The sequence below is a fragment of the Trichogramma pretiosum genome, unplaced genomic scaffold, assembly GCF_000599845.2.
Source record: "Trichogramma pretiosum strain Unisexual culture from Peru unplaced genomic scaffold, Tpre_2.0 scaffold21, whole genome shotgun sequence".
NCBI classification, from domain to species: domain Eukaryota; kingdom Metazoa; phylum Arthropoda; class Insecta; order Hymenoptera; family Trichogrammatidae; genus Trichogramma; species Trichogramma pretiosum.
The window spans coordinates 2177774-2236858 of NW_019640940.1; the positions used below are offsets into that span (position 1 = coordinate 2177774).

The 59085-nt window shown below is 37.8% G+C and overlaps 8 protein-coding genes across 8 annotated transcripts; 3 read left to right on the forward strand and 5 right to left on the reverse strand.

The window, feature by feature from the left end:
* Positions 1-5656: 5656 nt before the first annotated feature.
* LOC111693365 (protein maternal effect lethal 26-like) lies at positions 5657-6580 on the reverse strand. The gene has a single exon (XM_023457854.1). The coding sequence runs from the start codon at positions 6578-6580 to the stop codon at positions 5657-5659; it is 924 nt and encodes a 307-aa protein (XP_023313622.1).
* A 1850-nt stretch (positions 6581-8430) lies between these two features.
* On the reverse strand, positions 8431-9408 carry LOC111693366 (protein maternal effect lethal 26-like). Its single transcript, XM_023457855.1, has one exon. It carries the CDS (start codon positions 9406-9408, stop codon positions 8431-8433), a length of 978 nt encoding a protein of 325 aa, XP_023313623.1.
* Positions 9409-10538: 1130 nt separating this feature from the next.
* On the reverse strand, positions 10539-11549 carry LOC111693367 (speckle-type POZ protein A-like). The gene has a single exon (XM_023457856.1). It carries the CDS (start codon positions 11547-11549, stop codon positions 10539-10541), a length of 1011 nt encoding a protein of 336 aa, XP_023313624.1.
* A 4855-nt stretch (positions 11550-16404) lies between these two features.
* LOC111693368 (speckle-type POZ protein B-like) lies at positions 16405-17394 on the reverse strand. Its single transcript, XM_023457857.1, has one exon. The coding sequence runs from the start codon at positions 17392-17394 to the stop codon at positions 16405-16407; it is 990 nt and encodes a 329-aa protein (XP_023313625.1).
* An 11687-nt stretch (positions 17395-29081) lies between these two features.
* On the reverse strand, positions 29082-30265 carry LOC111693378. The gene is made up of 2 exons (XM_023457909.1): positions 30081-30265; positions 29082-30006 (listed from the first exon to the last, which is right to left on the reverse strand). Exon 2 carries the CDS (start codon positions 29766-29768, stop codon positions 29166-29168), a length of 603 nt encoding a protein of 200 aa, XP_023313677.1. The 5' UTR covers positions 29769-30006; positions 30081-30265; the 3' UTR covers positions 29082-29165.
* Positions 30266-41578: 11313 nt separating this feature from the next.
* On the forward strand, positions 41579-42601 carry LOC111693369 (protein roadkill-like). Its single transcript, XM_023457859.1, has one exon. It carries the CDS (start codon positions 41579-41581, stop codon positions 42599-42601), a length of 1023 nt encoding a protein of 340 aa, XP_023313627.1.
* A 3614-nt stretch (positions 42602-46215) lies between these two features.
* LOC106659916 (speckle-type POZ protein A-like) lies at positions 46216-47493 on the forward strand. The gene has a single exon (XM_014382684.2). The coding sequence runs from the start codon at positions 46376-46378 to the stop codon at positions 47366-47368; it is 993 nt and encodes a 330-aa protein (XP_014238170.1). The 5' UTR covers positions 46216-46375; the 3' UTR covers positions 47369-47493.
* A 774-nt stretch (positions 47494-48267) lies between these two features.
* On the forward strand, positions 48268-58803 carry LOC106659917 (protein SET-like). Its single transcript, XM_023457908.1, has 5 exons — positions 48268-48653; positions 55524-55672; positions 55776-56039; positions 56119-56380; positions 57126-58803. The coding sequence occupies exons 1-5, from the start codon at positions 48356-48358 to the stop codon at positions 57332-57334; spliced, it is 1182 nt and encodes a 393-aa protein (XP_023313676.1). The 5' UTR covers positions 48268-48355; the 3' UTR covers positions 57335-58803.
* Positions 58804-59085: the final 282 nt, after the last annotated feature.

The following is a 59085-nucleotide window of genomic DNA, read 5'->3' on the forward strand; positions in this document are numbered from 1 at the left end:
AATGCGCGCGAGAAATGACCGTGTAGGTATATATCTGAGGATAGAAAAAAAAAGATTCCCTAATAAAATACCCTCGGCGCGGCACAAAGGAAAGGAAAGCTCGCGAAGCGAAGATTAAAACCCTACGTATATTATATCCCAATTGAAAGAAATCCTCCCGAAAATTTCGTCCTTATAATTCCATCTCGTCGCGCGTAAGTACGGCATTCAAAAAATTCAAAAATTTCAACGCCGAAAAAAAATTCGTAATATATATTATAATCTAATGCGAGAAACTGAGATTAACGCTTTTTTTTTGTGTGTTATTGTTGTTTAAGCTCCACCTAGCGTGCTATCTCTCGTTTCATGCATACTCACGTACATATATATAAGAGAATAATTCTTTGTTCTGCTTTCCCAGTGTCCCGAAAGGCTTTGCTCGCGAGCGAGAGAGAGAGGGATCCGTTTAAAATTGGATTTATTATTTGCCGACGATTCGCAAACCCATTGTATACGGCGCGGCGCGCGCGGGCGTATATCGATTTTACAATAACTTGGATACTTCGCAAGGAATTACGTGTATGAAATTGAAGTCGTTAATTTTACTATCGCATGCAGGCGCCTCGGCGTATATATAAGGATTACATAGTTTCGATTTCGTTCTATTTTTTCTAATTAAAACTTGGCGAGTTTCGATGTTGAATCAATACGCCAAGGTAAATAATAAGTTTGTACGCGTCGATATATATAAGCGTAACAGAAGATTCATTTCGTTCAATAGTTTATTACATGCATAAATACGTCTCTCAAATATGAATTCGCCGCTTTATTATTCAACGTAATGTATGCGCGAGCAGAGCTCGTTCCGTCGTCATTTTCCGGCGCAGCACGCGAGCTTATTTTCTTTTCGCTTGTCTTTCTCGTGTACATGTGGCTCTGTATGTGTGTGAGTTTTTGAATCTATTAAAATGACAGACGTTTATGTTATACGGTACAATGTACATCTCTCGCTCTGATTAGCCATGACACAAAGACCTGATTCGAGTATATACTATATACACACGTGTATTGTGCCGGATTTTTCCGACAGATTTTTGTGAAAGCTCGCGCGCTGCGGTAACTCACAGTCGAAGTAAAATGAAAAAAAAAAAAACTTTTATACAGATTTCTGTCTTTCTGCCTCTGTGTGTGTGTGCAGAGCTCCGTTTCTTTATTTAGAGAGAGAGAGAGAGCTTGCATGCATGCATCGACTTTGGAAAGAGAGTATTTTTCTATACTCTCTCTCTCTCTCTCTAACTCGAGCTGCAAAGCTACTACTGCTGCACACACATATACTCCGAACCGAGCGAGAGAAAAGTCAGATTAAAAAGAAAAATAGGACGCGATAGAGGCGAAAGATTCCGGGCTTGAGAGGGCGCGAGGGGCGAAAGAAAAAAAGCAGCAGCAGCAGCTTGCGCACAAGTGGAAAAAATATGAGATCAGAGAGTGATTAGAAAGCTCGAAGAGCTCGCGCACACACACATGCGCGCGTAACATACATATATACCGAGAGAGAGAAGCAGAGGCGAGGACAAAGGCACTTGAAAAGTCTGCTCGTATATAGTACGGTTAAATTTTAATGAAAGTAGCTGCTGCTCATGCGCCTCTATATATGCTACGCTATGTGCCGTACGCTCTATACATACATCCTCCATTGTTTTCTTGACGCCCCCGAGACTGAGTCTCCGTCGCTCCCTGTGTATGTATGTGTGTGCGAACACGTATATATAAGGCACGTATGTCTGTACGTACACAGGGTTAGCCGCTCGAGTCTAGTCCTGCAAGTATACTCCGGAGTAAGAAGCGTCTGAGGAATTCCGATCAGGAATCTCTTCCCTACTCTATATATACTCCTATACCCTCCGGCCTTGATTTTTGTTTCCATCGTCTAGTCTAGCGCGTACATATATATAAATATCCAAGTCGCATAAATACTCGGCCGTTAAAAGGGGGGTGTATATAGCGGGAGAAAAGTTGCGTCGACGTGCTGCTGGTGGTACTTGCCAACTGTCAGGTAGTAGTGGAAGGCTCTGTATATATATATATACGACATAACGACGAACCTCGAGTCAGGAGGCTATATACGTACAAGTTTTTCGGCGAGTTCGCCCGCGCGTCGCCTTTTGTTTTTGGCCAAGAAAAGGCTTGTTTTGTTTTGGCTTTTATATAAACGCGTATATACATATACCCTTTGCTAAATCACGCAGGATGTGTACTGTACATATACGTACGTATGCTCTTTCGGTGTTGCTGCCCCCCCTTCTCGAGCGCGCTCGCGTTAAATTATGTTATTCCCGCGGTGGTGGTCCTTTCTCTCTCCTTTTAAAAACCTCCGCGCGTGTATCCAGCACGAAAAGAATCGCGCGCTACATGTTTATATCCTTCGCTCGTAGCGGCTTTATTTCTTTCGTTTTTCCTTTTTTTTCTTTCGTTGTTGTTGCAAAAATAGGAAGCAATGAATCACCTATACTGCGTCTGTACGGTAGCGAATTTTTTTTCTTTTTTTTCATTTCGAACGCCAGGCAGTGTGTATACGCGCATATAACAGGACAAAGCCGACACAAAGCTCGCGCGTCAGAAACGGAATTACTCGGATGTAAATTTTGACCTTCGCTCGCGAATTCAAATACTGTACCACTATACTACTGCTGCTAAGAGTGACGTCACAAACGGCTTAATACACGTAACGCGCACGCATGTATCATAGCTGCTGCTTCTGCTGGTGCTTGGTGCATCTGTTGCAGTCCGCGTGCGGCTATATCGATTTTCGTCACTCATATCTCCGAGCAATTCAATACCGTAAAAGCATCGCGTACGCGATATAAGCGCATTAAAGCTCTCTCATCTTGCTACTCTTGCTATATTGTTTCGTTCCAATTCTCGCGAATACGGCGTGACGTACGGTACGGCAAATAAAACGCTATTATATATATACGACAGGAGCTTTTCGAGTGGCAGAAGAGAACGGAGATACACACGGCCAATTCCGCTCGTCCGCGTATACGTAATATGTATTAAGCGCGAGATAGCCGCCGACACGCGGATAATAGACATCGGCGAATTACAATATGCAGACACTTTTCAGACGGGAAACGAGAAGTTAAGAAACTTGTTTCGTATATACGGGCTTGTACGCGCGTCGTGTGCACGCGTAGCTAGTTAGCTATATACACCCGTACGATCCTAAAGTGCAGCGCATTAAATTGTATGAAAATTTATTCATGTAAAACGACGACTTGGCATGCGGCAGAAGCGAGATATAGGGATATGCATGTATAGAGAAGGAAAGACGGCTCGACGTTGTTTTATAAACTATATCGGATTCGCCGGTGTATGTATAATATGTACTATATATAGTCGACGTTAGATAGTTTTGAAAATCTTCGCAACAACTTTTTCCCAACAATTATGTGCATTTATATAGCACACTGTGCGCTACTATACACACGCCGGGAAGTTTTCCACAAAAGTAGTATATACAGGATTTTTTTTTCTCTTTTTTCTCGCGACAACAACAACGGCAACAATGCGGCAGCGGTGGCGGTGCAGCAGCAGCAGCAGCACGTCGTCGTCGTCTCGAAATATTGAAAATGTCAGGTACTTAGAGCGTTTTAAAAATGCGAAATGCGTCGAATTTTCTCTCAGTCTACTCTTCTCCTCTCGTTCTCCCTACGTCTGCGTTTCTTCTCTCTCTCAGCAGTTAAATTGCGCCTACTACAGTGGAAAATATGCGCGTACACGCGCTGCACACGTAAGAGACCAACAGAGAGAGAGAGAGAGAGAGAGAGAGAGAGAGAGAGATTCAGCTGAGGGCTGAGAGAGGGGGATAAAGAGGCTCAAATGGAATGAGAGACGCGGTTATAAACCCGCGTTTTATATATTATATACAGTGTCCTTATGTACCACGGCACGGGATCGATGCCGCGGCTAGAGTAGAACATGCCCAAGGTATATATCTGTATATAGCACGTGTGCAAGCTCGCGCGCGCGCCACGGCTTTGACGAGCCCAGGCCGAATGCAACTATGTTGAAAGCCACGCACACACACACACATACACGTACACTCCTCGAGGTTCTTTTCATCCTCCCTTCTGCCTTCTGCTTCTTCCACTACCTACCTACCTACTTCTACTTTTTTTTTTTATTCCATTCCTGTGTACGGAACTCCGACGCCGTGCTGTGTATTACGCTCGAAGACGCAGCGGCTGCGGCGTAACTCTTGACACTGATGGCTCTATATAGCTCTTTAACTGCCGCGAGACATTTTCAATATATATATACTATACCTTATATACTATACCTCCATTTCTTTATACGAATGACGAATTTTTAGCTGACACTTGGCACTTCATAACTGCTGCGGGAATTTTATTTTCATTTTTTTTTTTTGGTGCAGAGACGTTCGTACAACGCGTGCCTCAGTTTTCATCGATTTCTTTATTGTTTTAATTGCTTCAATGGGAAACTACGGATGAATCGTGGAAAGCTTATAAATCCTCTAAATTTTTTGTCAGATCAAAGCTTATATTTCTGTTCTCGCGAAAAATGTTCACCGGAGATCGCTCGTACGCTCTCTACTTCCATTAAAGTGTAATAACACGTGTCAAGTGCGCGAACGCGCGTACAAAGTATACATACACACACACATACGCGTATATAAAATAAAAGAAAAATCCCGAATCGAAATGGGATATCTTTTCATGCGAGCGTCGAACAAAACTTTTATTTGCTTTGTATCGATTTGGCGCGCGCGCTTGCATCATCTCGCCTTTATAAATATTCACGCGGCAAAAAAGCGCGCTTTTAGTTAGGCAAACGAATATCAGAAATCAATATATATGCGCTCGCGATCTATATTGCACGCGACGCGACCTTTGGCTGATGAAAAAATAAAAAAGAAAAAAATGCAGAATACGATACGAGGAGATATAGCTCGAGCGAGAGAAATAGAAAAAGAGACAGGCTTATAATATATACCCTGGCTCGGTTCTTATCAAGTTTTGCACGGTCGTTAAATACCAGACGCGCCGCGGCCCAGGATGATCTCGTGAATTCCAATCTTGTATCACGTAAGGTTGCGATGGGATATATCAGTTATTCGTTATGTATACGCATACTTCCGACTTCGAATATATGCATATTCGCAGTACTTTAGCCGAGGGAGGGCCCGTCGGAACTCCTTCGCTCCTTTGTCCTCGCTTGCGGAAATCTTGTGTGTGTAGACAGCAAGGGTGAGAGAGAGATACTAATATAGCAAAATATTTAAAGCTCCCCAGTGCTTCGAAAAAAAGGGTACGTTACTCGATGGAGAAGCATATTTCGTCAAATGATGTAAGTTTTTTTTAATCAAGTCTTTATACTGCGTATGAATGGACATTTTTTCGCGAGATATTGTCATATTTTTTTTTATCAACTTGTTGTATACTGCATATGAAAGGGTTAGATAAATTTCGAGATAAATTGACATTTTCAATATGAATTGACATTTTTATTTTAATCAGAAATGAAAAAGTAACATTATGATTTTTAGTCGAACAGTGAATTTACATGTATGATTAAAATGAAAAAATATTAAAAAAATTAATTTCAAAGTAATGAAATTTCATACTGAGCAGTGCGTTACAATTTCATCGGAGTCTTAAAGTTTTTTAATTTTTAATTTGATATAATCAGCTGCTTTTTGTTTCAAACAATCCATATTGCATCTCACGGCTATCTCGTGAATCAGAACGGCATTTCCTGTCGATAAATTGGAGCCTAATGTTCGTTCACACTTATTTTTCAAATGTTCTAGTTGATACTTGTCAGCGGCTGACAAAAGCTCAATAGTCAAAGAAATTTCACCACTTTCAACGTCACCTGTGTAGATGTATCGTAGCATTTCCACTGCAACTTCATAACTGATATCCATCATGTTAATCGATTGGTTTTGTTCGACGTTGCTCATCATGTCTTTGAATACTGGACTGGCTGTAGCGAGCACTAGCCTGTGAGCATGAATTACTTTTCCACCTGCAGTTTGTAGCACAATATCGCTAAATTTTTCATCGAGAAATATCCAGCCGAAGTTTGGTTTAGGTATCTTTTTGCTGATCGTAGATTCAGAGTCTAAAAAAGACATTAGATTTCCTTTGGACAATGTCAATGCACATTCGATAATTATTTTTCGTCCTCGTGAAAAAACGTCGTTGTATTTATTAATGGCGGACGGTAAAATTATTGGATACTTATTCTCGTCGATGATGATGTAATCCTCGCTTGAATGAACATTTTGTTCATCGACAAAAATATTTAACTTATACTTGCACAATAATGTTTTAGCTATGTTTTTGCTGCATAAATATAAACTTTTGGTCTTGATGTTCAAACAAGTGCCCGTTTCATCAACCGGTATCGCAGGGATCAATGTCAAATAAAATTGTTTATCACTGATCTCGGTACCGAATATTGGCGATTCTAAATATCCACGTTTATTAAAATCATTATTTTTAATCGTCCACGCGAAAGCACAGCTCTCTTTAACATTTTGCTCGTAGCCTGTATAATTATTAGCACGTGCCATTTTTATTGATAAAAAAATATTACGTAGGACAATCTCGAAGAAGTTAACAGTTTACTTTCAAATCACTTTCACTGTACGCACAAACTTTTAGACTTGAGATATTTTAACGTGTAGCCACGCCGAAGTGATGACTACGACTGAGCTTTGCACATGCCAAGACTCGTATAGCCACACCAGCAGGTCGTTCTAAAACACAAAAAAAATAAAAACTCTTTGTTTGAACCAGCGGTCTGTAAGGCTCAAGTGTCGCCGTGAGAGCTTAGCTCAGCTAAGCGGCAATAGATTCCAAGTAATCGTTCGTTCGCTATAAAAAATTATTATTTTTCATAGTACACATTGTACAAAGTTCTGAAATTTTTTTTAGAAATTAGCTTATAAGAAAGTTTATCTTTTTTTTTTTAAATGGAGCAAAAATCGTTAGGGGAATTCATATGGCTCATGTATATTATATTATATAGCACAAGGTGGGATATTAATTCTTATTGATGCGAAAATTGAGTAAAAAGTTTGTAGACGATATCGTAATAAATAATAATACCAAGTGGTGTAGCTGCATTTCAGTACGTACCGATCTTTTGTAAATTCATTGTCAAACGATTAAGTGAGATAAACTTTGCACTGACTAGCGTTTGAAATAAACTATAAATGTAATGAAAACATCATATGGTTTAATCGCAATTTCACTTGATATATTGATTGACTCCATGTACAAGTTAAGGAAATTACAACAGTCGACAAATGAACTGTTGTTAAAGCAGACTTGTCAGAAGTTCATTTCTTTTGCATCAAATACTCGAAAAATTAATCCTAAATTTTTTACTTAAACATGTACGAAACATAATACGTAGATAATCGTGCAAATTTCTATCGTATATACGGCGTTACACGACAACGAAATTCTTGTACGATAGGATATCAGTTATTCGTTGCGTATACGTATATAATATTTCGACTCCTCGCGCATACAGACAGGCCTTACCGAGGGAGGAGCTCCGAGTACTCGAGCAGTGATGTTATATATCATCCTCTTCTTTGTCCTCGCGGTGAGCACGAAAGTCTCGCTTATACGCATATAAGTCGAATGTACAGAGGGGACGATTTTTCCGACGACCGAGCCCGACGACGAGCATGAGAGCAGCAGATGGGGGGAGCCCAAAATTGCATTAAGCCGTGCCGCGGACGAAGTATTACAGGCCCCGATGATACAGAAATACGACGAAGCGAAAAAGATATTAAAAAATGTTTAAAGTTCTTCGCGGTACTTCGATATCTAAACACGAACTTTATTACGCAGTCGGCGGTACGTCTGGTGGTATAGAGAAATTACGTTTTTAATGAAAAATAAAACGGTTATGACGATTGAATAATGAACAAAAATAGAATGATACAGAAAATCATAAAGGTATGCGATCCACGACTCAAAAAACTTTTATTTGTAGCATTAGGTAAGAAATATCCTAATTTTTTCTACCGCAATAGAATTGCGAGTCAAGTTCGTTTGATAGTGAAGATAAAAGTCAGATTATTAGCTACAACAAATATTTGTTCACTTTCACGAGCTAACGTCTAGCTACTTATCACGTTGCATATTGTTCTTTGTATAAAATGCATACTTACACGTTCATAGGCATAATTACAACGGAATTTGAGGCATTCCTGAGTTTATCAAGTCATTAATCAAGTAAATAATAAGGAATGGAATGTTAAAATGAATGGGTTAAGTAAGTTTAGATGAGAAGTTTTTATTGTGATACAATACAATAATTTTATTGTTTCAAGTTGAAGTACACAAAATTAAAGGAATACATATGAAATTAAAACATCAAAATTTATTTATGTAGGATTTTAAATTATTTCGAATGAAGCCGTCCCATACTGAGAATCATATTACCCAAACAATTAGAGTTTGAAGTTACGCTGATATTGTATTTTAGAAAATCAGCTGCATTCTTTTTCAAACTTATCATGTTACATTTATCGGCAACATTTATAATATCCACAGCATTTTCAGGGGACAACAGTGAGCTCAATATTCTCTCGCACTCGTTTTTCAACTCTTCGAGTTGATACTTGACAGCGGTCACCAAAAGATCAATAATCAAGGTTATTTCGTGACTTTCAATAGTACCTGTATAGATAAATCGCAACATTTCTTCCGCTGTTTCGTAGCTAACATCCTTCATATTGACTATTTCAATTTTGTTTAGAAACGTATCATCTTGACTAAATAAGGCCCTGAATACAGGACTGGCAGTGGCGAGCATGAGTCTATGAGCTGGAATATTCGAGCCTGATGTATTTAGCACGGCATCACAGAATTTTCTATTATTGAACACCCAATCGAATTTTAGTTTTGGTGTAAAATCTGTCTTGATGGATTCCTTATTTATTGAGTATATTACATCTCCGGTGGAAACTGTCAATTCGATGTGAAAAATTAAGGTATCTGTAGATGAAACGAACTTCTTCATTTCATCTGTCGGAATTTCTAATATAGGTATCAATGAGGGAGAACAATTCGCATAATCAATGCGGGTATCAACAATTTTTCCATCTTTTATCACTGATAAGTTGAACTTTACTGATGATTTTTCTTCAGGCTTTCTTAGGACGAAAAGAATTAATCTTCTACAGGTTCCATAGTTCTTATAGGTACAACTCAACCTCAATTCAAACTGATGTGTATTATCACGACCGACACTTATTACAGGTGATTCTAATCTATCTTGTCTTGCAAAAACCAACATGTAATCACTTATTACCCACTTAAAATCGCAGTAATCTTTTTTCGTATGTGAGAAGCAAGTGGCTTTATTGAAGTTTGCCATTTTTTAATTTAGAAAATACGTGCTGAAGCTTTGTGGTATATTCGATCGTTTGGGACTTTTATCACGCGCACGAGATTTTGAACGATCTGTTGCCACGACAATGTACCGCGTACAACTGAGGAATGACCGTTGCACGAGCCAGGACTCGGACGCGCTACGTGCGTGTGCGTTCTAAAAGCGATCTTACTCGACCCTTTGTATTACTTAACTGTCGGCGTGTATCGACTGTTTCGAGCGTGTGGCGTCGCGATTGCTGTTCGGCGAATTACTCTTGAAACCACACGATCAATTCAAAGTGATCCTTCGCTTTTCTTCGATATTATTTAGAAAAATTAAATTTTACACGACGTAACTTGAACGAAGACGTGAAATATTCTTGTAATATATTTTTTCCTCTAAAAAGTAAATTAGCTCGTTGTTGGCCACGAATATTCACGGACGCCTATAATATCGAACGACTTCGGCTGTTGACCGCTCAGTCGACCTTATAACCACGGCAAAAAGATGTTGAAAAAATTTTTTAATTTCTTCACGGTACTTCGATGTGAGTGAATCTTGAAAAAACATCCATACCTAGACGATCGTCGTAAATATTAACTTAATTACGCGGTTGGTTGTGTACGTCTAATGCAAAGAAATTGAGTTTTTAATGAAAAATTAATAAAATTATGGAGGAATGAATTGATGCCTACGATCAATATCGTGAACAAAAATTTATTTTTATCATTAAGTGTGAATAATCTTTTTTTTATAAGTCAAGTTCGTTTTATGTAGAAATAAAGAGAGAAGTTTTTATCATCTGAAACAAATACTTTTAGCGTTCGACTGGCACAGTTAATTTTTGCGAGCCTTTACGTCTGTTGTTATTATTATGATCAATTGTATGAAAGCGTATGAAGAATATGTATGAAAGCGTGTACTGCTAAAACAATCATAAGCACATGTTTTTCAAGGAATTGAGGCATTCTATATATTGTAATGAAATGAATATTGAAACAGATGAGTGAAGTAAACTGTTATTGTTTATTGAGTTTTTATTGTGATCAGAAGGAAAATAATAACATTTTTATATTATTAAGTTGAAGTAAAAAAAATTAATTCATTAAAATTTATTCACGTAAGTTTGCAAGTTATGTCGAATTAAGTAATTCCATACTGAGGATCATATTACCTACATCATCAGAGTCTGAAGAAGCGCCGATATGATGTTTTATAAAATCAACTGCGTTTTTTTTCAAGCTTTTCATGCTACATTTATCGGCAACTTTTAAAATATCTAAAACATTTTTAGATGACAACTTGGAGCTTAATATTTTCTCACACTCAGTTTTCAACTCATCTATTTGATACTTGTCAGCTAATACTAAAAGATCAATAGTTAAGGAAATTCCGTGTTCTTCTACTATCCCAGTGTAGATGTATCGCAGCATCTTATCCAAAGCTTCGTAATTAACATCCTTCAAATCAATTAATAGGCATTTCTTTTCCTGCATATCATGGCTGAACATGGCCTTGAACACTGGACTGGCAGCAGCGAGCATGAGTCTATTAGCTGCCATTGCTTTACCAGATGCATTTAACACGACATCACAGAATTTTTTATCACGAAATGCCCAATCAAATTTTAGTTTTGATGTTAACACTTGGTCCATCTTAATCGGTTCATTATTTAATGAGTCTATTACATTTCCCGAGGAAACTGTTAATTCTAAATGAAAAATTATGCTATCTGTAGATGAAACATAATTCTTCATTTCGTTTACCTTGATTTCAAGTAACGTCTTTCTTCCGCCAGCTGAGAAATTCCAATAGTCCATTCGGGTGTGAACAATTTCTCCATCCTTAATCACTGATAGATGATATTTTACTGCTAGATTGTATTTCTCATTTGATTCTTCTTCCGTTTTGATGGGTTGAAGATATAAAATTCTTGAAGTAGCATTGCTATATCTATCAACATACATAGTACCAGTATTCAATTGCAATTGAAATTTCTTTAGATCACTACCGACATTAAATATGGGCGATTTTATTTGTGTTTCTTTAGTGAAAATTAATGTGTAATCACTTATTACCCACTTGAAATCGCAGTAATCTTTACTCGTGTGTGAATAGCAAGTGGCTTTATTGAAACTTGACATTTTTTTATGTGCGGAAAATCTTGTTAGAGTTTAGTGGTCTTTTAAGCTCGCACTTTTAGCACACGCACAAGTAGACTGTATGTTGCCACGACAATGTACACTACTGCGTACGACTGAAGAGAGTCTGCTGCACGAGTGAACATTCGTATGTGTTCTTAAACTGATCATCCTTTGTTTTAGCCAAGTTGTCGGTGTAGCGACCATCTCGAGCGTGGCGCCGTGATCGCCGTTTAGCAAATAACATGGGAAAATATGATCGATTCAAAGTGACCCTTCGCCTTTCTTCGATATTATTTAGAAAAATTAAATTTTACATAACGTAACTTGAATAAAGACGCGAAAAACTCTTATAACATCTTTTTTCTCCAAAAGTAAATGAGCCGATTGTTTGACAAGAATAGTTGCAGACGCTATCGAACGACTTTAGCTGTTTTAAGCTCTTCGGTACTTAATCGTGTATTGTCTTTTGCAAAATCATCAGTATCTAGGCGATAATCGTAAAAATGACGTATACTTCTTATCACGTCGAATTTAAGTCAATATCGTCTTTAAATAATATTAATTTATTCTTGTAACATTTAATGCATTGTTCTTTTAAGTCTTTGCACCATTAAACTTTTTTTTTATTTCGTATATGATTTTGAAAGGTGATTATATGCAGGTACATAATCACGACTTAGTTCATTTTATGCAGAGATAAAATAGTTACTTGCAGCAGCAACAATTTTTGTTATTCGATTTACAGAATCAAGTTGTCGATCTCTCGTCTATTGTTTCTTATGGCTTACTTTTTTTTTCTCTCGATCGTTGAACTTTTACGAACATAGAATACGTATAAAATTTGATTTAATCACAAAGTAGAATGGTTCTAAGCCATGGATGTCCACGTTATATTGAAAACGTCGAAGTTCTCAAATGGCGTGGTAATTGGCACTCTACACGCATTGGGTAGGAACAGCGAAGAAAATATAATTTTTTTTTAAAGCTTCTCAGTATAAGCCGAAATCTTGAATTCTGTATGAGTCGAGATCTTTAAAAAGCATGAATACGTTATAACACGACTTTTATTACGTTATTCGTCAAATGCAAAGCAATTCTTGTTTTATAAGAAAAATGAAATAAATAATTCAAAAATTAGTTAATGGATTTTGATTGGTGTCTCAATGAACATTTATTTTTTTGGCTCAGTTTTTTGAACTATACTATTTTTGGGTACCATTTAATTTCGAGTTCAGTCATTTCACAATAAAAATAGTAATTACAATTTGTCAAAGCATTCAGGCATTTAATTAGTAAAGTCAAATTTCAATAATTTTCAAAGAAATGAGGTAATCCTGGCTTTCTTGTGTCAATAATAAGTGATAAAGAATAGAATAGTGAGAATGATGGGGTAAATATCGATGAATAATTTTTATTTTATAAGTTATACAATAGTGACCTTAAATTAAGTTGAAGTACATAAAACGCAAATTACAAAAAAATACAAAAAGGAATAAATGCAAGTTTCCAGATTATTTTGAAAAAAGTTGTTCCATACTAAGAATCATATCACCCACATTATCTGAGTCTGAAGATAGGCTGATATGCTGTTTTATAAAATCAACTGCATTTTTTTTCAAATTTTTCATGCCATATTTATTAGCAACTTTTAAAATATCTACAGCATATTCAGACGATAACTTTGAATTGAATATTTTTTCACATTTATTTTTCAATTCTTCAAGTTCATACTTGTCAGCAGCGGCCAAAAGTTCAATAGCCAAGGAAAATTCTTGGGTCTCAATGCTACCTGTGTAGATGTATCGCAGCATTGCAATTGTTGTTTCATAAGTAATATCAATTATATCAACTGATCAGGTTTGGTTCTCTAACATATTATGACTGAATATGGCTTTAAATACTGGACTAGCATTAGCGAGTACAATTTTATGCACTGGAATTTCTTTTCCACCTGTAGTTCTTAGTTGAACATCACTCAAAATTTCATTCAAAAATATCCAGGCGAATTTCAAGTTTTGTGTTAATGCTAGATTCATTAGGATGGGTTTATTATTCAATGAATGTATTATATTTTCTGAAGAACTGTAAACTGATAATTCACATACAATTATTAAGGTATCTGTAGATGAAACTTTTGAGTCCAAATTGTTTGTTATTTCTATCATTTTTCCTTTTTGACACATTCTATAATTAGTTCGAGTAAGATTGATCATTTTTCCATCCATTATAACTGATACTTGGGGTTTTACTAATAATTGTTCACTCATTTCTACAACGTGTAGGCATAAGCATCTAGAGACACGACACAAGTCCACAGGGTAATTGTGTAATTTAAATTGAAACTTGTTAATATCATCACTGCCAATGGAAAAAATGTGGGATTCTATTTCAGTTACTTTTTTAAAAACTAATGAGTAATCACTTATTACCCATTTGAAATTGCAAGATTCTTTTTCAATGGATGTATGGTATGTTAATTTTTTAATACTCGACATTTTATTTTGAGTAAATAACTTGAAAAGATTCGGTTCTTTCTTTATACGCTGAAGATTTCTTTCACAACTGTTCTGTATGAATCTTGCCACCGAGAACTTGACTATATGATAGGAGATGGCTGACGAAATTTAGGTACTATTTTCCCAAGTCTAAAGCGGAAATCTCGGAAAAATAAAGAAAATCAAAATATCATTCGTTTGTTGTGATGAATTTAATAATGTGACGGTTGGGTTCAATAAATTCCGTAGAAAAATTTTCATTTTCAGGACAAACACAACAATGTTTTTAACATAATATGATCAACAAACAATTTCAAGTAAAATGGAAACATATTTTTTATGTAAATTTTTCGATTATTTTGAAAAAAGGCGTTCCATACTGAGAATCATGTCACCCACATCATCAGAGTCTGAAGAGACGCTGATATGCTGCTTTATAAAATCAACCGCGTTTTTCTTCAAACATTTCATTTGACATTTGTCGGCAACTTGTAAAATATCTATAGCGCTTTCAGATGATATCTTGGATTTCAAAATTTTCTCGCATTCAATTTTCAACTCGTCTACTTGATATTTGTCAGCCGTCAGCAAAAGATCAATGATCAAGGAAATTTCGCGACTTTCAATAGTACCTGTGTAGAAGTATCTCAGCATCTCGACTGCAGGCCTCGTAATTGACATCTATCCCAATCGACTGACTTTTCTTTTCCAACATATCGTGAGTGAACATTGCTTTAAACACTGGACTCGCAGCAGCTAGCACGACTCTATGGGCTGGGATTTCCTTTCCACATGCAGTTTCCAGCTTGATATCGCTCAAATCTTCGTCAAGAAATATCCAGTCAAAGTTCAGTTTCAACACTTGATTCATCTTGGCATTTTCATCGTTCAAGGAATTTATTATACTTCCCTTAGAGACTGTTAATTCACAGTGAAAAATTATCGAATCTGTAGATGAAACGAACTTATTCATTTCGTCAATTTGAATGTTTAACATATTTATCACTGTGCTTTTTTGACATGTCGAATGACCAATTCGAGTATCAACTATTTTTTCATCCTTCATCACTGATAGCTTGTATTTCACTAGTAATTGTCCCGCCATTTCCGCAACGTGTAGAGACAAACATCTGGAGGGTTTATTGTAACCAGAAACAACAACATTGCTAGTACACAATTTCAATTGAAACTTTTTTTCTTCATCACTACCTACAGTAAAAATGTGTGAATCTATTCCAGTTACTTATGTAAAAATCAACGAATAATCACTTATAATCCACTTAAATTCATAATATTCTTTGTCAGTGCACGTGTAGTACGTTGCTTGATTGTCGCCCGACATTTTGTTCCGAGAGATAGCTTTGAAAATAATAATGTGTGGCCGTGCCAAACTGCTAACTTCGACTGACCGTTGCAAAAGTCAAGACTCGTATGCCGTCTGTCGCTCTACTCGCATACGCGTTCCAAATATGATCGAAAGAACCCTTTATTTTCACTACTCGTCTACGATACGTATACACGCCGCTCGCGAGCCTCGGTGGTGTAGTCGCAACTCTCGAGTGTCGCTGAGCGTAGAATTCGGGAAATTACGTGGTCGATTCAGAGAAATCGTGCTTGGGTTTTGTTTGACTTAAATAAAGGCATGGAATGCCTTCTTCTTGAATGTGTGTGCTAATGTGTGTTGATTCTTTGCGGCGGTTATTTACAGTTTTCTATAATATCGAATGATCTATATTAACACGCATGCAATTGAGTCAACGACAGAAATATTAATGAAAATTCTTTAAAACCTCTCAGTGCCTCATGTGAGTCGCTCTGAAGAAAGCATAACTCTTGATTAATCATTGCAAAAAAACTCTTTATTATGTAATTCGGATAGTATGAAGAAACTGTTATCTTTAATCGTAGGTAAAATAAATGCTACAGGGATAAATGGTTTTTTGGTCATTCTCTCAATGAACATTCATTTTTTAAGTAAAAAGAATCAATTAATATATATTTTGGGTATATATAATTTCAAGTTTAGTTCATTTCACGCGAAAGAAAAAAAGAATATGTTTATCGTTCGTTAAACAACACGAATTCAAGTCTGAATTTTTTTATCGCATTCCAATTATTCTCAGTAAAAACACATACTTACTCATTTGCACTCGTGTAACCTTCAAGAGACTCATCCGACGTTTTCAAATCAATGAAATGCATAAAATTAAATGGTTTAAAATTGTAATGAAATTAAATGATGCGAGGGACTGATGAAGTAAATTTTGATTGTATTAAATTTTATTTTTATCACATATTCAATGGTGACATAATATTTTTGAGCAAATTAAACAATGAAAAATTATACACATCATTAATATTTAGGTCATTTTGATAGAAACCGATCCATTGAGAATCATATCACCTATATCATCCGAGTCCAAGTGTACGTTGATACGCAGTTTTATAAAATCAATTACTTTCTTTTTCAAACTGCTCGCGCTATATTTATCAGCGATTATGAGAATTTCCACACAATTTCCAGCCGTCAATTTGGAGACTAATATTTTCTCGCACTTATGTTTCAACCCTTCAAGTTGATACTTGTCGGCGGCTGCCAACAGGTCAGCAATCGCGGATAATTCTTCAGTCTCAACACTACCTGTGTAGATGTATCTCAACATCTCAACTGCAGCTTCGTAACTGATATCGATCATATCAACTGATTGGCTTTGGTTCTCTAGCATATCATGGCTAAACATAGCTTGAAATACCGAACTTGCAGCGGCGAGTACGATCCTATGGGCTGGGATCTCTTTGCCACATGCAGTTCGTAGCTTCACATCGCTCAAATTTTCGTTGAAAAGCGCCGAATCGAACTTCAGTTTTGGTACTTCATTCGCATCGTCGAATTCGTAGCTAAGCAAATCCTTTTGTGCTCCTTTTGAAAATGATAATTCGCAGCGAAAAATTACAGTACTGGCGGATGAAATGAGTTTGTTCATATCTTCAATGGGAATTGCAAATAGTTCACTCCCAAATCCATCACTTATTACAGAAATACTGTTCTTGTTGTAAGCAATTATGTTATCCTTACTAACTGATAGCTTGCACTCAAATGACAATCGGTGAGGGCTCTTTTCGCAAATTATAATTAAAATTGCATGGTTTACACCTTTAACCATCTTTGTATTTGCATATAATTTTAATTTAAACTGTTTTTCATCATCTGATCCGACATTGAACACAGGTGATAATATTGTACGAGCTCCATTGTTCCAAATCAATGCAACATTATCAATTACCCACGTAAAATCGCATTTATCTGTATCAATGTCCGTATAGCACGTTACTTTATTGCTACTCGACATTTTATACTTTCGAATGATTAATTATCTTCTTGAGACTTTTTTTACGTGCAAAATGTTGGTTATGTATCAAAGACGATATCACTACAGAATATATAGTCTTTGACTATACAACTGTGAAGTGTGAACTGATCGTTATTGTTTGCAGTTGCACAAGTCAGCACTTTTCACTCGTAATGGTTAGGCGTGCGTTCTGCCACTGATCAAAACGAGGTGGTGATGCGATTGATCGCGATTAATTTAAAATATTCATTCATTATGGCTTAATTTTCAAAAAAATGACGTTATCGACTGTATAACTTAAACAAAGACATGAAATAGCGAGAAGTTCTTGTAAAGACATCAAAGCCTGTAACCAGACGATCGTCGCGGTCAAGCATTTACAGTATACAGTTCCTCGGCCAGTAAATCTCGTAAAAGCGTCAGTTTTATACGAAGCGCGAGGAGAGCTGAAAAGTTTTTATTTCCCGCAAACACATGATGCGCGTCTGTCAGACGTCTTCGTAAACGCAGCTCCCGCCCGCACGTATAGGTATATATAATAATATAAAGAAGCTGTAAGCTCGTTTACTCGTGCCGGCGGTGAGCGGCAGTAAAAGTCAATATAAAAATGATAAAATAAAATCAGTCGTATAAACGCAGTTTGAACCCTGTTGGCTTTTTCCTTCTTTCTCTTTTTTTTTCTGCATCTCGGTTTTATAGAGTCCAGATGGGCAATCTTTCGAGCCTATATTATATTATACTAGTATATAAGCTACATAAGCACAGTCTATGTATCTCTCTCGTGCCAGCCAGAAACATAATAATTTAAAATGTCTGCACCAACTTAAAATGCATTCGCTTCTTTTTTTTCCTCCCCCCTTTAATTCCCTTCTGCTCGCGACAAGGAATTATTTGTCGTACCCTCGTGGGCACTTGGTATAAAAATATTTATCGCGTATACCTAAAACTACATCCGCAGCAGCATCAGCAACAGCAGCTCCAGCTCACTATATGTACGCGCTGCGACGAGCGAGGAAATATATTTGTTTCCCGCTAAATATTTGACAGCGTTAAATCAGTCTTGCAACAGCTTGCGCGGCAGCATTACCCCCGCGTCGGGGCCATTATATACAATTTTGCGGCCAAATCCGTGGAAATAACTGACTTGGCACCGAGCTGCGTTTGTATGTATAATCGTCGAATGAGCGCACACCGGAGCGGCTCATGCCTATATGCTACTCCTCTCGATCGTCGGCTTGTTGTCGTACAGAGTCGACGGGGAATAAAATGGTTAAAAAATTTTTGCAACTCGAGGTACATATATATTTCCGTGTGTTATACGTGACTATGAGTAGAAAACCAGCCGGCTAACGGTAAAAGTAGATTTTTTTCTCGAATCGAAATTAAAAGGATTTCGAGGTACACAGAGATGCGTATTATATATAAATTCACATCAAAGCAACGACAACGTGTATCGCGAACCACGAATATACAAGGGGCTTAAAAGGACCGTATATAACGTATATATCGGGAGCTTTTATACCAGCACGGCGCGGCTAATATCGCAGAGTGCACCATTTTGTCCGAAAAAGTTTTTTTTTTCTCTTCCTTCTTCGTCTTCTTCTACCTCCTACATATACCTACCCCGCGTTTATAACAAGGGATATTATGACGAAATGAAATTTTCCGGTTTTACATCCATCCAAATTTTCCGACGGCCGCCTATATATTTATAAGAAAGTCTCTCCATTATGAAAATGTAAATGCGCTATAGCATAGCTCTTGCTCTCTCTCCTTCGCTTAAAAATATATAATACAGCCGGGAAAAGTTACTCTCCCTCGAACTAAGTTTTATCCCCCTTCTCCTCCTTCGAGATGTACTGACATCGTGACATCGCCGAGTCGCTATATGAATTAACAATACTTCCCTCATTTTTTATATTATTCGCTCGGAGCTTCGAGAGTCGCGTTCGTTACGCCGCCAACGTATATTATAATGCAAAACGTCCGGCTGAATGAGAAATTAGTCTCGGCACGTTTCAGTACTACTGCGGCCAATGGCGCGTAGCACCGATTGCTACGTATACATAACGTTCGAGGAAATACAATAATCGCGACTTTGAGACTGACGAGAAGCAGCTGGGCGTAAAGTGAAAAAAAAAATATGCATCACGAGAGATCGTACTACGATACGTTAATGTATACACGACGAGCCGCGCGCACCGTGCTTACACGCGCACAAAGCGTAAAAAAGTAATTTTCCCGCAAACGGGAAAGTGTTTTTGCGCGTTAACACCCAGGGACTAGGCGGCGAGGCTCGTTGATGATGACGCTCGTTGTGGGACGGCGTCGAGATTCGCTCGCGGGAGATACAATGAACCAGTATTTGCGTCGAAAAGCAACACAACCGCACCGCAGCACGCGCCCTGCTTTAGCTGAAATTGAAGACTGCGAAAAAGGTGGGAGGGGGGGGGGGGGNAGTTTTAAGGGGGGGGGGGGGGGGGGGGGGGAGCTTTTACATTAGGGATGTGTAAAAGCTGTGTAGACGCGCGTAATGTAACGAAAACGTATGGTTATCGCTCGTTCTTTTGAAGGGTATACGTACGCGCCTCGGTGAGATATATTTTTGTAAAAGTTTAGAAATAGCAGGTCGAGGATTGAATTGATAACGTTTACATCATCGTCGTTATTATTATTATTATTATTTCGCATCCTAATCCGACCTACTTTCTCGTGCCAGTGGTTAAAAACTTTTGCCATTAAAAAGAGGAAAGGGGGAAAAAAAATGTCGAGTCTAATTAATTGCATAATTAATGATAAACGTTTCGGGAATAACGCCAACTCCGCTCATTTAAATTTTCATCGAGAGAACGGAGCAGAGTTGACGAGCTTTGGCTCATTAATTAAGCGCATCCAGCGTGATTTCTCCAATTCTATTTTTTTTTCTCTTCTTATTATTTGTTCCGGAATCGCCCCGTTTATTGGTTTATCGATTGCGAACCGCGTTGCGTTGTTATCATTGAACCTATAGAGGGCCCAGATGTCGAGAGCGGTAATGTATTGTGTACTTACGAACGACTACTTATACTTGTTGATTCAAAGAAAATTCGCCGCCAAGTATAACTAATTTATCTGATTACTCGCAAACAAGAGCGTCTCGAATCGTCGTATTTACCTTTTCTGCATTATCGATCACAATAACTTGGACGATGCAGCATCCGCTCTTTTTTTTCGAATGCATCGTCCAGTCGCGAAACGAGGCAGAACGAAACAGAAAAGATAAAATAAAAATTCATCGCCCGTGGCGTCCACATTTTCCGGTCAATGTTACGTACTCTTTTTCTTTCTCTCTCGACGAAAAAAAGAAAAATGAAAAAGAAGAAAACTCGCTCGTCGATCCACAAGTACACACTACACACACACGCGCGCGCGAAGCTGTAATCCACGAGGTCTCGCGCGAAAGGGGGTGATGTTCGAATGGCAATTCCACGCAGAGGCAAAATTTTTTTTTTCTCTTTCTCGCAGAACTCGTTATTTCGTCTAGACACGCGTGCATGGATAATTGCTATATATATCCGCCTACGGTACTCGACGCGCTCCTATATACGTGTGTAGACGCAATAACGCGCGTCGTATAAGCGCATTGTGTTGCGTCGCGTATACGTACATTATACTTTTTATCCTGCGCCCATCAGGATGCAACTCGGACCAAGGTTTCTCTCGTGCTTTTACGATTCGATCTGCGATACGCATTACATGCATAGAAGGTCGCGTGGAAAATGATGAATGCGACTTCTATAATTCTATAAATATTTTGTGATGTATAGTACGTAAGTTAGTGCGGTGTCGCGCGATTTATGCGACCGATCGTATATTTAGTTTGAAACCCTTTTATATTTATTATTTTTTTTTATTTATAATTTCTCATCTCCCCTCGAAGCCGCGGGGAGCTCACGCACGCATAATACACAAAGTCGTATAATTCTCCGAAGCACAACTCTGGCGGTATATTTATTCGACAAAGTTTCGCGAAATTAATGCGACGAGAACGTCGAACGCAAAGATCGAGATATTATGAGCTCGCGCGATTTTCGTATCTGCACACACGTATACACACGCACATACAGTCCATTTGTCCATTTTGTCAAGGTTATCTTGACTACTTATTCATGCGAGTTTACGCTTTGTGTTTCGTGGTATTTCACGAATTATTTCATCCTTTGAATAGGTGAAATATCGCGAAAACAATAATCGAGCTTTATTTCTTTGGAGAATATTCAAACGTTAATTGTTACGCTCGTGACGAGGATTTATCGATCGATAAGGTTGAACGAATGATAAATATATAGCATTGACATTCGTAAAGTTTTTATAAATTGTTACGGGCATGTTTCCGATAATTTTACAATAACATTCATTAAAGCGCAACGATAACGCGAATCTTCAGTTTTGCACTGGTTCGAATGCATTACGAGTAGTACGAGTCGAGCTTATGGTCGTTCAAAGGTCGCAGCCGCTACTGCTGCTTCGTTAACTTTTATTGTTGCGCGAAGCGCCGGCATCAATTGGAAAATAAAAATTATGAATATACAAACTTATTCGACGTGAACGTATAATTATAAACTTTGATATCGAGCTCGTGCAGCGTGAAAACGAGCGAATCGAGATAGAGAGAGAGACGATGGCAATTAAAGTTTTTCTTTTTCCAGCGCGTAATTACATGATTTATGCTTGCGCAAAGTTGTGCATTTGTGCATTTGTGCATTTGTGCATTTGTGCATTTTTTTAAATTTACACGTGTGCATTTTTTTTTCAATGTGCAACTCGATAAGCCCTTGCGAAGGAGCGACTCCTTTTTCGTATTGGTTATTTTGAAATAATCCACGCGAGCGAACCGGCTGCGAGCTCACGAGTTTTGTTTTTACGTTTGTTGCGCAAAGGAATTTCATTAAAAAGTTTCAATTTTGCCATTTTTGCCTTTTTTTTCGTCCCTCTTTGTACGCAACGTATACGATTCGGATCGAACCAAGTTCCAAAAAATAAAAATAAAAAACCCAGTCAATTTTAATCTTGAAGTTATTTTCAATTTCTGCGCGCGAGAATTGCTTTTCGGCTTCCTTACCGCGAGTTTACATTTTAAACGATAGAATTTGCAATCGGGACGTTGATCTACTCCGGCAAATAAATTCGATTCTTCGTATTCCCGCGCTGCTGACTCTCCTAAACTGTTATTAGTAAATAAATTGCGTGCGCCGAAGCGACCGCATTTCGAGTGAACTGCGCTGGCAATATATTATTGAAAGACTCGAGTGTTAAGGTTTTACTGGTTTTTTTTCTCGCCGACTACTTGGCGTTAATTTAACAAGTGTATAGCGTTTATTCGTTAAGTACGATCGCTTTTTATTAACTATATTATTGACTTTAAAAGGAACGAGTTGGAATTTATTTACGTATGATATCAGAAATTATACATTTTCTCTGGAAATGAAATGAAACGTGTAAAAGTTCGACCGAATTTTTTTTAGAGTTTAATTTACAAAATTGAAACAACGTGAAAGGAATATAAATATTTTGAATGAGTCTAGAAATTATTATGTTCACAAATTGAAAGTAAACATCTTTTTTTATAACTTATTATTGAAGTCAAGTGAATTATTAAAATAACTTTGAAAGAAGTTATAGAGCTCTGAGTGATATTTGAAGATTACACGGTTTACATTAAAATCTTCAGAAATAAAGATTCAACTCAGTCTAAAGAGTGTACTTTATAAAAAAGGCGATCATTTCCAAGTATTGCATTGTAATTACAAGAAAGTGCGTACTCAAAACTACTTTAATATCTTAATGCACCTTTTTCGAAAAAGTTTGGGTAAAAATAATAAAATAAACTAAATATTGGTATTAAAAAATTTAATGTATTTGTATTACGATCAAGTGTACAATAAAAAGATTATATTTTTACAGTATATAACAAACAAAGGTACACATATTTTTGGAAAGCTTCCACTGGTCAAAAGGCACAAATATACCCTCCTTAAAAGAAGCTCCATTACTTTCTTATGCAACGAAGATATTTATTGCAATCAAGTGAATAATGAAACTTAGAGATTAAGCAGATTTTAATAATGAATTTTTATTTTTAGTACAAAAATAACATTCTGAGTTTAAATTATTACAAAAAATTGTAAGGAAAAGAGATAAGGGAAAATATATTTATACAAGTTTTCAGATTATTTCAAAAAAAGTTTTTCCATATCCAGAAACATATTACCTACATCATCTGTATCTGACGATTTGACGATATACTTCTTTAGAAAATCAACTGCTTTTTTTTTTAAATTTTTCATGCGACATTTATCAGCAACTTTCAAAATATCTATAACATTTTTAGATGACAACTTGGAGCTTAATAGTTTCTCGCACTCAATTTTTAAATTTTCGAGTTCATATTTGTCAGCAGCCACCAAAAGTTCAACAGCCAAGGAAAATTCTTGGGTCTCAATCCTACCAGTGTAGATGTATCGCAACATTTCGACTGCAGCATCATAACTAATATCCACCATATCAACTGATCGATTCTTGTTTTCGAGCATGTCATGGCTGAACATGGCATTGAACACTGGACTCGCAGCTGCGAGTATGACTCTATGCGCTGGGACTTTCTTTCCACACGCAGTTTGTATAACTAAATCACTGAATTTTTGATCGAGAAACACCAAATCGAACTTTGGTTTCGGTACATTATTCGCATCGCTTTGGGAAATCTTATAATCTTCTACGAAAATAGAGAATTCGCAGCAACATTTTAGAGGCTCGAGTAGAGAGTATTTTCTTTTTATGTTACAAATATGTACTTCCGCACCATTAAAAAATGTTAAGGAAGAAGAATTTTTGGTAAAAATAATTTCTTCTTTTTGAACCACGTTCAGGTTGAGTTTCCCTGTTTTAATAAAGGTTGCATTATCATTTACTTTTATGCAAAGTAAAAATATACCTATGACACCGTCCTTGTCCTTCATTATCAATTCAAACTCTTTCTTATCGTTGTAACCTACATTGAATTTCGTGCTAATTTTGTTTGCTCCAGTCGCAAAATCAATCGGCCATAATAAACATTCTATCTTCCACTCAAAAGAGCAGTTTTCCGTGCGATTTTGCTTATAGTGTGAGATACCACTAAATCCAAACATATTACACTGTGGGATAAACCTTGAAATTCACTCAGACTTTTATTGTACGCACAAACTGTGGGAACAATATGTGGTTGTGCAAAACTACTAAATGCGAATGACTGTCGCACAATGTTTGATAAGACCCTCATTTTTTATCTTATCAGTCTTCAGTCTTCACACTTGACAATTGATACTGTTAATTCGCACTAAGGTCGCTTTATTTGCAGAAAACTAACACGCGTGACGCCGCGAAAACTATTTAATAATTGATTTTATTTTGACAGAAGAGAATGGCGACTGAAATGCATTTTGCGTATTAACTTCACAATTTTATTGAACAATTAATCAAACCTAAAATACTTAATCATATCTGCGACTTACAGTAACAATCACTTAACATAATTAACGAATGAGTCGGCTCTACAGACGATCTTGGTATCAGCGTAGGTGTTTCAGCTGGCAATACTACTTTTGCGTACGAACGTCATATATTTCTGCAAGTTTACAGATTATTTGGAAAAAAGTCGCTCCATACTGAGAATCATATTATTGACATCATTGATTCTAAAGCTCGGTTGATATGTATTTTTAAGGAATCAATTGTTTTTCTTTTCAAATGACTCATATTGTATTTATCAACTATTGCGAAAGTCTCTACCGCATTTTCAGTGGATAACTTAGAATTGAAAATTTTGTTACACTCACTTTTCAAACCTTCAAGTTGATACTTTTCAGCAGCTACTAAAATTTTAACAATCAAAGAAATTTGACTTTCTTCAATTCTACCCGTATAGATGTATCGTAGCATCTCCATTGCGGCATCATAACTAATATCCATCATATCAACTGATCGATTCTTGTTTTCGAGCATGTCATGGCTAAACATGGCCTTGAACACTGGACTCGCAGCTGCGAGTATGACTCTATGCGCTGGAACTTCCTTTCCGCACGCAGTTCGTAGAATGACATCACTTAAATTCTCATCGAGAAGTATCCAGTCGAATTTTAGCATTGGTGCTTCATTCGAATTGACATAGTTAAGCAAATCTTTTCATGGTCCTTCACAAATGACAATTCACAATGAATAGTTACAGTACCTGTGGATGAAACGAATTAGTTCATATCTTTAAGTTCCAAATCGAAAATATCAGACCGATACTCTCTAACGCTATCAATTTTGGTGTAAACAATTTCGTCATCCTTAATAACTGATACTTTGTGAGTAAAACTCAATTTTAATTCATTCTTCATCTCGAATAGATATAAAGTAACGTTAAATTTAGGATCCAGTCGCTGCAATGATAATACAAACTGTGTTTGATTATGTCACTGCCGAAATTGAAATCTGGCGAATGTATCACTCCACGGTTTTTTTCTCTCAGAAGTATTAGATAATTACTTATCACCCACGTAAAATCATAGTATCCTACATCAATATCAGTATAGCCTATGATTTTCTGGTTGTTTGACATTTTGCATTAATTGTATTTATTCTTAGCATAATACTTCGGCGAAAAATAATCATAGTTTCAAGTTTGGCGTATTTCAGATAGAAATAAAAGAAAAATCTCAGACAAACTGGTAAATCTGGTAAAATCTTCTTGAAATGCATCGGGGGGTAATTCACGTAGAGAAAAGTATTTTCGAAAAGCATCTCCCGGTCTCGAGGCGGGAAATATTTCCTTCCCTTAAGGTCTGCACCGCCACCGAGTGGAAATTCAATTATCGGCCATAAGCTCGTTCGTTGGCGAATTAGTCGCCGAAATGGCCACGAAGCAATTCATATGGACCTGTCGAACGACGAGTCCGCGCAGCTCGAGCCGTAATCTATATTACGTCGTCCGAATTTTAATGGATGCCAATTGCGTTTTAAAGGGCTTCACGGTAAAAAAAATAAAATAAAATCCGCCAACCAACGCGGAACTGATCGATCCAATCGTGTCGCATTATCACGGACGACGAGTCACGCACCTGCAGCAGCAGCAGAAGCGATCCGATACACGCGTTTGCGGCGAAAATAAAACGAGAAAATCGTCGTCGCTGGCTCGGAAAAAAATCGAGCTCTTTCCGTATATATACGTATAATATAGCTGTGCGCAGACACGCGAGTTTGACACTGCGGCTTTGTCGGTGCCAGGCGACGGGTCTCCCCCTCCGTACCGCAACACACAAAGCCGAGCGCGTGTTCGCACACGGATGGATGACATTCGATCAACGGATACTGTTGACTTGGCCCAACGAGTCTTATGTATATGTACTGCGGAGGCTGGTGGCTTTGGCAGTCGACTCGAACTTTTCGTACGTTATAGAGAATATGATGTTGATGCACCGACGCCTCGTTAATTTGTCCCATTTCGCGATTAATTTTTGTTTGGAACATTACATTTTTTCTTTTTTCCAAATCAAAAACAAGATTCGCGTTAGTTAAAAGCCTTTTCAATTATACGTAAGGAGAGAGAGAGAGGATCGACGCTGATCCTGAATAAGTGAGATATATATTCTTTAAGAATACGAGAGAGATGCGCCCCTTTCTTGCGAGCCGTGTAAACACGCCGAACAACAAACAAAAGACGAGCTCCGGATTTACTATCGACGGGCCAGACTCCGTACTCTATAGACCTGCCAAATCCTCTGCCGATTTATATATATATATACACGCGAAGAGCTGGCGAGCTCAGACTGCTGCTACAATGTCCGCGTCCGGATGTACGTATATGGAAGCTGGTAAGGGAAAACAAAGTCTCAGACTGCGAGTAAACTTTCTTTCTTCTCTCGATATATATACATATATATATCGAGAGAAAGAAAAGCCGAGAGGAGAAGAGCCAAGGTCGATTTTTAAGTAAGTGTGTGTACACGCGACCAGACAAACGGTAAAGCCCAGGGCTCAGCGTACTATCGAACTCCAGACTGTTTCTCTCGCGTATACACCCTTCTGCCAGGAGAGCTTTTTATCATCTCGAAAAATTTCTATGTATACACGACTCGCGGCCTTGTATCTGTCATGAAAATAAAAATGATGATAATATAATATCGAGATTGAGTAATTATAATTTCGAAGCGGCTTACGTTCGTTATTAATCGGGTAAAGTAAAATATACAAAATTTTAATCGCATCCCATACGTACATTTTATTTATGCGTTATACATTTTATGCGACATACCGCGGTAACATCTCTCTTTCTCTCTCTCTCTCTCTGTATACGTTCGTATGCGTACACGTTTTCCGTTGGAAAATATCGCGAAAACTGCCGGCACCGCCGAGGCAATCCCTGCAGCTTCCTGGTTTGAATTTCAATCGTATACGTATGTATAATAATACGTATATATAATAATGCGAACGCCGAAAACAAGGGTATCACCGCGCACACGCGCGGCAATAAAAGCCCGAGTGGGTCCGCGTGATTATACATTGAATATTATATATATACCCGAATTTTTGGCGACGGACACCGCTGCCGCGTGCACTCGAAAAATTCGGCGCGGCTTATTTAGACGCGTTGCGCAGCTGCACAGACACACACACACACACACGAGCGTCAAAATGCAGTGGAGTTTAGTCGGGGCGCGTACAATGATAATATATTTATGCTCGTTTCGCTGACCCGCGCGCATTAAAATATCGTCGCTCGCGAGCGCGATGGTACCTCATGAATTATTCAATATTCCTGTATTGACGTGACACGTACGCGAACGCGCGCACACACACGTTTTAGCGTTTACAGGCGCATGAAAATATTATAAAATTAATTCCTCAATTAGCCGGGGCGCGACACGACACGACGAGCGGCCGCTCGAGCGCGTAAAATTCGCGCGTAATACAATGGAAAAGCGACTGTGTATATGTATACGTGTACGAAAAGCGTCCAACGATTAAACGACTTTTACGCGAAATTTTCTCTGCCCCTCTCTCTCTGTCCGTCTGTTCCCCACTCGGTAAATACTCTGCTCGCTTTTCCGCGCAATCACAATATACTTTTGTGTATACAAGCGCGCAGGCATATGATCGAACGCGAGCCCGAATCGGGGGTATATAACTTTTGTCGTCGATTTTCGCTCCAATAATTTTGCGTGTCGAACATAGCGGAGAACGAAATTCTCGCGTTCGATAATTAATCGCTCGATTTTGTCTCTATCCTGCTCTCTCTCTCTCTCTCGATATATCGCAAAAATAGTATGAAGACGCGAAAACTATTATATACCCCACGGGGTGACTCTTTGTAAGCTCTTTGCAGTCTTTGATGGCACAAAGATGACAGAGAGACAGAGCTAGACAATTTTCTCGCGCCTTATGTTGCGCGGGAACGAGCTCTCGTTATTTTTTTGCCGCGCGTGTCGCGGACGCAGGCCAATAAATTTCTTGTCCGGAAACTTTTACCTCGCGTAACTGTTAATGACGACGAGAGAAAGAATAAGTTGGATCGCCTGGTGCTTTCGGATTGTTAGTCGTTCAATCTTTTATCGATTACCTGGAGATGGGTGAATGTAATTGCGGTTAGGAAAAATCCAGAACAACACATTTATTCGAGGTCACAAATTAAAATTACAAGTCTTTTTATTTAAAATATTATTGCACAAGTCGTGATAATGGCACTATAATGATTAAAATATGAATTATTATTATCCCCTTGTCTCCGTGGGGTCGTCGCGCCAGCTCTTCGGCGACCCTTTCGGCGAAATAAGGGTCGGCTTGAACTCCAGGTTCTCGCCGTCGATCGTGATATCCAGCTGTCCCCAGGCGGGGCTCGACGCGTCCACCTGGCGGCAGAAGCGCTTCCTCTCGATTTTCTGCTCCTGCGGATGGTCCCAGGGAAACGCGTTGACGCCGATATTCTCGCTGAGCCCCAACGACTCGGCCAGCCGACGATAGCCGGGCAGCTCGTGGTGCAGCACCAGCGCGTTGCCGAAAGTCAGAGCGTCGTGGAGATGGAGCACCGAGGCCGCCTCGAGGCCGCGCAACAGTAGGACGCGGGGCGCGCTGGTCTTGGTCAGCTCGCGCTCGAAGACGGAGCTGCGCTCGCACAGATTGCGCCGGTCGCACAGGAAGACTCGCGCGCTCGCCTCGTCGCAGCGCAGGTAGACGGTCTCCTCGGCGGGCGGCAGGTCTCGGGGCGACGGCTTGGGTTTCGTCGCGAGCGCCCACGCGATCGCCGATGCGTACTTTCTGAGCTGCCTTTTGGCGGCGGGGCTGGATGCGCCGGACGAGTCGGGTGTCGGAGGCATGACGAAGACGACGCTCAGCTCGCACGGATGTCGATGACGATGATCGTTGCCTGTGTCAGCGTCTGCTACTGTCACGTGCTTCGATTGAATAGCGAGTCGGTTGATGGATTATTGAACGAGACGAAGGGCCGCGAGGCGAGAGCGTTTCGTACTAGCGAGACAGCGCGAAAATCAACGTACTCTAAATAACGCACAAAATCCACCCAATGAATCCAATGAGGTGGAGAATTTGGATTATCTGAAATGAAAAAACAATCATATAATCAATTCGTTCAACGAGTGAAACGCCTTACGCGTATTCATTTTGCTTACTGAGTTGGGTACACCCGCTACTGGTGCACTGGAAATAACTGATTCTTTGATTAATTTTCAAGACTTTAATGTTCTATGTCTTTTGTGGGAGTGAAACTTCTCAAGTACGCGTGCGCGCAAGGCACCCGAGAAAAATTGAACGTCCGAGCCAAAAATGTATAACAAAACCATATTATATGCATGCTGGTATCAAGATTGGTATCAAGACCTGATAATGTGCAATCTGTTGAAGAACACAAAAAGGTGAACTTTCATCAAGTATAAAATTTCAGGGTCTGTTCGAATGGAGTCTTCAGATGTTCAGCGCTGAATTGTGAAAATTGAAGTATCCTTAGAAATCTCATTCACATCTCAGGAAAAATAATTAAACATAGGTCTTTGTGAAAAAAGTTGTGAGAAATTCAAATTTTAATGTTGAAAGTTTATTCATATGCGTTAAAACTGTTACCAATACCAAAATACAACTGTTACAGAAATTTTGTAATTATATCCTACTACAGCACAAAGATATTCACTAAAGTGAAACAACAAACGATGGAAAGCTCATTGTTTACACTATTATAGTAAAACAATAAATGAAACTCAACTTTGGAGTATGTTTTTACATTTTTATACTTGAGTAATGAGAAATTAACTGCTTTGTACACATTAAACGATACATGAAGATATACCATGATCCATTTATATATAAATGATCTAATACAACACAAAGATATTCACTAAAGTAAAAAAGCAAATGATTAATTATATGAATAATTTAATACACACTATAAACAATTGTCGAATGTCAGATATGTTTTTAATTAGTAACACTGCCGTACATTACAATTGATAAAATTAATTACCTGATAGTTTTTATTGGAAATCATTATGTTCGCTTCAGTCATGTAATTATTAAATTGGATATTGACTTTTATAATTTAATCATACAAGCAATCTAAGGTATAATCATTATTGAAAGTCTTAACACAGATGCTTAGAGAAAAAGAATCACTTGAAATGCATGCAGCTGAGATAAATATTCAAACACTCTACATACACGACTGATATAAAATCAAATCACTAATTACACAGAGTTATAACCATGGTATACCATGATATGATTAACCATTTCATGTAAAATCCATCACATATGCACTCATAGAGTACTTAATATTTAGTTACTTGAGTTATTTTGTTACTGTCTGCTGCCACAGTCGACAGCGAAACTTTGTGTCAACTATGACAGCAGTCAGCAAGGAGATGAAATAGCAAGATAGATTGCTATTACATGAAGGTGTGTGTGTGTGTGTGTGTGTGTGTTTAAAGTATTAATTAACCAATAAGTGCAAGTGTGATAGACTCTACTCAAATCTGGTAATCAAATCATGGTATATCATGGTAATATTTTTGTGTAATTAGTAATCTCTATAAAGAGTGTTTGTTGATTATTTATTTGTCTCAGCTGCATACTAGACATAATATGTATTTGCATACCAGTTCAAGTGATCCTGATGCTCAAGCTGTTTGCGCTGAAATTATTAATGTACACACTACAGATGACTGAACAAAGCATAATTCAATATCTAATTGAGATTCAATTTGTATTAGATTATTTATATATAAAAATAAATACATGATATATCCACATGTATCGCTTATTGTGGTAAAGCAGCAACAACCTCCAAAGTTGAGTTTCATTTATTGTTTTACTGTATAATAGTGTAAAAAATGAGATTTTATTTGTTTGTTTTTTTAATTTTAGTGAATATTTTTGTGATGTAGTAAAGATATAATTACAAATTTTCTGTATCAGTTGTATTTTGGTATAAGAAAGTACACGCTTCATTGTAGGCCTAATTGAAATACACAAATTTATTTGTGTTTGACTTTTATTCATTTTTTTGATTTTCAATAGGTTTAGAGCATATGAATAATCTTTCAATATTGAATTTGAAATTTTTCACAAAAACCTATGCTTAATTATTTTTGTAGAGATGCAAATGAAATTTGTAGGGATATTTCAATTTTCAAATTTTATCATTGAGATTCTAAAGACCCCAGTCATAGAGACCCAGCAACTTCTGTTGTTGAATATCCCATATTCATGAATGAAACCATGACTGATAAACAAATATCAAAAAAATGTTTTCATCAAATATCAAAAAAGCTACCCTTGACAAAACTAATTTTTTCGGTCAAATTGAAAAGTATTATTACTTCCGGAAAATTAACCTTTTTCTTGACTGATACACATGGGAATGCGTGGTAGACATTTTTGAGCCAAGATGGCGGAAGGAGATGGGGCCATAACTCAGGGCTGTCATGGGACCAAGCCTTAAAAAAAATGTTTAAAAATGTATGAAAAATATTTTCAGGTCATGGATGAGATCAAAATAATCTTTATATACGTATATTGTTAAAAAAAAAGTTTCATACAAAACAGTCTGTCCGTTCACTTGCAATTAATTAATTACGACGTTGTTTAAAGTGAGATAATGACGAGTCATAGTAGCTGAATTAACGACAAATATCGGGTCCAAACTTTCTACTTTCTTCTTCTTGAGATGCGCCGAAACGTTTTCTTCAACTCATCAACCAGTGGTGCATTCATTACGAGCACGTGCTCTGCTATAGTCGTATCGACCGTACAGTGAGTGATTTCGAGAGGAAAAGAAAATTGTTTTGTTACGTGTTTTTTGTGTGCGTGTGTACCCAGAACGATGTCCTACAGAACCGAAAGCCAGCCCGAAACTCGTATCATCGAGAGTTCACCAGCTCCTTTCGAGGACAAACGCTACATTTGGCGAGACATGATGATACTGCGAGATACGGCCAACTGGGAGAACGCGTTGGAGCGAAAAAAATTCATCCATCAGTTTTACAAATTAATTCTCCGTTGGGGCTACGGCCTAGTTCCCGACATCCAAGCTCTTTTTCTACCGGAACAGCTGGAGCGGCTTCTCATGGACTGCATTGATTTCATCAGGACGTTGAATGGGTCGCTTTTCACCGTGGGAAAGGAAGTGATCGAATTCGTGTCTTTGAGTGGCTATAGACACGAGCCCCGAGTCGACAAACGCGGCAAGCCGTTGTTAAAACGAACGACACCGTTGCATTACTTGATCAGGTTTCCGGACGCACAATTGGTCAAAGACTTATTTAGAATTTACAATAAGTACGAAGTAAATTACATCAACGAAGAAACCGGCGAGACACACTTCCACGTGGCTTGTACGGTGGGCCGGGTAGAAATCGTCAGACAATTTTTGGAGCTCGGCCAAGTCGATCCCAATTTGCTCGTCCCAAAAACGAGAGATACTCCTCTACACTACGCTATAATTAACGGCAATAGACCTGTGGTGGATTTGTTGCTAAGACGTGGCGGAAATCCGCAGTTAGTCAACGTGGATGGCTACACGGCTCTTCACGTTGCTTGTCGAAGTACCAGCGAGGACGCCGTGCCGAGGATGTTGTTCGAGCTCAGTGACGAGAAGCATCAACCGATACAGGTTGATGCACGAGATAACTCGAACAACACGCCGCTACACTTGGCATTGAAGTACGCAAAATTGAGCATGGACGTGGTGGGACTGCTACTGCGGAGAGGTGCCAGTCCGAATTCGGCTGACGCCACGGGATCGACGCCTTTGCACTGCATCTGCAAAACGATTTTCTTGAACAAGGGTAATTTTTTGAATCAATTTATCAAGATTGCCCAACGTAAAAATCATAAATTGCAATTCGACACGAGGGATAATGCGGGTTGGACTCCACTTCAATGGGCTGTTGCGAGTTTCGATCCAAAAGCTGTGAGCGTACTCTTGAAGCACGGCGCCGATCCGTCTCACTTCGTCTTTCCCACCGACTTGCTGAGCTGCTTTGGGGCGAAAATCGAGCCGCGCAATAATAATTGCGAATTGCGACTGGTGTCCGGAGCTCTCGCCACCGTTGAAATACTCGAGAGACAAGGATACGAATTCGACCGCCTGGATGCCATAGCGATCATGAAATTTTTTGTCGATTACGGATTGATCGAGAAAACGACCGACGTCGACAAATCTTGGTGCAGCGACGAGTCGTTCGTCCGACAAGCGACGACAATGTGGGTGAGGCCGAACCTGTCGCTCCATCATCTGCTCCAGGTTCCACCCAGACAGGCGGCGAAATTACTGAGTTTCATGGATTATCACAAATTATCGCACAACCTTAATTTCTGGATGATTCTGTCCAACAAGCACAGACGGGCATGCATACTTCATCTGTGCGAGATGATGTCGACGCGTTTTTTTACTTGTTGTACCGTGGAGTGTCTGTACCTGCTGATTCATCGTCGATTGCCACTCGAGTGCTGCGAAATGATTCTGACAAATCTGAAAAACGAAGATATGTATCGTGTTTGTTTGGCGCATGTGGCTCAAAGTTTAGAGCGGAAATGAAGAATTTATTTAGTATTTTGTATGGTTGTATATTTTCATAATATCAATCGAATAAATAAACGTTACGAAAAAATTAAATCCATTGATTTGCTTTAATTAAAAATCTTTCATGATCTTCTTGTTTTCATCCTTCCTTGTTGGCAACGAATATATATGTTATCGTCATCTCTTTGAGAATTGTGTAAAATGAAAAAAACAAGTAAAATGTGTCCAATATTTGTAATATTGCAATATTTCGGTGGCATAAGTCGCACATTCTGGCACCGCTGCGCTTCGTGTGCTCTCGTGTGCTAACCTCACTTCGCGTTACCAGAAAGTGCGACTTATGCATCGGCAAACCGGGCATAAATGTGAACTTAGCACAGTGCTATAAAATGTTATACGATACTCGTGCCATGGGGACACTTTTCGGCCCAGCTATTAGGACCCTCGCTGCGCTCAGGCCCTAAACTACGCCGTGCCAAAAAGTGTTACTCATGCCACCAGTATCGTAAAGTACTATTTCTAGCTACAGCATCGAAAAAATTAAGAAAAAGTTTTTTTTATAATTGTAGTTTATTTTGAAATGTAACGTTTTTTTAAACCTTTCGTCGATTGTTTTCAGAGTTGCATCCTTGAAATCAAATATGGTTTGTTTTTGATTTTTCGAAAATGTTCGTTTTATCGCTTTTAACGAAAAAGGAGAAAGTTTAATTTAAATCGAAGCTAAGATCTAAAAAAGGTGAAAAAAATTGTTGTAAATCCTGTTTCTTTCATGATAGAACAGTCTCATCTAATTAGTACAGTTCGTCAAAATTATAAGATTGATTTTATTTTTTAAAGCTCTTTAGCAATATATTCGCGGCCTCTTCCTAGTACACTCACGTACATAAATTTCATGCATCTCTTTCCGATAATAAGTGAGCTCATAACGATTAAGCCGTCACTGAGAGCTTATACGTTCACTCGCGTGATAACGAACCGCAAAGAGCCTCCATATAGGCGACTTTGGTCTCCGTAATGCTTACTTCGCAATCGACTCCTCATAGATTATACTTCAATAATCGAAACATTGAAACAATAGAACAAGACTTCATCGTCGTATATCAGTACGCGCCATCGGTATCGAAGTATATACATACGAGCACATTACCGAGAGATAAACTCGAGAGCCTTCGAATTTATACATTTATGCGTCAGGCCTATATTATCGTTGAAGGTTCGCGTTTTATCGCGATTGAACTCGGCAAAAATTCATCATTCCGAGCTTTTAGAAAACTCGTTGCGATTACAATTTGTGATCGCGATCGATATGCGAAGCGAGGACACGGCCAATTAGAGGAAGACATCGCAAACGAGCCACCTGTATACATAATAATAACAATAATAACGATGATACACACGGCTGATACGGCTCGTGCATCGCGGACAGGGAGGCACAGTACGAGTACACATATATATGTGCATATATATGCAGGGCGAAGGCGGACTGCTGTGACCTTGTTACACGATTCCTAGTTTTCGCATTCGCGCGCGCGACTCGATCGATTATCCGTCCTCCTGTATGCGTTCGCACTCATGCGATACGATAAAATATCTCGTACTTATGCGAGAGGGCAGAATTGAATATCAGATGTTAATTCCACTCGATCGAGTATTTGGACGGTTCGAACGAATATTATCGCGTCGCGCTCGGCAGCGTTCGCGACGATAGCGAGATATATGCATAGACATATCGCGCGCATAGGCTGATTTAATTTTCCAGCGCAAACAGCGCGACGCGGAAAACTTCATTTTCGAAACGTGCCCTATACGTATATTATATATCGGCGGATCGATATCCGCCTGGCAGCTGCTAAATCACTTAGGGAAAATGCATAATGGATACGCATATATATATTATACTGCCCGCCCGCCGCCCGCAAGTGTTTGTAAACGCGCGTCAAAGTGTATAGGACGCGACGACGAGGGTGTCGCGTAACAGCGATTCGTTAACGACTCTTGTTTGTTCGTTGCCGCGCGGAAGCGTCGAACTAAAAGGATGCAAAAACTTGCCGCGATGACTCGATCGCGTTTTCTTTTTTGCGACTCGCCCTTGGATTATGAATTTTGTCATCTCGAGAATAAATGAAGTTTAATTTTTTGTCGAGTGCATCGAAAACATCGCAACGTTTTGAACTTTCGACGGATTTCGACGAATCGAAAATTTATCGGTCTTACAGAAATAATTGAATAGTGGCAATTACGCGAGGGCGCGGTTGGGCGTCATCAAAATTCAAGCAGCGTAATAGATTATATATATTGCTCGAGCTCTGCGGACTCGTCGTTCGACAGGTCCATATGAATTGCTTCGTGGCTATTTCCGCGACTAATTCGCTAACGAACGAGCTTATGGCCGATAATTGAATTTCCACTCGGTGGCGGGTGCAGACGAGAACTTAGAGAAGGGGGTATTTCCCGCCTTTGGACCGGGAGATACTTTTCGAAAATACTTCACTCTACGTGAATTGCCCCGATGCATTTCAAGATGATTTTACGAGATTTATCGGTTTGTTTGGGCTTTTTATCTTTTATTCTACTTGAAACTCGAGTTTCTACCTGAGACTCGACAATGTCAACTGTGAAATGTGAAAATTGATAAGATATCAATTAAGAGTCTCATTTTAATTTGTGCAACGGTCAGTTTATAAGTCATCCGGCTATCGTGTGCACATAATACATCTAGTGCCCAAAGTTTTGTGCGTGCAAAATGTCTGTCAAAGAAGAATGTTTATTTACGTGGGTGATTGATGATTGGCCAATGCCTTGGGACGAGAGAAATGCAACAATACCATCGCCAATATTCGATGTCGGTAGTAACGAAGAATTTCGGTTTCAATTGAAATGTTACAACATCTATGAATATTATGATCGACACGATGAATTAGATCTAGACTGCTTGAAGAGCAATACAGAATTACCATGCAAGTTCAAGATATCAATTATCAAGGATGACCAAATTATTGACACCTTTTCGAATGATTGGAGATATTTTACGGCTTTGAACTCCTATCAAATTTTCAAATTTCCTTCTGGAGAATGGAATAAATATATTTCGTCGACGCGTACTCTAACTTTTCGCTGTGAATTCTCAATTTTCACATCAGAAGATGATCGAATACATTAAATTGTACGTCAATCCTAATTAAGTACGATAATTGAAGTTAAATTAGGTGGTGTTGAATAAAAAAATTCAATGATTTCGGATGGAAGTGAGAAAAAGCATAAATCACGAATGCAGCAATGTCATTTGGATGTTTTCTCGTCTGCACGGCGTTTAAGCTACGAATCCTCGAAAAAGCCACTTTATGAATGATCGGTGCAAGCGGCATCGATGATCGGTAGTTATTTTCTCAAGAAGCATTCACAGGTAGATGCGAGGGTAAAGGATAGCTTGAGGTTCTTTAGTGACGAGACGAGTTTTAGAAGCGAAACGAGGTCAACGAGCTGACTCGCTGCTCTTCGCACCGTAGGCCAGTAAAAATGCAAACTGAGCTCTCGTATTCCAAGCAAGAAAGCCGAAAAGCTGTGCAGCCATCAAAAGTTACTAGGGCCGCCTTCAAACTTATTCAATTTCCTATTTATGTAATGTGAACATTTTCATGCATTATAATGATCAGCGCAGGAAAAGAAAGGTGCTTTTAATACAGCACCGACTTTTGTTGGTAAATGTTCGAAAATTTATGGAGACACACTTAAGTTAAATTTTAAAATAAAAAAAATTATAAAATTATTGCCATAATTAGTTTTGATTAAATATACCCTTCTGAAATGTTAAAAAAGCTTAAAACTCATTCAATTGCTCTTTAGCTAGCTTGAAGCATAATCCCGAAATAAGTTTTTATGATATCAAGGCAACAGTTGGTCTTAAAATTTCTAAAAAAAATATTCAAACATTTAAATGTGACAACATTTTCAAAAATTTATTTTAAGGAGGTTCGGGAGTCTAAGAGGGGGACGAAGCGGGACGCGAGGGGCTCCTATACTTCCAATGTTAAATTTTCAGCGCTGCCAACTTCGAAATAACACGAAATTGTAGGTTTTTTCAATGAGCTGGCACACAATTATAGCTATTATTAATAATTCAATCATTTTGATGAGTTTTTTTCGATGTTTTAGGCTTAAAACAATACTCTATTTGTCATTAGAGTCGAATGAGCACATATTTTTGTTGTTCTAGCTCATTTGTTGGTTAGGGTACGCACAAATGACCCACGAATTTTTACACATAACAATATATTTCTCGATAACTAAACGGTCGATGAACTTCTTTTTGCAGTCAAATTATTCCTTATTAAATTTCCTACATGTACGTATTTTTTTCTATTTAGTTTTTGTTTTTTTACATTATGTTTATGCTCATTGAAAGCGAAAATTCATGATTTCTCGTAAGAAACCATGTTAAATGGTCAAAAAATTTTTTCATCATTTTAACAAAATTTTGCGGTGAAAAGTTGTATTTTGATATTAACATTCATATTATAAAGTTTCAAAGCAATTAAACGTGTTTTAAAAATTTGGCTGCATTTCGCTGAGACTCCCGAACCTCCTTAAACAACTCCAACTCTATTTTAATTTACACATTTTTTAAATTCTTTGTTTTGCAACTTTCTGAATAAAAAGATGTCCACTGCTTAATTGAAAAGTTAAAAATATCTTCGAAATAATCATCGTTAAGGTGTAATTTTGTATTGTTCCACATGTTGTAAGAACAGTGTGTAAAAATATGAATCGGTACTTTAATTGTAAACAATATAATCATAATTGATTTTGAAATAGTTCCACGAACACTGATCAATGTTCATAGTAAAAACAAATTAGTTTCAATGTTGTCTTTTCCGATTGAACATCAAAAGATCAATTTTACTTATTCAATTTCCGTGGCATTAAATGGAAGAATCAATAGTTTAATTCAGGCACCAAAATGGATAAAAGTGAGAAGAAATCCGAGGAAATCATTTCAAAAGATAGTTTAAGTGTTGACGAAGTTGTTGTTTTAGACGACAAACAAAACGTTGGTGACATTTGTCAGGAAGCATTTACACTTAAATCAAGCATGATAACCCACCGAGACATTGAAAAAAAAGATTACTCATGCGACAAGTGCGAGAAAAAATTTAAGTTCCGAAGTCATTTAAGCAGATACCAAATATCAGAACACAAAGGTCAGAACGATTTTGCATGCGACCAGTGCGGGAAGAAATTTGTAAAAAAATCAAGTTTATTTACGCACCAAAAATTAATACATAAATATCGCGAAAATTTCACATGCAGCAAGTGCGAGAAGAAATTTGAAAACAAATCCAGTTTACTTAAGCACAAAAAAATATTCCACGAGGTTTTTAAAGATTTCTTATGTGAAAAGTGCGCCAAGAGATTTAGAAACAAACATAGTTTGCTCTTACATATAAATAAAGTACACGACAATCGCGAAGATCAATTATATGACAAGTGCGAGAAGAAATTCGGAAAAAAATCAGATTTGCCCTTGCACCAAAAAACAATCCAACAAAGTCATAGAGATTTCGCATGCGACACATGTGAAAGTAAATTTGGACAAAAAGGGCATCTGATGGTTCACCAAAGGACAGTCCATGAAAGTCGGAGAGATTTCGCATGTGATAAGTGCGAGAAAAAATTTGGACTTAATCATCATTTGCTTTTGCACCAAAGAAATATCCATGAAGGTCGGAGAGATTTTGCATGCGACAGATGCGAACAAAAATTTGGAATGCCAAGTGTTTTGATTAGACACCAAAAAACCGTTCACGAGGGTCGCAAAGATTTTGCATGTGATAAATGCGAGAAGAAATTTACCCAAAAAGGGCATTTGCTTTTCCACCAAAATACAGTCCACGAAGGTCGTAAAGATTACCCATGCGAAAAATGCGAGAAGAAATTTGGATATAAATCAGATTTATTGAGGCACCACAAGACAATCCACGACGGTCGCAAAGATTATACATGCGGGTATTGCGATAAAAAATTTGGACAGAAAAGTAATTTGCTCTTGCACATGAAAGCAGTCCACGAGGGTTGCAAAGATTTCGCATGTGACAAGTGCGAGAGGAAATTTGGATTTAAATGGAGCTTATTTATGCACGTAAGAACAGCCCATGAAGGTCGCGAAGGTTACAAATGCGACAAGTGCGAGAAGAAATTTGGAATGAAATCCGATTTGATCAGACACCAAAGAACAGTACACGAGGGTCGCAAAGATTTCCCGTGCGATAAATGCGAGAAGAAATATGGACAAAAAGCACAATTGCTCTCACACCAAAAAAAAGTACACGAAGGTTGTAAATGTGACACGGGCGAAAAATGCGAACAGAAATGTGGACAATAATCAAATTTGCCGACAGTATCAAAGTTTTTGCTTGCAATAAATCGAGTAGAAATTTGAACTGAAAATGCATTTGCTCTAGCACCAAATTACTCATAGATACTCATTCACATGTTTTTTTAGAATAAATAAAAATTCTGTTGAAAAAATCGTGTATTGCCTGAACCTCGAGCGTTCAACTATCATTGTACCTTTGTAACTAAACGATTGCTAATTACTAATTTCGGTGCATTTATTAATGCAATGATCGACTTAAAAAATTTTTTTACGTTTTGTTTGGAACTATTAATGAGGTAAGCATTGAGTTGGCTACTAGATTTTTAATAAACCTCACGAAATGATCCACGACTCCGAGTTGATCAAGCACGCGTTAGAAAAAGATTATTTACAAATTCGCTGACGGACTGATTATATCTCTGCTGAGCGAAAAAATCTATGAACAAAAAAGTCGAGAAATTTAAAATTTGAACAGTGTCAAATTTCAAATGGCTGTAAACTTCGGCTTGCTCGTGCTGAAGTAAGCTATTAAAATCCTAGCCTATTTTTTCCTCCAATCATTCCAGCTCACAAACAAGGCTTCATTTAAACAAATAAAGAGTTCCGTTATCCAAAGTCTGTCTTTGTATTTAATATAAATACGTAAACTCGTGCGTCGGTTCGATTAGTCCGAGTCTGAAGATTGGCGTGCTAACTAATAATCGTTGTCCAAAGTGTGAAAAATGTCAAGCGACGAAACGGTCTTAACAGGCTATTCGCTAATTGAAAAAGAGTCAGTCAATTTTAGATGGGTAATAAGCGATTACATATTGATTTTGGAAAAAGGAGACGGTAAAATAAGATCGCCACTATTTAGTGTCAATAGTGACGATAAAATAGAGTTTCAATTGGAACTCAAGAAAAGCTTTGTTGATGAACTTGACAAGTACCGCAAGTTCATAAGGACATTGACTAGGCGTTTATCTCTTATGCACGTCGTTAAAAATAATAAAATAACACCATGCGAGTACAAGATATCAGTTATTCGAGATGGAAAATCTCCGGAAACCCACGCGGATCATTGTACATTTTCTACGTCTAAAAGCGAAAATGTGATTTTTAACCTTGCCGCAGACAAACTGCATAGATTCGTATTGCCTACGGGTGCGTTGACTATTCTCTGCGAATTGGAAGTTGTCACGGGGGATCAGAAAAACTCCTTGAAGTACGAATCCACCGTTGCGAATCATGCGGTAGCATCTAAATATAATTTCGACTGGATATTTCTCAATGAAAATTTGAGCGACGTCAAGCTACGAGTTGCGTGCGGAAAAGAAATTCCAGCCCATAAAGTCGTGCTCGCTAACGCGAGTCCAGTGTTCAAGGCCATGTTCAGCCTCGACATGTTGGAAAACAAAAGCAACTCGGTCGATATGGTTGACATTAGTCACGAAGCTGCGGTTGAGATGCTGCGATACGTCTACACGGGTAGAGTGGAAAATGAGGAAATTTCCTTGACCATCGACCTTCTGGCAGCCGCTGACAAATATCAACTTCAAGAGTTGAAAGATAAATGTGAAAAAATATTGTCCACCAATTTATCGTCCGGAAATGCCATTGAAGTTCTCACGATTGCCGATAAATACGATATGAGTGGTTTGAAAAAAGATGCGATACATTTAGTTAAACGCTGCATAAATAAACCCGCCGTTTCCGATGATGCGAGTACGATAATTCTCGGTATGGCAGAATTTCTCTCGAAATGATCTGAAAATTTAAATAAAAGCTTTTTAAAATATCGAATTTACTTATTATATTTATCCATCATTTGAAAATTGCTTAACGTAATAAATTGATTTGTCGCAATCCAATTATCGATACGCGTTATATTATTTAGCTACTTATTTTATCGGCATTTTTAAAAATTGATAATGAATTAACGTCATTAATTTCCAAGGTCAAGTGTTTGGCCCTTTCACCCGCATACTACAAAAACAGTCTATTGATCGACTGCCTAAACCTTCAAATACGTATTAATCATTTGATAAATTCGAAAACAATATCTCGATTGTTTCCTTGTGTAATATGAGTTTTAAAATCGATGCATATCGTGAAAAATAATAATTCTAAATGAAAATTTCCTCGTCTATTGCAATACCATAACTCTAAAAGAACAAAACCGAAAGCAACATCATCGCGAATGCTCTCCGAGCGAAAGAAATTAATCCATTTTTTTTTCATCCGGCTGTTAACATCATTATTGTATTCGATGCATCTTCGGACTCGCTTTTCCGATCGAGTGTGATAATGAAGCGCGGAATCGATTGTTTGACCGTGCCATGCATACGAGCGCGCGGCGCGCTTCATTGTGCAATAATTGGAAAAATCGAAGAGAAAGAAGTGTCTCTTAATCGAGCGTACTCCATTTGGCTCATCGATACAGAGCTTTGCATCATTTACCTCCGCAGCGCGATTCGAACGCTTTATCCTGATAAGTTCGTTGTTAATTATAGTGGATTTTGCACTCGTTTATTTAACTAGAAATATTAACGTAATGAAAAAAAAAAAAACTAATCTGACAATTCTGTAAAAGTCATACGCGACATTTCATTTCGAATATCCCGACGTTTATCTCGTACACTCGTATGCACGATCATAGATAATTCACGTATACGAATCCCGGTTGAAAATTCAAAGTATCTTCTTCAAGACCTCAGACCCTAGAATAAGAAGAAGAAAAGTTTAAAAATAGAATATCACAGTGTACTCTCGGCGTAATTTACTTAGGCATGCCTCATCACATTTGCTCGGTGGTAAAGAAGTGCGCCACTCGAGTTTCAGGTCCTCCATTCGTCGTCGTCGCTATGCACTTGACTTCATTTCTTACTCGTTCGTCGCCGTGAATATGCATGAAATACGCGCCTGGCCGCGCGAGTCGCGTATTCATTCTTACGGTCTTGTAGAGCACGCTTATTTCAAGAGCCACGAATCGATGGAAAATTAATTGACTTTTTTCTTCTTCCTATACGAGAGCTTCGATATCATCGTAATAAAATGCATACACAACTGGAATACATTATATTCTCATTCGACGTCTCGTAAACAAAAGTACATACGTATATAACGAGGCGAATGAAATTAGACACGCGCACGGATCCAATGGCCCGTGAAACTCTTCGCTAATTATTCCGTTACTGATATCGAATCATCATCGAGGTGCGGCGTAAAATCAAAACGATATACATTATTTCGAGCGAGTCGAGCACTCGTATATTATACACGTATATATATGTCGTCGAAATCACATCAAGCTTTATTTGCTCGGAAATAAGTTATGATATTAACGCTTGATAATTCGGCCATTCGCGTTTATTATACATACGCAGCCCGAAAGCTCGGGCGAGCTTGCACGACGACGACGATCCATCGGCTCGCATTGAAATACTCAGAACTGCTGCTGCTGCTGCTGCTGCTGCCTTTGCACAATTAATATAGTAAACCGAGAGAGAGAGAGAGAGAGAGAGAGAGATAACGAGATACCGAGCGACTAAGTTTATAGAGCTGCAGCGCTGTATATGTACAAGCCCCCGACTGCGCGAGTCGAGTTCGACGCTTGTCGTCGAATCATTTAGCTATACGTATATAAGCGTATATAAGCGTTATGCACACATACAGCTGTGTGGAAACTGCAGTCGTTCGAAACTATATCGTGTACACACACACATATTTGCGCTCGGTTTATATTATAACATCGTGCATAAATTGCGCGCGCGACACATACACACACACACACACGTAACACACAAGAGGGTGGAAATTGCGCGCCTCCGGAGATTCCTATCGGGGGGGCCAGCTTCTCTCTTGCGCTCGCTTCGAAATCCGGACGTCAATTATATACAAAAGCACGTTTCTAATCTACCCGCGCGGAGGTTTTGCTCTGTGTGTGTTTGTGTAGATATTGAGATATGTGTGTACGGTCGATATAACCGGCCGGGTCTCGCTTTAAAGCGCAAATTAGCGAGCTTTTTACGACATTCGCATAACGATAACTCGGTAATTAACCGAGAAATTGTCCGAGAATATAGTTTTCTGATCGATGGGCTTACTTGGGCTGGTATGGGCGCGATTTTTATACATTTTAAATACATAGCCAATAAATGAATGTCGCATGAGAAGTTTGAAGAAAGCCGTATGGTTGGTTTTCATAAGAGAATCTTTTTGCTAATGTATGTTCAGTTACAGTTGAAGCGAGGAATACGATTCTCAGTATGTTCCAAGTGATTTTAATTTTAACGAAACTAAAATGTATTATAACACAATTTCTTGTTAGTTACTTGCTAGCCACTGTTTACTGTGAAGAAATAATGCTACTTTTGTACTATAGAGATCTGATTAAAAATCCCAGCTGAAATCAATAAAGTATACTTTACCTATATGCGTGTCGTTATTCAATCAAAAACAAATACGATTTACTGACATAATGAACTTGGTGAGATGGCATTGATACAGCGATATTTTCATCGATGCTGTAAATACAGTTTTTGTGACAGAATATCTGCATCTTTAATTTTTTATAGGTAACTAATAAAATCATTTCGTGTTATTGTTATAATATACGCACTTGAGTAATATTAGATTCGACACGCGAGAAAAAAGTAAACATAGAAAAGTAGGGCGTGCTCGTGTGTGTAAGGTGTCCGGCAATATTAACACAATGGTGCACAGTAGTCAGATCTAATATCATACAAGGATACATCCGATAATTTAATTTTTTTTCATTTCGCTGGAGAATAATGAATGATATATTTGTTTTGGTCGACACTTATATTGTCGCTGGAAAAATGTACCGCTCATGTATAAATGCGACGAATTAACATATCTTTTCGATAAATGTCACGACAAAAACTTAAATTATTATTTTTTGTTAACAAAAAACTATCACTATCGAAAATTTAAAAAAATGTCTCTATAAGAAATGTCAGAGAAAAAAACCACTCCCGCATTATGTGCAACGCAAAAAAATTATACGAGATAAGAAACATTCGTACCAAACAAGGTTAATTCGATTTAACTATTTGCAGCGATCAATTTAGTAGTAATAGTCTTTACGAACAACTTTTGAAAAATAATACTTTTCTTTGGCATTATTTGTATTGTAATTATTATTGCTGACAATGTTTAATTGGCGGTGATAGTATTCGAGGACACGAAAAAAAAAACAAGAAAAATTTTCGTTAAAAAAATTTTAATTGATTGTTTTCGCTGGCTTTGTAGGAGCGGTGGTGATGCATAATTTCTCGAATCGTCCGCTAAGCGACGCTTACGACGCTATTCGACTCGCACTCGCCTCAAGTCACAAGATTCGAGTGAGACGAGTCTTTCAACTTTCAAGTTGGAACGCGTCGCAGCAGACAGTTCATTCGAACAAAGGGACTTTTTGATCATTTGTAGAGTGTATAAGTGACGATATATTTAGTCTTAGTCAGTTGACTATATCGTAACCACAGAATATCTAAAGTCCAGCGTTTTGTGCGTGTAAAATGTCTGCCAATAAAACTGTATATTATACGCAAATCAATGAAGAAGAATTCGAACATACGTGGGTGATAAGTAATTGGCCAGCGTCTTGGAACAGGAAAGATACACAAGTTTCATCACCAATATACAATGTCGGTAGTAATAACCAATTACAGTTCCAATTGAAATTCTCTGAAATATATGAATGGGATGCTGGGCATATTGCAGAATTATGGCTATACTGTTTAAAGGGAAATACAGAATTACCATGCAAGTATACCATATTAGTTATCAAGGATGGTCAGAGTGTTAACACCTATTCGAATGATTGTACATATAGAAAGCCATTTGAAAGCGGTCGGATTTTTAGAGTTCGGATTGAGGAACTGAAAAAATTCATTTCGTCCACGGGTGATTTAATTTTTCGCTGCGAATTCTCACTATTCACGAATAAACATAAGAAATCGTTGAACTGTGAACCCGTAAAAACGCACGAAGCACCGAAACGTCAGTTACCGAAGTTCGATTCGGTGTTTCTCAACGAAAAATTCAGTGATGTGTTGCTAAGAACCTCGCGTGGAAAAGAAATCCCAGCCCATAGAGTCGTGCTCGCCACTGCCAGTCCCGTGTTCGATGCCATGTTCAGCCATGCCATGCTAGAAAACAAAAGCCAATCAGTTGATATGGTGGATATTACTTATGAAACTGCAATTGAGATGCTGCGATACATGTACACAGGTGGCGTTGAAACTCGTGAAATTTCTTTGACGATTGAGCTTTTGGCGGCAGCTGACAAATATCAACTTGAAGACTTGAAAAATGAGTGCGAGAAAATATTAAGCTCTAAGATGTCATCTAAGAATGCTGTAGATATTCTTCAAGTTGCCGATAAATATAGCATGAAAAGTTTAAAAAAACAAGCTGTTGATTTTGTAAAGCATAATATCAACCAATCTTCGAACTCTGACGAAGTAGGCTCGATGATTCTGAGTATGGCACAATTTCTATCCAAGTGATTTCAACCGATTTCAAGATTTGATTAAACTTTTGAATTATAATTAAGCCAATAGAATGTAATTGTTTGAATTCATTTTAATTTAACATAATAATGCTATTTTTGTACTCTAGATCGAAATAAAAATCTCTGCTGGCATCAGCGAAATATACTAGAACTATCCTTGTATTTATTCAATTCATTACAATACTATAAAAACAAATATATATTTTGTGAGATGTGTTGGTACGCACGAAATAATATGATCACGAAAAAAATCCGTAGACGTGAGCCCACAATATTTTCGATGATTTTGGTTGAAATGAAAAACGAGGTAAATCTTAATATTTGACTGTGTATGTAGTGTGCAATGCCGCGGAAGTAGATATTTTCTTAGCTTTGGTGGCTTGAGTTGCGAAAAACGACGCGCCAACTGCTAAATTCTAAAGACATTAGGCACCTTATCTTGAAATGTTTTTTTTACCTGGCGCTAATGTGACGATCATACTACGTTCACTTGATATATTTTCCACATACTTATTGATGCTCAATGAAAATGTATGTTTTGTTGTGTGGAGTTTTGAATATTTTAAACATTTTTTTTTCTGTGCTTTGAAATCATTATACAAAATCGTGCGTTCACGCATCGTGACGGAATTACCGTAATTTTATTTTTTTATAGAAAATTAATGATATTATTTCGTGATTTTTTACTAAATATACGTGAAAGGTGTTTCTTTAGTTGCGCTGGAGAAATGAATGTTTTGTTATGATCGAAACTCGACTCTGCAGTTTCTCCAGTAGTTCGCTATTTAAGCGACGTTACGGCGCTGCTCGAGTCTCGCGAGTCGCGTCCCGACGTAAACAGTTCATTCAAACAAAGGATCCTTTTGATCAGTTTCAAAACGCTCGTGTGGTGATACGAGTCTTGACTTCTTCAACGGTCAGTCTTAGTCAGCTGAATATCGTGTTCGCATGTATACAGTGCCCTACATTTTGTGCGTGTAAAATGTCTGTCAATGAAACTAAATATCACACGAAAATTAATAAAGAAGAATTCGTATTTACGTGGGTGATTGATAATTGGCCATCACAGCTTTCGTTAACGGGTGCATCAAGAATGTCGTCGCCAATTTTCAATGTCGGGAGTAATAAAGAATTGAAGTTTTATTTACAATTTTCTGAAAGGATTGGCAACTCACATTCTTCATATGGGGATTTAAGTTTATTCTGTTTAAAGAGAAATATAGAACTACCATGCAAGTACAAGATATCAGTTATCAAGGATCAGCCAATTGTTAGCACGGGTAATTTTACATATGAATCTAATTCTACTGCGCTAATTTTCAAACTTGACTCTGAAGGGTCGAAAAAATTCATTTCATCCAGCGGTACTATAACTTTTCGCTGTGAATTCTCAATTATCTTAGGATATCATGCGATCTCCCAAAACTATGAATGCGATGATAAAAATAAAGTACTAAAACTTCAAGTGCCGAAGTTCCAATCAGTATTTCTTGATGAAATATTGAGTGATGTGAAGCTGCGTTCTGCGTGTGGGAAGGAAATCCCTGCGCATAGAGTTCTGCTCGTCACTGCAAGTCCAGTATTTAATGCTATGTTCAGTCATGATATGTTGGAAAACAAAAGTCAATTGGTTGATATGGTAGATATTAGTTATGAAGCTGCAATCGAGATGCTGCGGTTCATCTACACGGGTAGGATTGAAAATAGCGACATTTCTTTGATTATTAACCTCGTAGCGGCCGGTGACAAGTATCAAATGGATGAGTTGAAAAATGAGTGCGAGAAAATATTAAGCTCTAAGATGTCATCTAAGAATGCTGTAGATATTCTTCAAGTTGCTGATAAATATAGCATGAAAAGTTTAAAAAAAAAAGCTGTTGATTTTGTGAAAAATAATATCAGCCAATCTTCCAACTCTGATGAAGTAGGTTCAATGATTCTGAGTATGGCACAATTTCTGTCAAAGTGATTATCCAGCGATATTAAGATTTTATTGAATTTTTTAGCGTTAAGCGAATATAATATAAAGTATTGCATTCATTATAATTTGAAAAAAGAATGCTCTTTTTGTACTATAATTAGAATAAAAATCTGAGTTGGCATCAGCAAAATATATGTCAACTGTCCTTGTCGTTATTCAATCCATCATATTATAATAAAATTAAATATACATTTTACTGACTTGTGGTAGAAGTTCATTATCGTCAGTGCATGTACCAAAATATTAATGTCATTAAATGTGTTAGTATATACACAAAAGAATATGATCTCTTTCTTGTGTTGTTTTTAGAACTCAAAAATATTGTTTTTAATTTAACCGCAGTCATTTTTTATAATAAACTTGAATCTTACTTTCAAAGTATCTTGATGAATTAGTAAGCCTCTAAATTATTCAATCATCGAATAATAATAAGAATCAATCAAAAATCTCGTTTTAAGGTGGATCACGATTATGTGGAATATTTAACATATAATCACGAAGAAAAAACCCAACTACACATACTATTGTTTGTAAAAACATAATTATTCTACGTTAATTTATTACATGTATGATATGAGTATGAGTATTGATGGCTTATTAAGATTAATCTTTTCATGAAAGTATTTTCACATTTTTTCCAAACATTTGTTGTTTATTGTAAAATTATGATATAAAATGTCTTGGAGACTTTTGCTCATCAGCAACTAAAATGAAGTTGTTGCAATGAAAGTTTTGCTCAATTATGATTTCATAGAAAAAAATTTCAGTACAAAAAATATTCAGTCTCTTAATAGTTCAAGTTGGTCCGTCTAAAATATCATTTTTTTATAACACCCAAGAGACGAATGATTTCTTTGAATCGATTAGGTGCAGTGATAAACTTAATACGACCGTGGGCTCGAAAACATTTTACTGCTCGACTGTATCGTTTCGCGGTACGGCGGTAAGCTCGCATAAGTATAGCTACCATAACAGCGCGAGGCAGGCTTGCATGTGCAAGGCATTCATTGAGATACACAGTGCCTCGTTGAAATTTTTGTATGGTCTATGCTCTATTTTCTAATTTCACGAAGTAGGGGCTCAGTCTGCTTATGCTCGCTCGTATATATTATATTATTATTATTGTCGCTTCATCAATTCACGCATGACCTGTACTATACGCTATATTGATGTTATGCCCCATGTATGAAACTGCCGGCAGACCTCACGACTTTTACGCGGCTTGCTTGACTACTCAGCTCTGCGACGTTCCTGTCGCGTTACCCGAGACTTGCGAATCGCAACGCCGATTTCGATTCGAAACAAAGGACCCGTTCGATCTGCGCACTTTAGAACGCACAGCTCGCGTTGCGATACACAGCGCGTTGACTTGAGTTGTCGACAGTCGTAGCCTATGAATTGTCGTGGATACATTTATATTGCCGAGTATTTCGTGTGTGTGATTGAAGTCTCGAGTGAAAATAAGTGTACCAATTCGCAACTTTTCCAACGTACAAAATGTCCAACGATCATAAAATCATAGGCTACACTAAACTGTCCAACGACAATAAAATCATAGGCTACACGAAGATCAATAAAGAGAGCTACGATTTTACGTGGGTGATAAGTGATTATTTACTAGTTTTGGAAGTAGAGGAAGGAAAAATCGAGTCGCCGATATTCGACATCGGTAACGATCATCAAGCGCAGTTTCAATTCAAGCTGAAAAAATGCAAGGATGCCACTACCGATAAAATTCATTTGTATCTACTTTGCGTGAAGACAAATGCAAAAATGAAAAGTTCATACAAGATATCGGTCATGAGGGGCGACGTGATCGTTCACCGCGCGATGGACGGCCACACGTTTACCGGCTTGGGTTTGAAAAAGATTTTCGATGTTGACACTTGTGCTATGAACGAATTCTGTTCGTCTACGGGTACTGTAACGATTCACTGTCAATTAACGATCGCCACGGAAAGTACGCAAAACTCATTGATGAACAACGAAACCGTCGAAGCGAATGAAGTAGCAAAACCGAAGTCCGTTGAAGACGAGCTTCGTGACGAGCAACGCGGTACGGTCGTTCTGCTGACTGCGTCTGAAAAAAAACTAGCAGCGCCTAGGAGTATACTCGCTAAATCAAGTGCAGTATTCAAAGAAATGATGGACCATGGCAAAAGCCATTATATATATATTGATATGAAAAATGTTAGTTACAAGGCTGCAATGGAGATGCTGCGATACATGAGCACAGGTCGAATTGAGTCTCGAGAATTTTCCTTGATGGATACAATTTTGGCGGCCGATAGCAAGTATCAGATTAAAGGGTTGAAACAAAAGTGCGAAGATATACTGATCTCCGATTTATGTCCTAAAAACAGACTCGATAATATCGTATTAGCTGATAAATACGATTTGCCTCGTTTGAGAGAAAGGGCATTGCTTATGCTAGCTACGTCACGCTAATTATGTAAAACCATACAGTCGATTCTCCAACTCTCAAAATATTAATGATTCACTTCAATTGTTTGTTATTGACTATTATCATGATCAAAATAAAAATCTCTATTAGTATCAGCAAAATGTTCTTTATCTATTGATGTTATTATTATCCAACCCATTACAATATTATAACCTTAGAAATATTCTATTAATTGTAAAAGAATGAGATAAAACGGGTTTATAAACAGAACAATTATGATTTAAAAGTATAGCTAATGAAATATTAATTTTCTTCAAAAAAAAAAACTCTTTAAATCTTATCAAATCTATTTAAATCTCAAAATTTACAGCAAAGCTACATGAAAAAATTACGTCTTATTAGTTGAATAGGCTTGATTCCCTCGGAATTGAGCAAGAAAATTACTGTACACCAAACTTCGAGCTTCTAAGGATAATTATTTGTCCTCTCGTGTATTTCGATATTTAAGCACCTCACTTCATTGGAGGATGTCGCAGGTGCAGCCCAAAATCTCGTTGGCGAGATTATATTAAGCGGATTTTGCTCAGGTAATTGGGGCGGCACCCCCGCATGATCCTCTGCAAACGTTTGCCTTTCTCACATATAACTTGACTTCGAACGAGACTCCGAGACGTAAGCGGTGGTTCATTGAATCGAGTTTTTTGTTCATCGAGTAAACTGGGTGCTACTTATTTAAAATGTCTAGAACATTTCTGAGATTATTATACGTTATCATACGTCACTGGATATGAAAATACGTGAGCAAGTGATACTTTCATAGCACACTATAATAAATTATTTGCAACTTCATCATCCCATTCATATACAGGTCAAATTTGTACATAATTTATAATGTACACATAAATCTGTATGAAATTCGCATTCGTCGGGGTGAAAATTTTTAAAATTAAAAATTAAAATCATTTAAATTTAATTTTTGTACAAATTTAAGTCCTGCTAATTCTTCATCTAACGCCCTAAACATTTCAATTAATTATACATTCGGTGTAGTTCATTAGATGAGCATCTATCAATTTTTTAATTAACCGACGATTTTTTTTGTACAAATACACAATTCTACAATCGATTGCTTTTTGTATAGACATGTGCAACTACAGCCGGAAGAAAATAAATTGGCGCATGGAATTACAGACGTCTACAATGCTCCAGCTCGTGTACCCTGTCATATTTAGCGATAATCGAATTTTTACACCCAAGAGACGAATGATTTTTTTGAATCGATTGAGTACAGTAATAAATTTTTAAGCGAACCGAGATCATACATAAAAAATAACACATAATCGTGAGCTCGAACGCTTTTTAACTGATACACGATTAAATCGCTTCGCGGTAGCGGCAAGCCTAAGTAAATATAACAGCGTGAGGCAGGCATGCTTGCATGTGCGAGTCTTTTTCGAGTAAAGCCGCGTCGAGATTTTTATGTGAGCTATATGAATACCATTATTATTGTTGTCACTTCGTGAAATGTAAGCCTGACCCACGGCAAACCTCACGTATTGCTTGACTACTCAGCTCTGCGACGTTCCTGCGGCGTCACCCGAGACTTGCGAATCGCGACGCCGACTTCGATTCGAAACAAAGGACCCGTTCGATCTGTGCGTTTTAGAACGCACAGATCATGTTGCGATACGCAGTCTTGATTCGAGTACGAAGTATAACCGTCAGTCGTAGCCTATGTATTGTCGTCGACACATCTACATTGCCGAGTATTTTGTGCGTGCGATACAAATCAGAAGTGAAAATAAGTGTGCCTTTTCGCTATTTTTCCAAAATGTCAAACGATAATAAAATCATAGGCTACACTAAGATCAATAAAGAGAGCTACGATTTTACGTGGGTGATAAGTGATTATTTACTGGTTTTGGAAGTAGAGGAAAGAAAAATTGAGTCGCCGATATTCGAGATCGGTAACGATCATCGAGCGCAGTTTCAATTCAAGCTGAACAAACGCAAGGATGCCACTACCGATAAAATTCATTTGTATCTACTTTGCGTGAAGACAAATGCAAAAATGAAAAGTTCATACAAGATATCGATCATGAGGGATGACGAGTGCGTTCACCGCGCGATGGACGGCCACACGTTTCATGGCTCGAGTTTGAAAAAGATTTTCGATATTGACACTCGTGTTATGAACGAATTCTGTTCATCCGCAGGTACTGTAACTATTCACTGTCAATTAACGATCGCCACGGGAAATGCGCAAAACTCATTGAACAACGAAACCGCCGAAGAGGATGAAGTACCAGAACTGGAGTTCGACGAAGACGCGTTTTTTCACGAGCATATCGCTATCGTAGGTCTGGTAACAGCTTCTGAAAAAATAATAACGGCGTCTAAAGGTTTACTCGTCAAGTTCAGTCCAGTATTCAAAAAAATGTTCGACGATAATAATTTAAGCCAATATTATGATATGAGAGATGTTAATTACGAGGCTGCAGTTGAAATTGTGCGATACATAGTGTACCGTAGAATTGAAACTCGAGAATTTTCTTTGATTGATGAAATTTTAATGGCCGATGAAAAATATCAGATAAAGTGGTTGAAAGAACATTGCGAGGATATACTGATCTCCAATTTATCCCCTAAAAATGGGATTGAGAATATGGAAATAGCTGATAAATATAATATGACTCGTTTGAGAGAAAAGGCAAAGTGGATGTTAATTATGTAAAATATCAGTGGATTCTCGAACTCTCATGATATTAATAATTTATGTCTAAAAATGTCATAATTATTTATGGTACACTTTGATTTTTTGTTCTTCGCCATTATTTGAAAACATTATGTTACTTATGTACTCATGATCAAAATAAAAATCTGAATTAGTATCTGCAAAATTTACTTTATCTATTGGTGTTGTTATTTAATTCATTACAATATTACAATAAAGATAATATGTTAATAACTGTAAAAATAACAATAAGTGTAAAACGGGTTCATAAAAACAAAAAATTGATCCAAAAGTATAGCTAATTACATATTAATTTTCTTTGAAAAAAATTAACTTTTAAATCGAATGATCTATTGACAGAATCTCAAAATTCAGAGCAAAGCCACATCAAAAATTCTGATCCTGCTTATTACTCATCTAACACTCTAAACATTTCAATTAATCATACATCCGGTGAAGTTCATTAGAAGATCATCTATCAATTTTCCAATTGACCACCGATTTTTTTTTTTTTTTGCACAAATACACAATTCTACAATCGATCGCTTTTTCATGGACGGATGCAACTACGACCGGAACAAGATAAATTGACACATGGAATTACAGGCATCTACAATCTACTAATGCTCCAGCTCGTGTACCCTGTCATATTTAGCGATTATCGCATTTTTAGCGAGGATATATTAGATACGTACTCGAGAAAATTAACATCGTAGCTCGTCGTTAACGTCAAATGATAATGCGATTTCCAGTGTATGTTATATATATCGCTCGCCCCGAACGATCCGATATGCACCGCGTATAATGCCGAGTAAGCGTAATGAGCTCGATTAATTCGATGCCCAGGTATCAAAGCGCATACGAGCTTCTATTATACATGATTCAAGTGTATTATTACGTATATTAGCTGTCACGTTATAATCGAACGATTTCGAATTTTCATTCGTCGATTTTATTTAATTGCAAAAAAATAAAGCTGTATAATCTCTTTGCCCTTTATTTTAACGTTTCGATCGACCTTCGTGTTTCAGCGCCGGGACGCAGCTCGAGCGAGGTGCTGATCGGCGAGGTGGACATACCCATGCGCGACGACAACGACATCGACGCCGAGAGCAGCGAGGAGACGACGTTCTCCAAGAAGTGCATCGTCCGCAACAAAGCCTACTCGCACAGTCAGACGGTCAGTTCTTGTATAATTATCTCATATTTTTTTTACCGTAACAATTCGCTCTTTGCATTCTACTACACGAATCTTCGTGCACGTATGATCCGACTCGATACAGATACCGTCGTTCGACCTGAACTCGCACTGCCTGTGCGTGGCCGGCGAGGTTTACTGCTGGTGGCAAACGGCTCAGCGCAGCAGCAGTGACGCGCCTCTAACGCTATCGACCGAATCGCCGCCCTTGCCTTCGACCCGCAAAGCCACGACGGAGAACAACAATGCCTGGATAGACGAGGACGATGATCAGGATTACTCGGGGTCGGTATCAGAGCAGCCGCAAGAGGCCTATCAATCTGCGCAGCAGCAGCAACAACAACAGAATGTGATCCATCTTCCTTTTTTATTTTTAGTTTATATATAGTATACAGAAGGGATATGATTTTGATTTTGATATTTCGTAGATCAATCATCCGACAGATTCATCGATGGAGGACGAGGTGAATGACGACGACGACGACGACGACGATGACGAAGACGACCAAGACGACGCCGAGGAGGACGACAGCTACGAGCCAGACGACGTTGATGAGGACGAGGAAGACGAGGCCAAAAAGGACGATAAAGCCAAAGCAGCGGTTGCCTCCTCGCCCGAGGTCGAGAATTCCACGGCTGCAGCGGCAGCGTCAACGACGGCCAAAACACCAGCGACGTGTCTCGTCATGGGTAAAAGTTTATACATCCTAACGCATATAGGAGGTCTCCCTTACTTTGTCTTGAAAGCAAGACACACACACACACACATATATATACCCACGCGTAGATCCTTAGTTCGAGAAATTAACACGAGCCCTAATGAAGGACCTGTCTGTCTGTCGGAGCTTCCCTCTTGTTTACTGCCTCGAGGGGCCAAAGCCTTTTGCGTCGGAGACGTATATTACATGCCCTCGTAGCTCGAATATATATATATATATATAGCGTATATATATAAGCCCGGAGGATGCGATATACGATCGAGTCGAAAGTTTATAAACGTGTGCCCCGCTGCCGTCCTGTCTCCGAGCTCAGCTGCGAGGCGATTTTAAAATTTTTCGTGATTTTTACGCCCTCGCAGACACACACATACGCACTTTTGTGCCTCGTGTTCCTTTTATATATAGTAGCATATTATAAGCTCCACTTATAATCTCCCTCGAGCCGAATAAAAGTTGTCGGATTAAACTTTCCCTACGAGCTGCTTTCGGTTTATTCTGTCGAGCGCGGAAAATTTCGCCCCGGCGATCGCGTCATTATTACGAATAATAATAATAATGAGTATTGTACATATAGAGTAACCGAGCAGCGAAAGGCAAACAGGCGAAAATAAGTTACTACGTTGTCATTGAAACTTTTTGCTCTCTCGATAATTTTGAAAAAAAAAACAAAAAAACAACAATCATTGATTCTTTTTTTCTCTCTCTCTCATCAACAGGAAGAACGTATCGGGCCGGCGAGGTGCTGCCGCACACGACGGGCAACTGCGTCGAGTGCAGCTGCGGCCAGCAGGGCAGAATCGAGTGCGCGCCCCACGACTGCGTCGGCCTGAGGCCGCAGCGGCCCGGCGGCGGCGGCGGCGGTAGCAGCAACGACCTCGAGCTCTTCGATCTCGATCGCGATCCCGGCATCTACGAGAGCTTCTAAGCTTTCACACGTACAGCCTAATACGTATTAGCGGATCGTCGTGGCGTAAGGAAGAAAACGTCGTCGTTTTGAGATCGAGGAACAAAGTTTGTCCACGAGGTGTACCACTGAAATATAAAGCTCGATTATTTTTAATATAATTATATAATGTACTCTGAGCAAAGTATGAAAATAAGTTTTGTTATTTTGAAAACTCGCAGAATCAGGTTATTTCAATCAAAGATAATTCAAGGCTCTTTTCGAATATTACTCCAAAGACAGCTTTACAAAGTATAAATATAATACAAAAGATTATTATCACATAACTTAAGATTAAATGAACTTAACGTTTCACTGATGCTTTTAATTACGAAATGATATAAGCTTCTTCAATCCACCGCGCTAAGCCTAGGCAATCGAGATAATCTTTGTAATCGTGTTCGGGGCGGTGGATCGCAATTATGATATATCACATAGAAGCTTGCGCTGAAATTACAATTATTTGCCAGCGATGAATTTCATCAACAAACGTTATTCAGAATATTTTTGATGATAGATCGAAGTCGGACCTTTAGTTAGCTCTTAATCTGTGAATTTTAAAAAATAAAGTAATTCAAATTTTAGAACAAATGTTTGATAATAACGATAAACAAAAATATCGATACCTTTAGAAAATGAACGCACATTCGAATAATCAAAAAGTTTTTCATGTAACATTAAATATGGAAAGAAAAGGAGAATGAAAAAATGATCAGATTAGATTAGATTATAATAATGGAAACCAAAATATTTACCACAAAAAACTTCACAATTTTCGATCTTAGTGATGATAGATTAATAAAAATGTAAATATATTTAGCGCGACAACAAGAAACATTTGTGTACAGTGGTTAGTACGCGATCTGCAAATAGTATACTAAAAGATTTTAAACAATGTAATAGGATCAGCTCGTGATAAAGTAATCGAAAAGTCATTTATTTTGAATACTCAAAACGCGAATTGAAGAAAAATAATAAAAAATAACTGTCCTATAGATTATTTCCGATTGCAGAATACTAAAATATCCCTGCGCATTCGTATAAGCAGTATAGACTCCGATAACAGACAATTTTCGACATATCGACAAAAACGTTTTCCTAAAATTGATAAATTTTGCATCAAGACATGTTCGACGAAAAATAAGCGCTAGTCATTACGATATAAAGATGGTGATAACATTAATATCGATTCAACAATTTTATATAGCGTAGAATTTTTTCATAAAAATGAAATTCATAAGCCTAATGTACTTACATTTATCTCTTATTGTATTTGGGTCTATAGAATTACAACGTAGTCGTATGAGACTTTCGTTGATGTTGTTTATACGTAGAAGATCCTTATAAACAAAACAAAGATATAAAGTTGTATTCTTTTCACTTCGAAATCTTATAGACTTTGGATACAATAAAAAAGTCCAACGTGTTCCATAAATGCGTTAAAAAATAAACTGAAGCATTTCATTTCCACATTTATATCCTTAATCAAGTACCCTTTATATTATATTTTAATCTGATATGATATGTTGATAAAGTTAATTTTTTTCTATTCACTTTTATGTTTCATCTAAAAATTTAAGTTTTTCTAATGAGTCAAGTACGTGACAATATCATCAAAAACTTTCTTACTGTTGATTAGGACAATTACTTTACACCCAATTTTTTTGTTTATTATTTAAACTTTGATTAAAAATGTTTCATTTTTATAATTAATAAAAAACATTAATTTTTTT

Coding starts and splice junctions, on each gene's coding strand:
- LOC111693365 (XM_023457854.1), bottom strand. CDS start 6,580: ATGGCACGTGCTAATAATTATACAGGCTACGAGCAAAATGTTAAAGAG.
- LOC111693366 (XM_023457855.1), bottom strand. CDS start 9,408: ATGGCAAACTTCAATAAAGCCACTTGCTTCTCACATACGAAAAAAGAT.
- LOC111693367 (XM_023457856.1), bottom strand. CDS start 11,549: ATGTCAAGTTTCAATAAAGCCACTTGCTATTCACACACGAGTAAAGAT.
- LOC106659916 (XM_014382684.2), top strand. CDS start 46,376: ATGTCTGCCAATAAAACTGTATATTATACGCAAATCAATGAAGAAGAA.
- LOC106659917 (XM_023457908.1), top strand. CDS start 48,356: ATGTCTGTCAATGAAACTAAATATCACACGAAAATTAATAAAGAAGAA. Junction 48,654..55,523: donor TCAGCCAATTGTTAGCACGG/GTAATTTTACAT, acceptor TTCGTGTTTCAG/CGCCGGGACGCAGCTCGAGC. Junction 56,040..56,118: donor AGCAGCAACAACAACAGAAT/GTGATCCATCTT, acceptor GATATTTCGTAG/ATCAATCATCCGACAGATTC.
- LOC111693378 (XM_023457909.1), bottom strand. CDS start 29,768: ATGCCTCCGACACCCGACTCGTCCGGCGCATCCAGCCCCGCCGCCAAA.
- LOC111693368 (XM_023457857.1), bottom strand. CDS start 17,394: ATGTCGAGTAGCAATAAAGTAACGTGCTATACGGACATTGATACAGAT.
- LOC111693369 (XM_023457859.1), top strand. CDS start 41,579: ATGTCAAGCGACGAAACGGTCTTAACAGGCTATTCGCTAATTGAAAAA.